This window comes from Vigna umbellata, chromosome 2 (assembly GCF_029865625.1).
Source record: "Vigna umbellata cultivar VRB3 chromosome 2, Vumbellata_1.0, whole genome shotgun sequence".
Taxonomy (NCBI): domain Eukaryota; kingdom Viridiplantae; phylum Streptophyta; class Magnoliopsida; order Fabales; family Fabaceae; genus Vigna; species Vigna umbellata.
Window position 1 is genome coordinate 44,651,480 of NC_142166.1, and position 71,235 is coordinate 44,722,714.

Consider the following 71,235-nt stretch of genomic DNA (forward strand, 5'->3'; position numbering starts at 1 on the left):
AAATTGTGAACCTATATATAATTAGAAGTAGTGAATACTTTTAATAAAAAAACTTATAACAAATTGTAAAAATACTAATAAAGTGTTGTTAGTAGATTACGAGTCAATCCGTCTTTAACCTAGTTTAAATTTGTTTAACTCGTCGACTAAGTAAATTGTGGGTTAAGTAAATTGACTCATTTTAACCACGTTAAATTAAATTGAAATTTTTGTAATTGAACTCAACTTGAATTCATAAACAGAGTTGAATATGACTTATAACTCATTTTGACATCTATGTTAGTTAGTAATTCAAATCTATGATGAATTTCTTTCTATCAATGAATTTTTATCAATAATTTAAAGAATTTTTATAATGAATCATAGTTTGTTTACTCAAATTTTATCAGCTTTTCATACACCTTCATAATCCATAATTGTCCAAATTTTAAGTTGATTTATTTCACTCTAATATTTACAAAAATCATTTATAAAAAAATTAACCTATATAATTTGATGGTATATATGTATATAGATCAATGTTTCTTTAGAAATTTATATTATCAATCAATTTGGATTATTAAAAACGAACAGATAAATGACCGATGTTCTTTTATCTCTAAACACGATAGATAGTATAAATAATAATACAACATCCATTATATAAAGTCACTAGTCAGTTTAATATTAATATGATAAACTTTTAGCAGAAAAACATTAATCTAATTTGATTATTTTATTACAAAAGATGTTTGATTAAGAATTCTGTAATATTTAATCGGTGTATTTTGATACCTGACAGAACAGGCCGAATTCATAACAGTTACTCGTCCAGACGAGTTCCAAACAGTTATACGTACAAAAACATTGAGTAATACACATTTTCATATACTATTTTAAACATTGTCTTGGTGTCTATATGTACCTTTCTTTCACATTCACGTGTATATTACTAAAATTAACAGACTATGCATCTCAAACAGTAACTTTTGCATATAGGTAAATCCGTTTTTGTTTTTAATGTACTTTTTATTTTTTAACTGATATATATCTTTTGGGAAAAATTGTAGATGGATATAAAGACATTAGATAAATAAGATAATAATATAAGAAATGAATTGTGTATATTTATTTATACTCTTTTAATTAAATTTTATACAGCCTTAGTAAATCTTAGAGTCAGTCGTAGAAAAGTTGTAACGTAATCTGATTTTGTGTGCATAGAGTAAAAAAAACGGAAGAGGGAGCAGAAAGCATGAGGTGTTAGAATAAGGTGCGACACTCACAGTGGCACTCCATTCCATGCATGGGGACCACTTTCTCTTTCTCTTTCTCTTCTACCTTTCGGCGTCCGTTTCTGTTTCCTACGGTTACCACACCAAACAAACACACACATTCTCTTCCAAGACCGTGTCCTCCATGCCACTTCATTTTTTCTGTCACGCACTTTCTCTCTCCTTCCCTTCTTCTTACTTTTTTATTCTTACTACTTTTCCTTTCTCCTTTTCTTCTTTTCACGCTTATCGCTTATTGTCAACGGAACGCACTTTTTTCTCTCCACTAACCTTCAAACTCAACTTTTCAACGTTTCAAATATTTTACTTCCACCTTTCATAACTTTTTACATCTTCTTTTACACATTTTTTTATTCACAAATCGTTTATAATTTTTATTTATCATCTTATAAACTAATACTGACTTAAAACTGTGAAAATATTAACCTCAACCGTATCGGTGTATCGATATTGTTGATGAGAGCGAATAAGAGAAGGTGAGGTAAGCACGTGAGATTGTTATAAGGTATGAGCAATTTGCATGCATGTTATTCGTAAGATATATTCCTTAAACTACTCAACTAAAACAATAGTTTGTATACTAAAATTGTTACAAAATGGAAGCATGTTCAAGGTATTGGTCGTGTTTGCTTTTACCCTACATCTCCAAGCACGAGTTAAAGTTATTGGGGAATGAGATTTAGGAGACAGTAAATAGTGTTACGATGCAACTGCTGCCACACTCGTTTTCATCTCCTTTCTACTGTTATGATACCCTGTCACCACATTCTCAAACACTTTACCCAGACTCCGATTTTTCATACCTCTCCATTAGGTTTCCTCACCTTATAAATTATAAGTCTATGCCGTAAGAACATATAACCACTAAAAATTTTTGCAGAACCAATTTTCTTTACTTCAATTGATTTAAAGAAAATAAAAACATGAGACATTTGAGTTTGATAAATCAATGAAACCGTAGGATCCCATTTTAATTATATATATATTGAAATCCATTAAAACGGGGAAGAATGCAATAAAGCATATCTATAATTTTTAATTGAGTTTGCATTTTGTTTTAATTGAAATCCTGTTTAAGAAAATTAAATAAGCGTTGTTGTATAGCTGATAAAACAAATAAATTTTAATTAGATAGTGTTATTTTTACTGACATCATACACACAGTAGTTTCATTTTTTAATTATATTAATTTTAATTAGGCTTGAGTTTTATATAATTTAAATTCACTTACTTAAAAAGTAAGCAATTGATGCTTAAGAAAACAAGTGATACATATGAACTTTTGAAGGTTCTAATAATTTTACTGTATAACGAGCATGATCTGAATTAAAAATACTATATATACAATTGTAAAATCTTATGATTTAATGAGTTAAATCTGGATTTTGATTATAATGTCAATGAATATAAACTCAACTTAATTTATAAAATTAAGATTAAACTCTTTTCAAAGCAAAATTAAAAATATTTATTTTACTCACAAACTATTTTTTTTTTACTTTTTAAGTTTAATGTGTTTGATGAGCTTTTGTAATCTGCCATTCATCTAAATCTTCCACTTCACTCTTGCTGGTATCATAGTTTATATATATATATATATATATATATATATATATATATATATATATATATATATATATATATATATATATATATATATATATATATATATGAAACAATTGACCTATCTTATCACTTTAAAAACTCATGAGATGAATAAAAATTGCACATGATGAAGCGCAATAAGAAATGCATAAAGTTAAAATATTATTAAAAAAATATTTTTTAAAGTTAAATATATATTTAATCCTTATATTTTAATAAAAGATTAGAACTTTTTTCTCAAATATATTTTAATTTTCAAATTTTAAAAATAAATAAATATATCTTTCTAATATAAATAGATTAAATTTTTGAACTTAAATAAGGTTTGAGACTTTTATACACTTTAATAAATATAAACTCTAATATAAATTAAAATTGTTATTTAACACCTAAAATAATTAAAATTAATAAATAAAGAACACTAAATATTTTTATTTTTAAAGTGAAAAAACCAAAATATATGAAGTTAGATAACTTAACTTCATATATATTTAACTTAACTTTTATTTTTACAAATTTCTAATAAGTATAAAATAATTAAATGAATTTTTTTTCTAAATAATTACTGTACAGATGTTAACAACATTCTTCACCAAAACATTCATTGAAGATGATTTTTTTTTCTAATGTAATTCATTAAGAAAAAGTCAATGGATTTATATAACTCTGGCATTTAGAAAAATAGTAGCATCATGATAGAATATGTGGATGAGTTTCTATTTACGTTTGCACTTTATGTAATTCATTTTATACGTACTTTTGTAACATTATCAGTCCTCCAAAATTTTAAAGTTAAACCAGTCAATGCATAAAAATATATTTTGATTAATTAAATGGTTGAAATTCTAAATTGATTAGAGATAAAACCAATTTATAATATATATATATATATATATATATATATATATATATATATATATATATATATATATATATATATATATATATATATATATATATATATATATATATATATATCGATTTTATGGAGTTGAGTTAGACTTAAAGTCCATTTTTTATTATGGTATCAGAGTTTGCCTATCCTAAAGATATTTGTTGTTTTTTGGGCATATTGTTCCACTCGCTATCAGACCATTATTAATGTCTAGTTTCACGTTCAAGATGATGTCTATACCTAGACATGAGGGATGTTGGTAGTTCCAGATCAATTAGAGATAAAACTAATACAAATCATATAACCAATATTTTTTTTACATAACAAAAATATTTTATCATATAACCAATAAAAATAACAAAAGTTGAATTTTAAGTTGAACTGAGTTTTGTAACAGGGGCTTGTATTGGATATAAAATCTGTTTAACCCTAGTTGTGCAGCTTAAAACATAAAAAAAATGCATATTAGAATTTTATCCAAACAATTCAAAAGACATGTTCGAATCATATGTTCAGACTGTGTTTATAAACCAATACATCAAAATCAAAAGTTAAATACAATCATTCAAATCATATGTTCAGATCTCTTACAAATATTTTCTTAACGATGTTGTACATATTATAATCTGGATAATTATATCTATTATATTTGCTTGGAAAGTATTATATATATATATATATATATATATATATATATATATATATATATATATATGAATCAGAATCATCCGGATAAATCAACTTTGAAATTTTTAAAAATTAAACATAAATAAATACTATTATAGATAATTTCAAGAAAACAAACCTAGAAACTCCTCCATTGTTTTTCTTATTAATATCAAACTCTTCCTTCTTAGAATTAATTAAAAGAAATATATTAATTTAACTTAAAATTTGAGAAAATTTTCAACATTTTCTAACATAGTCAATGGTATAGAGAAATGATTTGATACCAATTATTTTAGACATTGTATTTCATCTCAACAACAAAGTACGTCTAGACGAAATAAAAAAATATGAATTTTTCACTTTGGTTATAAACTGAAACCTAAAGTTCTATGTTACCAGAATCAAAGCCTAATATTTTTTTTGCACATTATTTTGAGCATCCTCTCTGATTCATTATTTTGTTCTTCCTCTTCCACATTAACCATTTTTTTCTCCATCATATTTTCACCTCTATACATAAAAAAATAATTTAAAGACATAAGATCCATTATTTTCATTTCTATATTGAGAACCGAGATTATGTCGCAAAAATTCATATTTTCAAAAATCCTAATTCAACCAAAAATTCAAATTTGCAAAAATTAAGACAACTAAATATTAATGTGCAAAATTTAGGACAATGAGAAATCTCAATCAAGGTTCACGTGGATCATCTAGAGTCTCAACAAAAAACACTAACTTAACGAAAAACACACAAATAAATTGAATGGAGAAGAAAGAAAACTCACACACTGTTGGGTGAAGATACTTAAGAAAAAGAAAGAAAGAAGGAAGGGGGAGAGTTATGGCAAAGGAAGTAGAAAAGCAACTTCTGCAGGGACGAAATATTTAGTGCAAGTACAAAATTTCAAGAAAAATAACCCTAAATGAATGTTTAAACTTCGATTATTCGTAAAACCTTTTAAAACTCAATTTTTTGAAAAAAATAATTTTAAGACATGAGATCCATCATTTTCATTTATATATTGAGAACCGAGATTATGCCTCAAATTTGCAAAAAAATCTTATTTCAAACAAAAATTCAAATTTGCAAAAATTAAGACATGTAATTATTAATGTGCAAAATTTAGGACAATAAAAAATTTCAATCAAGGTCCACGTGGATCACTTTCGACATTGTGGAGTCTCAACACAAAAACACTAACTTGACGAAAAACACAAAAATAAATTGAATGGGAAAGATAGAAAACTCCCACACTGTTCGTTTGTTTGATGTTGAGGAACAACTGTCACATCCCCAAAATATACGATATGCATATATAATAAAGATGTCATTCAGTTATAATATTTGAAAGCAGTTAGAGACATAAGGCAAACTATATGAGTTACAGTCATCCAAATTAAGGTCAGAGTTGGTCTCTAAAACACAGATGATCACTGGAAATTTTCTTCAGAATAGTTCTACTAATCAAAATCCTAAGCATACTAAGCTGCAGCATCACCATCTTCCAGCGCTTGTTCCACAGATACCTCTTTTTCATCTGCTCACATCCAATTGGATGATCATTGCAAAGGAAAACACATACCACAAGCACACAAACAAGCAAAGGTGAGCTAGTTTTACAAACAAGCATACTATATTAGAGTAAACAATTCATCAAATACATACTTTAAGCCAAGCAAGTTAAATCATACCAAGAAACATGTCATAAACTAGACTTGACTCGTCCGAACTTAGAATGATTACCGAGCTATAGCGGGTCATGCACTCGTGGTGGCTTATGGAACTTGGGTTCCCCACCCTACCACACTCACGAGGTTAGCCTGTTCCGGGCCTTGAGGCATACTGGAAGCCCCCAAGACTAAGACCTCCTGCTACTCCTCACCACATGGTTCAATCATCTCTACTTGAGCATGAAAGACCATTGGAGCGTTAGCATAACCCCCAAGACTAAGCTTCCCTGTAGATCATTCTAAAGACTACTGCACCACCATGAATCTTCTCCTTGAAGATCATGGAATTACGTCAAACTACCTCAAAGAAAAAATTGAAAAAGAAAGAAAACAAGAAAATAGGTTGGTCAAGCAACCTTCTCAAGAAAAGAAGAAGGAGACAAAGGTATGCATGTTGTTAACTTCTTCATTAAAAGGTAAATACCTTGAATCTTCTTCTCAAAAACATCACTTTGTTTCTTCATTTTATCATGGGGAATGTTCAAAACAAAGTGAATTCAAAAAAATATTAAAGGCCAATACTTCTTCTAAAACCATTTTTATCAAAAGGCCTTCATTTTATCTTCTTATCTTTGCATATACTTCATTCATCATACTAATTTTTGCTATTTTTTGTAGATATATTTTTTATCCCGGTGGCCAATAACACCCAAAGTTGTGCTTCTTTCTTTCTTCCCGATTTGAGGACAAATCGTTTTAAAGAGGGAGGGAATGATGGCAACCCCTTTAGGGACTTACCATCCAAAGAAGTATCAACTTCACTCTAAGACCAAGAAAGGGAAGTTGAATAAAGGACTTAATCTTTTCTTTCTAAAAATCTTAAAATGTTCTCTTTGCTAAATACTTTTACATTGCTTTTGTAGAATATTAATAAAAGGGAGGAACCATGTCTAAGCAACTCCAAAAGGCTGCCACGTAAGAAAACCAAAGAAGCACAAATGGATGGTTGGTGTCCACGGCCTTTGCACTACGTCAACGCCCAAAGACAACAACTCCATCTTCTCCAAATGCTTTGCTGAGTTGGCAACTACAGCTTGTTCCCCAAGCTTCCCCCATCTGTTTTACAGCATGTGCACATTTAAAATAACTTGCACAATACGTTTTAGAAGCTCTCCTTCTTCTATAAATAGAGAGCTTCATCACTTGTAAATGTAACTTGATTTGAAGTAAGGAAATGCTGCCAATTTTCAGCTTTTACTCTCAAGTTCAACCTTGTGCATTGTTATCTTGCACCTCCTCTAGCTTCTTTCCCCTTTGGAAAGCCTACTGAGCTAGAACTCTACCAAACACAGCCACTCAACACCTCCAGCATATTCACAAACACCTTACGTGCACTCCGTAACTCCACTGATTCATTCACTCCGCTGCCAATTCTCTGCATTGTGGAGCTTCTTCTGCGCATTGTGGAGCTTCTTCTGCGCATCCCGGAGTAGCTTCCATCAGCAATGATCCCAAATCACCACCAGTCGGATAGCGAAAGGATTCGCCATGGCGAGTCCAAAAATAGTGACCATCACCCTCTGGAAATTCGCACAGCGCACCATCTCGCACAGCGAATTTCCAAGACAGTGAGCACCCTTCTCAGGGTCTCGCTATGCGAGACAACTCGCATAGCGACTCTGCATAATCTGCAGAACGTGAATTCTGCAGAATCACACACTCTCACTAATCCTTACCATTTCCATTTATTTTTCCCAACTTATAACCCTCCTAATCCTTGTATCACACCTAATTAAACTTGTCTAATTGATTATAACCCTTCTTAACATGATTCTAGAGTGATTTCTATCACATTTCAACTTAAACCTTCAATTTAATTAACCCAAGGACCCAATTTTGATTCTACCATTTTAAACATGACTTTACTCAGCTTTATGACCTTAACCTATTCTAATTGACTCATACAAGCTAGCCACACTGTCCAATTGCTCTCAAGACCACCTATGCTCAAACTCCCTACCTCAGTTCCTCTCAAAGAATCAAAAACAACACTTTTTTAACCTCTTTCTCCTCTAACAAGACTGACACATGATTTCCACCTCATCCCCACTTTGTTAACCCAATTGGTCATCAGAGAAGAATCAGATGTCTGAAAGCATCAGTCTCACCTTCGACGCCAGCACATTATGACTAGTCACAACTGACTGGACCAGGCCAGGGCTGCTCTATGATCAGGGATGTGCCAACTCAGGTTTTTAAGATTCTTCTATCCTACCAACACAGTACTCTCAACAAGTCCCAAGTTATTTACCTAAGTCATCCCAACTGCCCTATGATACTCTAGACTCAAATTGCCCAATTTTGGTACCCCCTTCCCTCACAGTAACCTGAAACAGTACATGTATCCACTCACTATCCATTTTAACTATTTCCCAGAGTTCTTACTCCAATCCAGAAACCAGTACAACCAACACATGCTCATACAAGTCAAACAAGGTTCAGTACACCATGTATACACATTTTCACATATTCAACAGATTCCAATCAACATGTTCACCATAAAAATACACTTAACAGTAAGACAACAAGAAAACTAATTTATCAAACCTATACATCATACATTTCAAAAACACAAAGAAGAATAAATAGCTAGCTCTCCTTACCTTGAAGTTGAGCAGTATATCCTACTGGAGTGCCCTAACAGTACCCTCCACACAGAGCGAAACTTGACAGAACCTACAGATCACCAAATTGGTGATAGAACATAGCTTTTAGAGCTCGAATAGACAGAGAATGGAAGGAAAAACGTACAAGGCACGTGAACCCAGCAAAGTTGCATGCCCTAGGTTCTAGAACAGTGAAAGAGAAGGGAAAAGGAAACTTACCGTTCATAATGAAGAGAACGTTCGGTAGAAATGAAGCCCTCTACTCCGCAAACGCTTAGGTAGCACCAGAATCAACTTTCTATGGTTCAAGGTTCTGGGTATCTAGAGAGAAGGCAGGGAAAACTTTTAGGACAAGCGTTTCTTTTTAGAGTGAGAAAGGGAAAAGCAGAAATGAGACTTTGGTTTATGGGGAAGGACCCTTGCTAACGTCATGTTCCCTTAGTATGGGTCTGGCTGCCTCCAACTAAGACCCAATAGCCCCTTTTTAATTCACATGACCTTACAACAACTATGACTAAGTTTCAACGGTGTTGGGTGAAAATCCCTAAGAAAAATAAAGAAAGAAGGGAGCGGGGGTTGTGGCAAAGGAAGTAAAAAAACAACTTCTGTAGAGACGAAATATTTAATGCGAACGTAAAATTTCAAGAAAAATAATCCTAAGTAAATGTTTAAACTTCGATTATTAGTAAAACCTTTTAAAATTCAAATTTTAAAAGTAATCAAAACCCTAAACTTCTATCCAAAAATTAAATAAAAAAATACTCGTGACATTTTCCAAACTAATAAAAACTTCTATATACTGATTCTAGACAACAAAAACTAAAGGTTTATATAGTTTTTATTAGAACTGAAATGTCAACATTCTCAATAATTTAAAAAATGTTTTTTCATTTTGATATCTTACGGTTTTCTTAAAACCTACTCATAATAGGCAAAGTTACATGAGCTTTTTGCACTAGTATATGCAAAATGCTTAAGATGCTAGACAATGAAAAAAATTTATAATCAATCAAATAGTGAAAACATTAATAAAAATCTCCTTTCAAGTTTTAATGACAAAATGAATTATAACATTACATATTAACATCTTCTATCATAAGAAATGCATTCAATTTATCAATGTAAATATCCAAAAGAGAAAATACAATTTTAACATTATAAGATACCAAATAACAATAAAAATAAAATTAGCAACAACAAGTTGAATGCAGTTCATTCCTTTTTTTAATTTTTGAAAATCTGAAATGAATTTTAAAATTATCGATTTTTATCTAACTCAATTGGATTCATCTTAGTCTTTTTTATCCTTCACAAACTCTTGTTTTTAGAAGTCTAGCAAGAACACCAATGACATTTAAACATATTATAATCTAAATTAGCTAATTAATATAATTACTAACATATAATATGTAATTTATGCGTAACAAAATTTCATTCTTACTAAACACGTATTGTTAAAGTTTGCATCAGTCAAATCAGAAAAAGGAATGACGGAAAAAGGGATTTTTGAAACATAATGGTATTGTAATCTCCTAAATATTAGAATATTCCAAAATTACTGGAAAAAATGTTCTTTTGCTTTAAAGTCTAATACCTGTAAATTAATATTTTTTGTTCATAGAACAATATATTTGAATGACTTAAATAATAAGGTTTGGAGATGTTAATAAATTTAAAAAAAAATTATTTTCTTTAATATTATTTAATGTTACAATAAATTTAGTTGTATATTGGTGAATATCATCTCCAGCAAAATTAGAACAATAGACCTATTGAATCAAGCAACAGTCTTTAATATCCATGGGCTTGACCACAAGGCTTCTAAAACTTTAGTGGGCTGGGCTTCATACACCACTTCACTGTCCTCATATAAAATATGCAATTATTGATTGCTAAATGCTAACCTCGATACAAACACCTACAACGTTTTCATATTTTTCTCATATCTTAAAATGAATTATGACATATTTAGGTTTTCTAATTTTGGTTTATAATTTCTTCATTCAGATTCTACTAATTTTTCGTATGATTTTTATTTCATTTCATGATACATATGAAATGGTATTAAAGTGTTATAAGAGTTTGATATTAATATTACTTATTATTATATATTATATATGAGATAATTTTAAAATAAACATACTTTAATTTTATCATGGTTTTAATAAGAAAACAAAATATGGTAAAAACTGATTAACTTTTTCTATTACAATGAGAAGAAAACAGAATTTATGGCGCTGTTTGCTTCTATTTTATAATTTAAAAAATTGAAATTTTATACGTTAAAATTAAAGTGGAAAAACAATCTCTATCTTTTCTTAGGTTGGAGAATCATGTCCACTATGTGGTATTTGTCTAATATCGTAAAATGGACCCAAAAGATTGTAAAGCGCAATAGATAATGGACTAAACGCACTTAAGAAAGTGTCATATTGCATTATATATATATATATATCTTAAAAACATAATTTGAGCAGTTGAAATGGTTGGATTAATATTAACTACTCTTCAAATTACATAAATTTATAAGCTAACTATCAACTAATGCCGATATTTTCATTATTTGCTATAAACAAAACGTAAAATAAATTATACTATCCCTTTTACCTTCCTTTTTCATCCATTATTTTTATTTGATTTAATTAAATAAAATGTTTTAATATTTTCAATTTTCCTTTTATCACTGAAGTTACATTCTCTATTTAAGATAATATCTTTTCAAGCTTCATTTTACAACCTATTCATTAAATAGTAATACTTATTAGGCTGTATACACGTGACATTAAGTGGGTTTAGGTAAAGTCATTATGGGTCCAATAAGAAAATCTCAAGTTTAATTAGGTTGGACTAGATCAATTTATATCCTTTATTTTGTCAGATTTAATCCACTTTTTTATTGTAATAAATTGAGTTGAGTCAATTAAGTTATAAAATTAAAATGTTTTTAACTAAAATGTGCAATTAAAATGTTTTTAACTAAAATGTGCAATTAAAATGTTTTTTCTCTCTCGGTATTTTATAGTATTTTTTGAAAAATATATTATATTATTTCCTATTTAAATAATTTAAAAAAATATTTTTAATTGATAGAATAAAATAAACTGAAATTTTACTATTTAAAAAAATAATCGACTCAATCTCTGAGTTAGATTGAGTTAAATTCAACCATAGACATGTTAAAGGTTTTTTTAATTATATGTTTGATCATGATTATGTTATCAATGGAAAACATTGGTGCTTTGAAGTAATTTTGATGATGATACAAGTTAAGATTTAAAGACATGAAGAACCTATATTATAAATGTTAAAATTGATTTCTCTATAAATCATTTGTATAAGAATAATTTTACTTTTATAAATACTTAGAAGTTTTCTTTCTTAGGGATTAATTGCGCAAATAATCGATTATCTCGAGTGATTATCACTATTTGATTTAATATTGTCCAGGTCGCGTAAATAATCAATTATCCCTTAGAATAATCGATTATCACTTTTTGAAACCCCACAACAGACACAAATAATCAACTATTACTTATGATAATAGATTATTTGTGGTAGTTGGAAGATGTCTTTTTGACCTTGCACGAACCTTAGGTTATAAAAGTGTTTTCCACGATTCTTAGAAAGTAACTTTTCATTTGAGAGTATTATAGTTGTGTGCCTAAGAGAAGCTCTTTGTGAGTGAAAAAAAATTTATGCCATTTGATAATACATAGATTTTATGAGGAAGTTCTCAAGTGATAGTGTGCTCTTGTCAAGTCTTGTAAATAGGAGAAGCCTGCGCTTAGTGGGTCTATGATCGGGGCAGTTCTCTTCAAGTTGGCTTAGTAGTTTTCTTTCGGTTCGTTTATCGAAGGAAGATTCTTCCAATGTATTTTCTATTCATACTCTTTATTTCATATTATTGTAATATGTGAAACAATATTTTAGTGAAAAGGTTACCGGACATAGAATATTTTGATTTGAACCAAGATAAAAATTCTGTGTTGATTTTCTCTTCCTTATACTCTTTAAAATTTTAGCACACAATTTTATAAGAAAATTAAAATTTCTAAAGAAACCATTTTATTGACCGTAACACGATTTCTGTCTTTTAAAGGTTGTTTTTACTCCATTTGTGCAACTAACTGATACCTACGTTATTGACATTTTATTCAAATATATAAAAATAAGATGAAATTGCTTTTTAAGAAAAATTTAAATTTAAAATTTTGTTTGAAAAATCTATTATATTTCAAGCGTGACAAGCTGAATCTTAGGTAAATAATATAATAAGATAATTTATAGATTTTACAGGTCTCCAAGTTTGGACTTGTTGAAGTCATGATTGATTGTCAAAGTTGTAAAAGAAATTGTTTGTCAATGCTGGAAGCAACAAAAATTTAAGGAAAAGCAAAAAAAAAAGAAAAGAAAGGGGTGAGAGATTGCAGAGTGACACAACATTTGGTTGCTTTAAAGTGTTAAAAATGGTTGAAGAAGAAACATTTTTTGCTTTGCATGTAAAATGAAAATTGATAAAGAAGGGACAAAACACAAGTTAGCCAAAAAAGAGGTACAAAATATCTCAGCCTTTTGCTTCTCACTCAAGCTTGTCCAATTCATTATCTGTCACTGCCAGCCTTTGTATTCTTCATTACCGTCTTTGCTCTTCCAGAGTGCAAGTGCATGCATAAGGTTACTTAGAATAAGAATCAAACGGAGATAAATTCCCCATTAAACTCTCACAATTTAAGAAATATTTTGTACAATATTCCATGCATATTGATAGTTCATAACTGATGTAGCTAATATATTGTAAGGCAATCTATATATATAGACAGGTACATGTCAACTAAATTACATCAAATTCATTTTACGAATTTGGATGAAACTAATTATTATTTATCAGATTCAGTTAATCATTCAATTAAGATAAAAAAATAAATAATTAAATTTAACAAAATTGAATCGTAATTAACTTTATATGATTTTTGAAAATTTTACGAATTAATTAGTAAACAGTTTAAATATTAAATTAATTTAAACATCAGAGTGTTTTTAATCAATATACCTGATCGACGAGAAAACACGAATAATAAAAAAAATTAAGGAATAAAAAAGATTGTTTGAAGTGAAAATAAAACTTTTTACACCAGAACATATATTATTTATCCATAAAAAACAATAAAAATAGTATTAAAATAAATTTTAATCAAAATATTAGTAACCTTTGAATCAAAATTTTTAATATAATTTCATTACAAAAACCAACGGTTATGTTAGTTAGTATATTGTAGGGTGTGCAAATGTAGCTTCGATAATCACTAAAATTGGATATTTGAAGCTTTGTGAGAACGTTGAAGAAGATGGTTTGATGATTGTGAGATGTTTGAAGTTTCTGATAAGTATTGTTAGGAATGCTTAATTGTGAAGGAAGCAATGAAAACCTTTAGACAAACCTAATTAAAAGAATATAAGACCACATATGGAGCAAAGTTCAGACCAAACATTTGATTGTACAAGAAAATCCTCTTTCAACTATGTAGGTTTGAAACATATGAGAGGGAAAATAAGATCTTATAGTATGTTAATTGTTGGAAGACTATGAAGAAGATTAGCCAAATTTTGAATAGCAAGAATAAGAATTCCCATAAGTATTGCCTCTGAACTTAGAATAGAGATATTTAAAACATTTTCTCCTAAAACCATGTGACTATGTCATAAAACTCGGATTTAACTTCAAACACTCTTCAACATGTCGCCAAGTTACACAGTCTGCTTAAAACCACCGTCAAATTGTGCATATACACAATCCTGCACATTTTCTCATCAAACAGCCTGTGCACCATTTCTAAAATGTCGGTTTTGTTGAATTGGGTATATCATTTAATTATTTTACACGAGCTTCTGCTATAATTAAAACTCTGCTTAACCTAAAGGTAGGAAGTTAAGAAAAATAATCATATTATGCTCTTAATAAATTAGTAGCTCCATCCATCAAACATTGAATAGTAAAAGAAATGTAATAAATTTCATTAGTAGGGGTAAAGATAAATTTATATGACTTTTCTATTAAATTTTTAAAATACACTAAGGCCGAAGAAGGATTTTGAATTAAATAATGGAGAATGGAAATTGAGATTTTAAGTGTATTAGATTATTTCAAAAACTGTAATTATTGTGAAAAAGATTATTAGAATAAAAGAAATTCATCTATTAATTATTTAAGCAGTAGTGTGATCAGGAAAAAGCAAGAACATCCTAACCCAACTCACGTGGCAGATAGGCACGTGGTCTCACGTTATGGTAGCCTCGTATAGGATATTTAAAATTGAGAAAAGATGATATAAAAAAGGTTGTGACAAATAGATTCTTGCCACGTGTAATTGACCACCGTCTGTTTTGGCTTTTGACACGAGCGTAACACTCACATGCTCGCTGACAGAGTGACACACTACCCATCCTTCTCAATCACGTGCACCTTGTGCCCACGCCTCTTAAATAATCATAATCATCCTCTCAAATTTAAATACCAAATTCTTAATATATATATATATATATATATATATATATATATATATTATATAATCAGTTTATTTTACCATTTTGATCAAATGTATTTTTAACTCTTACAGTTGAAAGTTTCCTTAAAATAAATAATTATCAAAATTCATAAATATATAGACCACTGAGACTGCGTATAATTTTCTTTATAGTTTTGATTCTTCTATTTGAATTTATATAATCACATTGTGTCCTATGTTACCATTCCACAGCAGTTAGCTGTATTTTGTTATTTACTATACAAATCCATGATTTTTTAATTACACTTTTCGTCCCCCTACTTTATTTTTTTTTTCATTTTCTTAATTACTTAAATAATCTGAATTAAATTCAAATAATTCTATCCTATAGTTAACACGGTTGTACAACATACATGTAATTAATTTATCCAAATTAAATAAAATATTTAAGTATAAAAGTGTCACATTAATTATATATCACATTAATTTATTATACTTTTTAATTTTAGAGTGAGGGTTTAACTTAAAAATGAAATATGTAAATATTTGAAACTAAAGAAATAAAATTTACACGCTCTTCTTTATTTTATAAATTTAACCCGCTTTCTCATAAGTCACGTTAGGTATGGTCAGACTTAAAGGTTAATATAGTTTGCATGCTTCTCATACATGCTACTTCTTCTTCTTATTATTAATAATAATAATTTTAATTAATTATTGTAAATATTACATCCATCACTAATAATTTAATGCATTACTCAAATAAATAACTAATAATTATTATAATACCTTGTATAATATCATATTACTAGTGTATATATACAATATTCATCCGAATGGTCTAATAATTTTATTAAACAATAATTATATCATGAGAAACAATATTAGGATTTGATTTGATATTTTTCAATGACTATCTTTACTAAATCATGTTTCTAAATTTAGTAATCATGTTTGCTATATGTTGTATACTATGTAGGTAGTTGTCAATTCTATAATTTTAAGTCATACAAAAGTGACATGAAAATACATTTTAATTTCAAATGAGTTATAAGAAACCAAATTATATATATGAACAAAATATTCAACTTTAATAAACCATTTAGAGTATTTATATAACATCTAGGTAAAAGGTCAAATACAGTTATAAAAAATATATAAAAATAAAGCATGCTTATTCAGAATAATTCTTCGGCTACCTTTAATTATGAAACAAATATTAGAAAGAAACAATACCTGTAAGCTGTAAGTAAATTTATTTTTACTTTTTCTATAACCAATGACTGTAAACTATTATTATGATGAAATTGTTAACTATAATTATAGTAATAATTCACAAAAATGAAAATCATCATTTCTCCCTTATTTTCACAAAGTGTAATTATTATGTAATGATATTACATATAGTAATTCATAATTATATATTATTTACTTATTGTAATTGGAATTTGAATTTATTTTTACATGTTTATAATTGAATTTAATAAGTTAAACAAACGTAAGAGTTGTCAAAACGGTAACTCGGCTCGACCCGACTCAGTCTAACATGGGTTGATCACTTAGTGAGTCAATCCAACTCGGCTCATTTATTAGTGAGTTGAAAAAATTTGAACCTGACTCAATCCATTATGGATTGATGAAGTAAATGGGTTGGCTCACTAGCTCACTTAATTATAAAATAAAAAAATTATAATTTTTTAATTCAAATCTAAATAAATTTCACTTTAAAATAATTTTAAACTCCAAAAACAATCAAAATAAAAAAATATATCATACAATTCAAGTGTAATCCAAAATCAAGCACAAAAGATAAGCAAATAAGTTTTTAATAGTAATAACTTTTGTATCATTTGTCCATTTATAATATGATAAATTTATAATATTTTTTTTTCTTGAAATATCTTTTTTTTTTTATCTCCATCTACAATAATATAGTAAAAAATGTTAACTATCAATATTGAAATACAAAATAATAAATAATTAAATTAAACTAGATGAATTAATGAATCAATTTAGATAAATCAAATTTTAAGTGATCAGATTGAAAATTAATTTACATAAAAAAATTTATATTTTTTAAATCTAACTTGATTCAAATTCATAATAAATCGACTTAACCAGACGATTATAATCCATCTAATTTTGACAGCACTATTGAAAGATGGAGTAGGGTAGTGGATATACAAATACTATGTTTGTTAAATGATGAGATTTTTCTTATAATTGAAGCAATAAAATATTAAGAGCACAACCTTATCCATTATTCATTAATTTCTACGAGATTAGAACCTGTGGCTGCATAGGGATTGTCGTCACGATAAATTCACAGTTATTAGCACTCTTTTACTTGTCGGTGGATGACACGTGGCAGAGAACACCAGAATTTATTCACACTTACATCAACATCACATGCATGTCTTCCTTCTCCTCTTCATTTTTATTTTTACTTTCAACGGATATTATTTAATATAGCTGTACACTCCTGGAACCATATGGTTGAATCAAGTAAAAATAAAATATTGAAATAAGAAATTTATTGGTTGTAGTGATTATATACTATTGTTAAATATAATTTTTTTAAATTAATATTTATAACATTTTAATATTAACTACTAAACCATTAATATAGAATTTCTTATTTATATATACATATGAACTCCTTATAAAACATGATTTCTTTTTTCATAATAAAATTTTAAATTTTATTTACTTTGTATTTTCTTTTATATGAATTTGGTTTGGTTTTCCATATTTTTTGTTTCTCTTTTCTTGTAATAATTTCACATTTCTTTTAACAAATTCATGTGAAAGCTTCTTGCTAATATGGATTTACTACAAAAAAAAACTTTATAATAAAATCAATCATAAATTTCCTATATTAACAAGAAAATGTAAAATGATACCTGTGACTCATATTGAATTAAACTTAAATTTTATTTTATTATGTATAACGGACTTGACAAATTTTACTTTTTTATATAAATTTAATATTTGTTAGAAATAATTTTAACCATTTATAGCTTTTAAAGAATAGTTAGTGATAGGAAAAATTATTATAGAATTAATTTAAGATTAAAACTAGAGCTGTCAAAATGGATAATCCAGGTTGGCCCGGCCTGACCCACTACGGGTTGGTCATTTAGTGAGTCAACCCAACCCGGCTCACTTATTAGCGAGCTGAAAAAATTTGAACCTGTCCCGACCCACCACGGGTTGCTGGATTAAACGGGTTGACTCACTAACTCACTTAATTATAAATGTTTTTAAAAAGTAAAAAATTATAATTTTATTAATTTAAATCTAAATAAATTTCACTCTAAAATGATGTTAAACTTCAAAGACAATTCAAAATAAATAAAAAAATATCATACAATCCAAGCGTAATATAAAAACAAACACAAAAGACGAACAAATAAGTTTTTAATAATGATAATTTTTGTATCACTTGTCCATTTATAATATTAGATTCTTGAATAGATAAATCTATAATATTTTTCCCTCTTGAAACATCTTTTTCTTTTATCCCCATTTAAATATAATAAAAAAGGCTAACTAATAATATTAAAACACAAAAATAACAAATAATTAAATTAAATTAGGTGGATTGATGAACCAACCCGGCTCACCACGGGTTCAATCCGACGGGTTCAATCCGATGAGTCGGGTTGAAAACTAACCCACATAAAAAAATTAAATTTTTTTCAAATCCAACCCGACTAAAATATATGATGGACCGAGTTGGCTCGCAAATTACAATATATTTTGACAGCACTAATTAAAACTAACTAAAAGATAAAGAGACTAAACAAAACATTGACCTTTTTATTCTTTGAAGAATGTGCATATATAAAGTATATGTACAAACACTACCGCAATACTACACATTATTGAATATAATAAAAAATAATGATAAAATAAATAAATTTAAAACATTGGTAAGCAATGCTATAATTGTTGAAATTTACTTTTTAAAAGTATAGTTATATAATTGTGGAGCTGGTTTTGTTTTTTATCAGCAAATGTGGAGATGATAAGGAACCTTATATCTTATTCCTTGTTAAAAACGGTATTAAAATGTATATTTTAAGAAAATGAAGGAAAGTTACCTAAAGAGAAAATATAATTTACCTTACAAAATTAAGATGACCATAAAGATGTCAAAAAAACAATTAAACTTAAATGTATAAAGATAATTGAATCGAGGGAAAGCATATGTATGTTCTCTCTACACTTAGCTAGATTTGACAATAAGAATACAAAAAATGTATTATTTCTTCTACCACCAATGTGTAATTAAATTATTTTATTTAATTTATAATTTTCATAATGCAAAATTGTTGTTGTTTTTCATAATATCAATCTTGGGACTTGCTGAAATCTTAACTGAAAAACTATGTCCCAATATCAAAATTGAAACTTGAAACATTACTAAGAGAGATATGCTTGTAAGGTAGGAGGAAGAGAAAAAAAAATTTAACATATTTAGATGTAATAGTTATGCACTAATTTACTTGCTATTTACTTTTCAAGGTGAAGCAGTAAAATGATTAAAAAGTTACTTATCTCTGTTTATGTATCGTAACTTGTGCTTAATACAGTGACATACTTAGATTTGTTTAATTAGTAAAGTTTGTCAAAAAAAATTAATACTGCCTTATGCTTTTTCTTTGTAATTTTGTTTTTTTTATCTCTTGTGTGTATAATTTTATTTTCTTTACTATTCTTCCGAGGGTTATAGATTTTACTTGTTGAACCCTAGCAATTAAAGGTTAAAACACAAACAAGAATCATTGACATGCATAGAAGAAGAGATTCTTGCAAGAGAATATTTATGACATGTATAGCAACTTTTAATTAACTTATTCTCGCAAATCAAGGAACGTGGCTACTTATCACTTGAAAATTGACTGCTAAGATAAATGATATGCTGGACCACATAATAATTTTCTTGTCTTGATTCTTCTGTATAAAAAAACAATGCATTAATGTTAAAAATATATAATAATTAGTTAATTGAAAAAATATATTAGTATGTGACTATAGCATCTGAAAAAACTGAACAAAAATAATAAAAAGAAACCCAGTTCCCAAGAAACAATGGAAAATTGAAGAGGAAAGGCTGGCAAATGAAGTTGAATACAACACTAATGTTCTACCCTTAGCTATAAACTTGCTCTATCACTCTCAAATGGGTTTGGTTTTAGACAAACTAAAGTGACAACTATATCCCTTTACCATATTTAATTAACTAGCTCTCCATCTTCAAACCTAGCCCTCACTCTACACTTTAACTGTTCTACTTTTTATAATGCATAGTCTGTACTCAAAAATAAACTAATATTGTGTTAGGAATCACGATTAAGATTTAAGTCAAATATCACTGATAAAAGATGAAGCACATTTATCTTTCACACATAAAAAAATAAATTTTTATATATTTTTAAAAAATAATTTCAACTTAATGTAAAATATTTGTGTTTGTGAAATAATTAATTTTCTAATTAAAAGTTAAGATTTTTTTTTACTAGTTCACATTGATATTTTTATATTTTATAATAATATAATCTTTGACTTTTTCTTATTATATGTTGCATATTTTAATTGATCTTTGAGTTATTAATGTCACACTTAATTTAATGTTAGTAGCCCTTTCTACTTAATTAGTTTGGTAAATAATAAAAGATCTTATTTATATATATATTTCATATTTTTACACATGTATATTCTTACAAATATTACATGACTTTTTCGTAAGTCTACATGGGATGCTCGTGAGTACAGTCTCGTTCACTGTAAATATCTTAATTTTGAATATATATTGTAACCATTTATGATCTTAAGTACTTTTTCTTAAACAAGTGCATGCTACGTATCTCACTATTATTTTTAGCAGTTTCTAAGATATTAACACTGCTTGATCAACATGCTGATTTGACTAAATTGATATTGTATGTGATCATGGAAAAATTATTTGATGTATTGTACAATTTGAATCACGATGCATATAGTCTATGTAACATTTTAAATTTTAAAACTCAAATTTGTATATTCTTTCAATTACGTAAAAGTAACGCGAGAAGAGATATAGAAGAACCCTACACTAAGAAAAGCAGAGAAAACTTAGAAAATCAAAACTGAGTTCAAAAGAAAAAGAAAAGGTAATAGCAAATAACCAAAGTAACTTGAATCACAAATTCTCGCAGTTTCTTTTAACTCAATTAAAGCCTCTTATTATTTATATTTTACGCTTTATTATTTTTAGGACAGGAGACTTTTTGTTTTATATTTTATTTTTTACATTGGCAAAAGGGAAAAAATAATAAATAAGTAAAAAAAAAAAAAAGAGAGAGTAGTCCCATATAGGTGTCCGTTTGTCCCCTTTAAACGCAAATAAACCCTCTTCTGGTTTTCTCTCTCACCACTCAAAACCACAACTTTGGCACACTTTGTGTCTGGAACTCCCTATACTTTCTCACTTCACCTTCTTCATAATTTTCCTTGAACCCACCACAACAACCAGAAGCCATGGAAGCACAAGAGTTATTCCAGAACACCTTTTACCCTCAATTCTCCTCCGACAACGTTACTTCCTCTAACACCAACGCCTCCACCACCGACCACTTCATCGTCGAAGATTTCTTCGACTTCTCAAACAGCGACGAGGCTCCCCTCATCGACGCCACCTTTGACTCTCTCCCCACTGACCACTCTTCCACCGTAACCAACCTCGACACCACCACCAACAACTCCAATTTCTCCGCCACCGATGCTCATTTCTCCGGTGACCTCTCCCTCCCGGTACACACGTGTCTCTAAACTCTATACATGTGTTATGCTAACAAATGCAACGGCTGCCTATGTGTTACTTCTACACTCTCCCCAAACCCAAAAATTTTAATTTCAATAAATTTATTTTTTTCTTTTTTTTCAATTCTAATGCCACGTCCAATCAATACAACAAATTCTTGTCCTTATTACATACACGCTTTTCGCTTTTGTTAATGTTGCAATTTCCTTTTTCTTTCGGTAATATTATAGTTTTTTTAAATAATAAAGAAGATTAATTAATTAATTAATTGATTGTGTGTCTGCACAGTATGACGATCTTGCTGAATTGGAGTGGCTGTCGAAATTCGCCGAGGAATCCTTTTCCAGTGAGGATTTACAGAAGCTGCAGCTGATATCCGGTGCCGGAGTGCAAAAGGAAACCGCATCGGAAACGAGAGACCCGAACCCGGCTCTGTTCAACCCTCAAGTATCGGTTCGGGGGAAGGCGAGGAGTAAGCGGACTCGTGGACCACCATGCAATTGGTCCTCTCGACTGGTTGTCCTCTCTCCGAACACGATGTCTCCGGAGTCTTCTCATTCAGACAGCGGTAAGAAGGTCGCCCCGCGGAGGAGGGATGTGAGCGAAGGCAGCAGCGAGGGCAGGAAGTGTCTGCATTGCGCAACAGACAAAACGCCACAGTGGCGGATGGGTCCCATGGGTCCTAAAACACTTTGCAATGCATGCGGCGTGAGGTACAAGTCCGGCAGGCTGGTGCCGGAGTACAGGCCCGCCGCAAGCCCAACCTTCGTGCTGACAAAACACTCGAACTCGCACCGGAAAGTGTTGGAGCTGCGACGGCAGAAGGAAATGGTGAGGGTCCAGCAGCAGCAATTGCTCCATCTGCAACATCAGCAGAACATGATGTTCGATGTTCCATCCAACGGTGAGGATTATTTGATCCATCAGCAATGGGCTCCGACTTCCCACACCTCATCCAATCTCCTGCTAGACTAGTAAAGTTCCGGTGAAGCTTCGGGTATTTTGTAGCTACCTACAGTTCTTTTCCTTAATTTCCTACCTAATTTTTCTAGGGATTTATTTTATTTCTTTTTCTGTAATTTGAAAATTTTCACTTTATGCTATATGTAGACTGCTCTCATGTTTCTTCAAGTCATTTTGACAGACTTGAAAACTCCGAAAACTAAAATTTTTCCCAATTCACTTCTTTATATCTTTAAATTATGATATAGATGGGTAGTATATAAAAAGAAATAATATTGAACAATAACTTAATACTTTTATGTTTAAGCACGGTTTGTACTATGTTTGTAAATAAGAGTAGTATTTAAAGAAAAATTAATTGAAGTGTTTAATAGTAGTAGTGGGTAATAACAGTTGCTTTTGTATGGACCACTTTAACAAAGTCTAACTCAATTTTCCGGCACACTGTTAACTATGTCCAAACAATTAAAGACTTGAGCTACCACTGTACGGTACGAAACCTCCTAAATTTCTAATGTAGGAGAAAAACACCAAAAATAATAATTAATATATTGTTTCTTTGTTCTATATTTCATGTGATAAAAGGAGGATAAGCATTAGAATGGCATAAAAGTTGCACATAAAAAAGCAAAGAAAAAGAATATGTGACGACATTTTAGTAAAAATCGCATGCAAATACATCGATCTCGCATCCATTCATGTCAGGGTATTATTGGTGGCAAATCTAGGCACCAGTCATGTTTCTGAGTCGTCAGCATAAAATTTTCAGTTTTTGGTAAATGTTCCTTTCTCCTATTTTCTTATTTTCTTTCTTTCAGTTAAATCTTTCAGTAAAATTGTTATTTATTGCTCACAGTTATTTTTATATACATATCATCCAACCATACACATTGCTGTTAAAATTATAAGTCATGTATATTTTATTTTATATATTTAGTTTCTCTTTGTCTTCTTTAAATCATCCAGTTTTTTAATTTTTTTATTAGAACTATACATAAGATTTGTCTTATGAGAATGATGATTAAATGTTTTTTTCCAATAGTTAGAGTATGTACCAAATAAATTATAATCTTAAATAGTCCTTGTTAGAGTAAACCTATAATTCCAAAGGTCAAAACTTCATCAAAATGATGCTCCACACCGAACTAAGAACCTCGAGTTACACTGTAAGGTTTGAGAATATATATTTAACAATTAGTCCATTTTCTATTCTAATTTTTCTATGACTCATTCTTATATACAGTTGTGATTCACTCGCATTCGTTAATGTGTTATATAAACAAAGTATTCCTAATATAAAATATTAGGTAGACTTTTTTTTTCTATTGCAAATAAGGTCACTTTATTGATATCTTATATACATATGAGTGTTGTTTTTATAAGTAATTACAATTTTTAGTTCGTGAAATATATATTTTAAACGTAAAACTAAATATTAATAAATGATTTAATAAAAATAAAACAAAATCTTTTTAAAATAAATTTTAATTTATTATTTTGATACCATATAAACTTTAAATTTAACTGAACTTAAATTTGATACAATTAACTTTGAGATTAAAAAATCTTAATTTTTTTTAGAATAGCAATAATAAATTTAATCAAAATGTGAAAACAGTTAGCTACCTATATATCTAAAATTCTATTTCTAGACTGATTTTACTGAATTGATTGACCACATCAGTTCAGTGTTTGTTACATCAACAGTTGTTTAAAGTTATAATTGATAAGAAAGGTACATGCATATTATATTAAATCTAAATTTAAAAGAAATTCCATACATTTTAAAAATATTAATTATTCGAAAAAGTATTGCACTCGTTAATTATTATGTAAGATAAAACATGTTAGAAGAGAAGTAGTGGATAAAATAAGAAGAAAATGATTATAAGATTGATAAAAAAACAATTACAGAGAATTAACATGGGAAGAAGTGAAAAAGGTTCCCTCTGTGAAACACTAAATAGACATGAGATATCTGAATGAATCATCAAACAGTTTGATTTTCACAGTGAGCAAATGAATATAGTAAATAAACGTAAGAGTAAAAGTTGGTTTGTTCTTAAAAGTTTGAGTGGTCGAAGTATAATAGGTTGAATTTTCATGCACGTGAAAGAATTTGTTCTTGCTTGGTCTGAGCCCAGTTCACAATGCATGTGACAGAAGATGGAAAAAGGAAACTTCACAGCCATTTCTCCATCTCCATCACTCCCATGTGATTCATCTATTTTCAACTAATTAGCTGATTGGCTAAGTAATGAAATCGAGAAAAAGAATTTTCACGAATGCATTTTATATACTTGTGGGAGTGTATGTACGACCTCAGACAACACAAATCCAGAGGACTATATTATATCTTATACTATATTATATAATATTAATATAACGTTATATCAAGATAACGTCTTCCCATCATTGTTAATTCTATTGTATACAGTGTTATTAAATTACTCATTTGAATAGCTAAATATGAATCTTCTCCTCTTCTTTTTATTTCCTTTTTCTTTTGCTTGAAATTGTAGGTTGCGTGTTTTGTTCAGTCAATATATTATAAAAAGTCTCAAAAGAATATGCAGAGAATAAAGCAAAAAAGAAAAGGGAAGAAGAGGGTTATTTAATTTACCCCAATCTTATTTATAAACAAAAGCTCGAGTATATTAAATTAATAAGCAGTGCATTATTAGACTGAGAGGAAGCTAAGATTGCGGTGGTCACATGACACTCTTCCACTGAGCGTGAACGAGATCACTGTACCAATGAGTGATGTATGCATACACACTGATATACGTATACTTGTATGGCAAATGGCAAATACGTAGTCACAAGACTAAACCCTAAAATAAAAAAGTCTCACAAGTCATTCTCTATACTCACACTACCTTCATGCATTTATTTAAGGCCACCACGTATGTTGTTTTCCGTTGTCCCTTTGCTCAGATTGAATTTGGAATATTTTTTTCTTCCTCATGCATTCTGGACATGATTTCTCATGAAACATTTTAAAATTCAGGAAAGGAGAAACTGCAACAACTGAGTGAGAATAATTTTCTGAATTAGATAACCTTATGTGATTAATTAATTGTGCAATTAAAGTAGCACCTCAGATAAAGATTCTTTCACAAGCCATTTTCATGAAAAACTAACTTAGTTCTTAATTGGAGAAATCAATAAAAAATAATAATAATATCATGACATACTTCTACGTTCATTTGACACACACACTACAAGAATAAAATGATCATAAAAATATAAATTGTTATAATTTTTCAAGAAAAAAAGTAAAAAATAAGAAAGAATAATATCAAATGAATGTAAAAAAAATTATGTGTCAATGAATATTTTTAAAAAAAATTACCCTATTAGATTTGACACAAAGTATAAGGATAAAATGGTCATAAAAGTGTAAATTTTTGTATTTTTTTTAAGAAAGAAGAAAGTAAAAAGTAAGTAAAGATAGTATCAAATAAATATAAAAATTTGATGTGTGTTAAATAATCATTATTCTATTAAAATTTGTGTGTATGTTTGTTACTGTTGAGGTATCTGTTTTAATCCTAACGGGTCAATGTGCCTGGACCTCACCTCCCACACAATAAGCCCAAACCAATGAAACTAGGGTTTATCTTCCTACTCTTTATAACTTCTCTCACATTCATAATGTAAAAAATACCAACATGCTTCACTTATAACACATCATATATCATTTTCTCAAATTATGGAAACAGAAAAAATTAGAGAAAAAAAAATAGAGACTTGATTATACATAATTCAAAAGTTATTTTTTTTCATTCAAATATCGAGTGGCTCGATTTTAACCTACGATTTGAACAGTTTTTGATCCAAAAGGTCGGATAAATAAAATATTAAATATGGTATAAACCAAATTAAGCATATTGACAGAGGTGTGATCTGATACATGATTAGCAAGATTGAAAAGACAAAAAATGAGCGTTCTTAAATATGTGATAATATAAATAAAGGAGAAGGCCATATTTTGCAAATAAAAAAAAGTAAGGTTAGATATTGATGTCTCCAAAGCTAAGCCATATACATCTTTGACCAAGCTTCGTGCAGAAACAAGAAGTTGCTTGAAGCCATTCCAATTCCACACATGAAGTGGACAAAACAACCCTTCATATTTACTAGTTAGAATATTAAGATCATGGCTAGCTACATGCCATGCCATATGCATAGTGGCATTTAAATTTGCAGGTTTTCCTTTAAAATATATCACTGTTCAACTGCATGAGCATGGGGTAGTATTTGCCATGTTCGTCAATAGTTTATTCTTTACTCGCTTTCATAACAGCACCCTCCATATTGCTTCAACAAATATCTAATGCATTAAATAAACAATATCAAAAGACACGTTAGGAGGATAAAAAACTATGTTTTGTGTAGTTTAGGAGCATTTAATATGCTTGCTTACAGTGTCTGTAGTTAAAAAAAGATTCAACATTTGTTCATTAAGTATCTGTTAATAAGAATTTGCTACACATTTAGCCGTAGTAGAACTTGTTGGAAATAAACCAAAATGTTAACAAAAACATTTTTCAACTTGTTTTTCTTATTCATTAGACTCAAATTTAAAGCTGAGATAACAAGTATCTTTAAAAAAGATTAATTATGTTCAAACTAGATATAAACCCAACTCTACCCTTAAGCGCTCCTCTGTAATGATTATATTAAAAGTCTTCAAAAGAGAACATAGGAAGGCAAAATGACAACAGTTGCGTGTATTATTAGGCACTTTGGATAAAAAAAGTAGTAGAGGCTACGTGGTACGAAGGAGAGAGAGGGTCTCACATGGTCATGTATGGTTATGACGGAGACATAGTCTCTTTCGTCAAGGCTGTTTTCAGAGAAGATGGAGACATGTCATTGTTTGTCTACACTTCACTTTATTTACCTGCACATCATGTCCCCAAAAAACTATACTCAACATAATTTCCTCCCACTGCTCAAACGTCGGTTCTCACATACCCTATCTGAATTAATCAGCGCCCAAACTACACTTATTATAGATGACGCAAGTAAATGCACTGATTCTAATGCTATTGCTAACAAGTTCAGGAACATGCATGAGCAGAAATGATGACCAGGTGAATCACCAATTTTTTGTTTTTTATTCACCAACTGAGGTTCACATAGGTTGATCTGTAAAACAATTTGGACTGGAATGATCAAAGGATTCTCCCAATATACTTGTTATAGTGAAGTGTCTAGAAAACTTGAAAACAGTTAACAGGTAGAACATCCCAGCAAAGTAAATAATGTTCTCTGATCTGCCCATCAATTTGTCTTCAAGACAATCTTATCGCGGGGTGCTGAGACCCATTTCTGAGAAAATTTGAAAAGGATAAAAATTACATAAGCACAGGCTTACAACAGGAAGTCTCATCTACACAATAGAATAATAACTAAGCAAAGCAAGTGACGTTTAACACACACAGTACCAGAGCAAAACCTCAAAGCGACGCAGTTCGTGAAAAAATGGCTGTGAATATGTAAAAAGGCTGAAGCTTGAAGGTAAATAAACGTACAAGGTAGCAGCAGGAAGCCATTGCATCCTTTGGTTTTTTACATGGAAATTGAAAAGGAGAATTATAGATGAATTATTTTGTTCACATCCCAGATGTGGTTTTACACATTTACTGAGAACTTAATAGTTTTAGCTTCTACATTCCAAATATCATTTCTTACTTTTTAAATGGGTTTCCAAATGCTATTTATCACATGGATGAAACCAATGAATAACAAGCATAACATTGATGTCACCTAAGTTGTTTATTCAGACAACGCTTAGGAAAAGTATGATTGTCTGTGACAAACGGGATCAGAATTATAGAGAAAATGAGAAAAAGTCCACTGAATATAGTATGATCACGCTCACAGAGACTTGGCGGTCTGCACTTCTCAGTGTCCAAAGGCCCTAACCCTTCTCAAATGAAAGGATACCCTTCTCTGGATCCTCCGTCCCATTTATAACCAACAGCATGCCTTACTCCGTTTTGTCCAATCCCTTAATTACAAGAAACTAACTGAATCTAACAATTAACTAACTAAGACCGTTAGTTAACTAACATGTACTAAATAACGTGAGAGTTGCAATCTCCCCTCTTATCCTTTGGAAATCAGAATTTCAGTAAAACCGGAAGTGTTCTCTGGCCACACCATGATCCAAGTGGCCTTCTGTTCCAGTCTGTCGTATGTTCTCTCAGCCCTCAGTTACTGTCGTGTCCCTTTATTCTCTTTAATTTGATCACCCTTTTGTTGTAGTATATTCTACATTCTGAAACAGGTCATTCAGGATTCATCTTTCTCTACAGTGTCTTCTTCTATTTTACCATGTTTTAATTTTCTGATTTGGGTTTTAAAATTTAAACATTTATAAACTAACACGTATAATATATTTTTTTTAGTTCATAAAATTCAATAATGTAGCAGCCCCACTATAGAATTTTCAGTGTCTTCCTTCGCAAGGGTGATATTCACTACGATGAGTTTCTATGTACAGAAGTTCTACCCAAGAGGAAAAATTAAATGCAATAATATGAATCAAAGCTCAGAGCTTGGTACGTACTTTGATATCATTTAGGTACAGATCATATCCTTAATTATACAACCTAAGTAATCGGTTCTTCCTCAGATTCAAGGGCAACAATGAGGGGATTTGGAATGGCAACTTGGTGGTGAGCATGTGTGCACTTTGCAATGGATAAATCAAGGATTTCCAGGTTCATATGCGTGAGCTTCGAAAGTGACAGTCAACAAGCACAAACAACTCATGGAGTGTTTGTTTTTGTGTTGGAGAGGCTATAGCTCAGGTTGTAGGATATGTTTTGCATTAAAAGGTCCAAAGATCATTTGACAAATTCAGAACACAAACTTCTTGAGTCTTTTGAGCCCCTCAACCTGGAAGCAACATTTTGGCTGCTTTTGCATTGAGTAAAATCTGGCTTCGGTGTATTGATAAAAAAAATTCCTATTAACTTGATATTATCTTACTGTTTCAATAATATCAAACAAAAATAATATCCTTTATAGAAAATATAGATCTCAAAGTAACTTCTTATCAACACTATCCAGACAACATTCATCATAAAAAAGTCATTTGCCAAATAAATGTTTCCAAATATAGTGCGCATTCGGATTCACATTGAACCATCCAAAATCATGTTGCAATAACAACTGGTGTAATTTTAGATAAATGTTCATATGTTTAGTCTAACTTCAAGTTGTTGATTACGGGGCCAACATTAATTGAGTTGAGGTAACTTTAGAAAGCTTTTGTATTGGATAAAAAAATTTAGAGTTTTACTACTAACCAGCTTTTAGAATAAAAATAGCCAAACATAAATCACTTCACTTCAAAAACTCTTTTGTGAGTTCACTCAAACTCACACATGAATCCATCCACCCAATTCCCCATTTTAACCAAAATCAATTTTAGAAAAGAATGTTCATTAAAAATCAAGTTTATAAACTCCAATTCAAAGACAGTCTTAGTGGTACAACGCAAGCCAACTACTACACAGTGTGAATCAGTGAGAAAATAATAAAAGAAAATCACAAAAATATTACGAACAATGGACATAGAATAAACTATCACAATGTAAAGTGATGATATTCTCCAGCAAATATAAATTTCATTGCTCCTACTGTTTTAATGCCACTAAAATTCACTTTATTTACTTTCCTATCAATTCTTCAATATGAATGTGGACACAGTAGTTTTGAGGCCGCTCCCTAAGCAAAGCTACAATCTTATATAGGACAATGGATATGCGAGGAGCCTCTGACACAAGAGTACGTCAGTATTTTTTAGTTTTTTATTCCCCTCAGATTATCAGTTGTTTACGACGACATATGATTAACATTAGCTCACAGGCCACTCGCAAAGCAAAACTGCAATCTTGTATAGGTTAAAAATAACCTGATAGCAACGTCCTCTTGTTTTGCTAAAATATAGACACAGCAAGTTGCCTAATCATGAACAAAATGAAACAAACACTGAGACTCTACGATGCATAATAGATAGGGATTTGGAACTCGAAGAAATGATAATGCGGTTAGTTTGAGAAAAACTCAGTATGCCTTAGTTTGATTGGGTAGATGGCATTAAGAAAAGAGGGGAAGTAACAATGAAGCTTACAGAGAAGAAAGCGGTAAAAAGAATTGGAGAAATCAAACTCCGGGGTTGGCACTGCAGAGCATACCCTGGGACAACGACCTCGACCTACTCGAATCGATGCCTAGACAAGAAGTGAGGCGCGCCGACGACACCGCCGAGTGCAGCGGAAGCAGCGACTGCAGGCAACCGAGCTCCCCACCCACCCACCTGAACCAAAAAAAAAAAGAAGAAGAAGCGCAGAATAAACATAAAATCCAATTGGGTCGAAGAAAAGGGATCACTTCATAGGGGAAACAGTCTTGCCTGGTCGTAACCGGAGAACGAGTTTTGAGGAGAAAAGCTGAGGGTGTGGGCTTGGAAGCTGGTTTGGTGATGGTGGATTTGATAAAGGACAATGCTGGTTGCGAAACAGATCTATAACGAGAAGCCATTGCAGCCACCCACCAAATTCCAGAGTTAGGGCTTTTACCTGTCACAGTTCAAGAAAGGGTTTTGCTGAGGGTTTTGTCCTTTTTCACTATTATTTTTCTTGTTCTTGTTCTACTCCTTTTCTTTTTTTCATTTTTTTTCCTTTTTTCCTTTCTTTTGCATTTTAATGAAAAGGGGAATAAATTGAGGTAACTTGTAAGGGAGAAATGAAAAATAAATAAATAAATAACTTGCCTTTGAGTTAAATAGTTGAGATAAGAGGTCTTATTTGTTCGTTTTAACTATAAGTAACACAAATAATTATTTTTTATTTAAAAAACCTATTGATCTCTAAACTCGTTGTTATAGTTTTCTCTTTTAATAAGAAAATTATTTAAGTCAGATTCCAAAATTTAAAAATTGTATGCTTATAGTATTTTAACGTGTAAGTACAATTACATTTTTTATTAAACGTAAAAATGTAAACTAAGGAGTTTTTTTTAATAAAAATTAAAATAAAATCTAATATTTTCATATACTATTAAAGTGAATTTGTTCCATTGAAAAAGAAATATTTAAATTTGAATTTTGGAAATTAGAAAAAGAAAAATTATATATACACAAAGATATTTTAGTAAATAATATTAGTAAAATTAACCAAGTACTAATAATATAGTAATCCATATAATTACTTTTATTTATTTTTTTATGACTTGTTAACCAAACAATAAAAGATTACTTCTTTAGTTTTCTTTATGATTGTCAATGTCAAGTTTAATCTGATTAACCTGTTAAGATGTATATCCTGGGTTAATTTAACTTTTTCACCAAAAAGAAAGTTAATTTAACTTAAGGTGATTTAAAGTTTAGCTACCACAATATTAACAGGATCTTTGACCTGATTATTACTTTTATTTCTTATACTTTGATTTATTTAATAAATTTGTATGGGGCTAAGTTTAAGTTCAACAAATTTTGGATCACACAATAGTAAAGAAATGAGTGCACTGAAATATCAAAAGTATGCTTATTATAAGTTTATATGCTTCTCCATAGAACTTCTAATTGTAAATTATTCTATTTTGAGCTAAATTTAAATCAAAATGAATTCTACAATATCATGTTTGTTAGCATTCAGCAACTTATTTTACAAAATATTTGTTGACTCACAATTTTAGGAAAAAAAGCGAACATTAAAGGACTGAGAATTTCTCTCCTTTCATTTTTGTATCCAATAAACATTAGATGTTTTTTTTTTAATTTCAATGTTAATTACCCATTTGTCCTAATAATCTTAAGACTTAAATAATGCTTTTAGTCATCATAACATTAATGAGTTTTGATGTTGGTTCTTATAATTTTTTTAGCCTCCAAATTGTGAAAGAGTGTTTCATCCTACACCTCCAAGATCTCATCCTGCACCTCCAAAAATTCCACTTTTAACCTTCTGACATCTCATCATCATCCTGCACCTCCAACTTTTTCAAAACTTTATTTTTAACTTTAATAAATATTTTTCCATTTTCTTTTCTTTTTTATTAAAAATAATCTTCACTACCTTAATAATAATTTAATTTAATTTATTTTAAAATTTAAATATTATTCAAAATAATTTTGTACTTTAATAATTATTAAAATATAATTTATATTATAATAATAGTTATATTAAAAACATAAAAATAAAATAATAACAATAATAAATAATAATAAAAATAAATTTGATTTAATATATTCAAATATATTAAATTATAATAAAATATTAAAATAAATTAAATAATTATTAAGTTTTAAATAAAAATGAAAATTTTAAAACGTTTATTTATATATTAAAATCTATAAAATATGTTAATACTTTGCTTTTTATTTAAAATTTAATAAATATTAAACTTAAATAAAAATTATAATATAATAACTAAAATAAGAATAAAAATAAAAGTAAAAACAATATTTAAAATCATATTTAATATATTTAAATATATTAAATTATATTAAAATATTAAATTAAATTTAATAATTATTAAAATTTTTAAAAAACAAAATTTTGAAAAATTTGTTAATCAGATATAGGTATCCGATAAGTTATAAATCGGATATCCATATCCGATAAAGAGTTTTTAAAATTTTATTTTATATATAAATTTTAATAATTATTTAATTTAATTTAATATTTTAATATAATTTAGTATATTTAAATATTTTATTTAATATAATTTTATTTGTTAAATAACTGTTTTAAAATTTTGTTTATTATTTAAATTTTAATAATTATTTAATTTAATTTAATATTTTAATATAATTTAATATATTTAAATATATTAAATATTTTATTTAATATAATTTACTTTTTGTTATTATTTTTATTTTTAATTATTTTATTTTTATATTTTTAATATAATTATTATTATAACATAAATCATATTTTAATAATTATTAAAATATAAAATTATATTAAATAATATTTGAATTTTAAATTTAGTTATTATTAAGGTGATATAGAGTCTTTTTAACAAGAAAAAGAAGAAAATAAAAATATATTTACTAAAATTAAAAATAAAATTTTCTATAAAGTTAAATGTGTAGGATAATGATGAAATGTCAGAAGGTTAAAAGTGGAATTTTTGGAGGTGCAGGATGAGATCTTGGAGGTGTAGGATGAAACACTCATTGTGAAATTACTGGTTTTAGTCCTTAAGCAATATGAAAATTATCACTTTAATTTCAAAAAAGGCTTTTACTTTCTGCACGCTCCATAATTTCTTCACACACCCCTCCTATTTTTTAAAATAACCATTTTAACTTTCATAAAAATGATTTTCAGATTACATATGCTACAAATTTTCTAGAACAAACTTTCGGAAATAAGATTTTCAAAATAAAATTTCCAGAACAAATTAAATGCAGTGTAAAACAAATTTTTTGAAATAAAATTTCTAAAACGAACTTTCCAAAGTATAATGTAACAAGCGTAAATGATGAGGAGGGTCGCACTACAAAAATAAAGGGCAAAATGCAGGGAGAACAGAGTCAAGAAGAAAATGTCGAGGATAAAAGACGCGAGAAAGTTGTTAACATCCAAGGATAGGTGTCACCACCTCAAAGAGCTGACATGGCAGGAAAGGAGAAATGTGTGAGGCACTTAAATGCACGTTTGAGAGGGTATATGTGGAAAGGGAATTACTTATATAGCAAAGGGTGGGTAAGAGAGAGGTAGGCAATGAATTGGAAAATTATTCTTCTCTCTCTCTGTAATTTCGTTTTCATTGTTGTGATACTATACTTGTGTTTTCTCTTCCATTTCTGTTTTGCTGAAGCTTCTTGTGATTGGATTGATTCCTTATGATCTCATTGGAGCTCATAGGAAGTGCAATCTAAGCCAGACCTTGTTTTCGTAATAAACCAGTCTTATTACGTTTTGTCAGTCTTCTATCACTGTTATTTCCTCACTGTTACATTGGTGCTTTCATCACCTCCACCATGGCTGCAAATACACCTTCACCGGAGCTTTCGCATATTCTCGAAATCCTAGAGAAATGCGATCGTGACCACGCACGTGAGATGATAGAGTTGAGAAATGAATTAGCAGATTTTAAAGCTAATCTTCAAGGTGGGGGACGGAACTCACAGGGTTTCACATATCCTTTACAAGTGAGGAACGTGAAGCTGGATTTCCCTAAATTCGACGGATTTGAGGTCCTTCAATGGATTTTCCGTGCGGAGCAGTTCTTCGAGTATTATAATACTCCTGATGAGCAACGCATTGTGATTGCAGCAGTCCACTTTGAGAAGAATGTAGTACCATGGTATCAAATGATGCAACGAACCAGTCCAATTATTTCATGGAATACATTGGTCAGGTCACTCGAACTTGAGTTTGGTCCTTCTCCGTTTGATTCACCTAGAGCAACACTTTTTAAACTCACACAAATAGGCTCCGTAAACGATTATTATGTTGAATTTACTAGCCTTGCTAATCGTATTTATGGCGTCAGCGCAGAAGCTCTATTGTACTGTTTTGTAAGTGGTCTTAAACTTGACATTAAATGTGAGGTCATTGCCCAAGCCCCTAGTTCTATTTTAAAGGCCATTGCATTAGCCCGCTTATTTGAAGAAAAATATAGTGTCAAAACCAAACCTCGGTATGTGAGTTACCATAGACAGAATCATACCACTAATTCCCAGCAATCATTCACTAACCCTGTGCAACAACCCATTTTGGCTACACCAAACACCAAACCTATTGCTGCATCTTTTAGAAACAGTACCATAAAGAAGATGTCCCCTACTGAAATGCAATCTCGAAGAGAGAGAGACTTATGTTTCACTTGTGATGAAAAGTTCTTTGCCACGCATAGGTGCCCAAATCGACAATACTTAATTATGCAGCTAGAAGAGGATGAGACGAAAGAACAGGAAATTACGGAGGATGTGGTTAACTTGGAAGAAGAATTGGCACATCATTTATCCTTTAATGCATTAAAAGGATCAACGGGCACAGGTACAATGCGGTTTACTGGAACAATTGCAGGGAAGGATGTTCAGATACTACTCGACAGTGGCTGCAGTGATAATTTCTTGCAACCTAATCTGGCCAAATTTCTTAAGTTACCAGTGGAACCTGCTTCAGGTCTTCAAGTGTTAGTTGATAATGGAAACACCTTATCGACTGAGGGCAAGATTTCAGAGCTACAAGTACAGGTGCAGGGCCAAATTATCAGCCTCCCTGTCTATTTACTCTTAGTTTCTGGTGCTGATTTGGTTTTGGGGGTAGCATGGCTAGCTACTTTAGGGCCACACATTGCTGATTATAGATCATTGACCATTAAATTTTACAAAGATAAAAATTTGGTGACGTTAGTTGGGGAAAAACAAAAGTCTATTGGTGTAGCACAATTCAATCAGTTGAAGAGATTGAGCCACACGTAGAGTATTGCTGAAATATTCACTCTGCAACTATGTTCTAATTTTACGACCCAAGACCAGTGGGCCAACATTCTGCAGGATATGCATCCAGAGATAACACTCTTACTACATACTTATAGAGGAATTTTTGCCAAACCCGTGGGATTGCCTACTCCAAGATCTCAGGATCATAAAATTCCCTTACTCCAGGGTAGTGCTGCAGTGAAAGTCAGACCCTATAAATACCCACACAGTCAAAAACAACAAATAGAGATCATGGTGAAAGAGATGCTTGATGAAGAGATAATTGTTCCAAGTTCAAGTCCTTTTTCTTCTCCAATAATTTTGGTCAAAAAAAAAGATGGGACATGGAGATTTTGCACGGATTATAGAGCTTTGAATGCCATCACAATTAAGGATAGTTTTCCGATTCCCACCGTAGAAGAGCTTTTGGATGAACTATTTGGCGCTAAGTATTTTTCGAAGCTGGATTTGAGGGCTGGTTATCATCAAATCTTGGTGAATGAAGAAGACAGATACAAAACAGCCTATAGAACTCATCAAGGCCATTATGAGTGGTTAGTGATGCCATTCGGGTAAACAAACGCTCCTGCAACATTTCAAAACTTAATGAATGACATATTCCAAGGGTTACTGAGAAAGTCAGTTTTGGTGTTCTTTGATGATATCCTAGTCTATAGTCCATCATGGTTAGCTCACTTACATCATCTACAACAGGTCTTGCAGATTCTTGAAGATCATAAGTTATATGCCAAAAGGTTCATTTTGGCTGGAACAAATAGATTATTTGGGACATATTGTTTCTAATCGTGGAGTGCAAATGGAAGATAACAAGATTCAAGCTGTGTTGCAATGGCTTGTGCCAAAAACTATCAAACACCTCTGCGGGTTCTTAGGTCTCACAAGCTATTATAGACGGTTTATTAGAGGATATGCAACAATTGTCAATCCTTTAACAAATTTATTAAAGAAGGACATCTTTAAATGGTCAAATGAAGCATCTAATGCTTTTCTGTCATTGAAAAACGTCATTACCACTACACCAGTGCTTTCCTTACCAGAATTTTCTAAGTCGTTTGTGCTTGAGACCGACATCGGGATCAGGAATTGGTGCAGTCCTGAGCCACGACAGACACCCTATTGCTTTCTTTTCAAAGAAACTATATACCAGATTAGCCAAGAATTCAGCTTATACACGTGAATTTTATGTTATAACAGAAGCCATTGCTAAGTTTAGGCATTATCTGTTGGGGGCACAAGTTCATAATTTGCACTGATCAAAAGTGTTTGAAGGCCCTCATGGACCAATCATTGTAGACTCCGGAGCAGCAGACATGGTTGCACAAATTTTTGGGCTATAACTTCACTATTGAATACAAGCCCGGGAAGGAAAATTTAGCTGCTAATGCACTTTCAAGATCATTCTTCATGGCTTGTTCTCAGGTCCATAATGATCTAATTCCAAAGATAAAAGCTGCTTTACCTTTAGATCCAGAGCTGTAACCCATTATTACTGATTGCTCTCAAGGGAAGCTGGTTCATTCTCATTATTCTTGGCTGGGTGGCGTATTATATTGGAAAGACCGAATTGTAGTTCCAAGTGAGCAAGCAATCAAAGACCACATTCTTAGTGAATACCATTCCTCTCCTTTTGGCGGTCACTATGGGATTGCGAGGACGATGGCAAGGGTTTTAGCTTAGTTCTTTTGGAAGAATATGCATAAGGATATCACTGCCTTTGTCCAACAGTGCATGGTTTGTCAACAAGAAAAAACATCAACAACTTTACCTCCGGGACTGTTGCAGCCATTACCAATTTCTCATCAAATTTGGGAAGACATCACCATGGACTTCATAGTTGGGTTACCACCATCTGAGGGATTTACGATAATTTTTGTCATTGTTGATAGATTATCCAAGTATGCTCATTTTGCACCACTCAAGTCTGATTTCAACAGCAAAAAGGTGGCAGAAGTGTTTCTCTTCATAGTGGTAAAATTGCATGGATTTCCAAATTCAATTGTGTCTGATAGGGACAAGGTCTTCACTAACATCTCCTTAAACTAAGTGGAACAAAATTGAACCTTAGCACTTCTTATCACCCTCAATCGGATGGACAATCTGAGGTGGTTAACAAATGCTTAGAAATGTACTTGAGATGCTTTACTTATGAAACTCCCAAAGCTTGGCTCAAATTTCTACCTTGGGCTGAATATTAGTACAATACCTCGTATCATCACAGTACTCAAATGACACCTTTCAGGATAGTTTATGGCTGAGATCCACCTACACTTCTTAAGTACCAATACTCATCAATAGATCCTCCTTCAATCCAAGACATGTTGCAACAAAGAGATGTTGTTTTGGCTCAATTAAAGTTGAATTTGCTCAAGGCTCAAGAAAGGATGAAGAAATATGCATATCAAAAGAGAGTTCACAAAGTATTTGAGGTTGGTGATTCGGTGTTGGTTAAGTTGCAACCCTATAGGCAACACTCGGTTGCTTTACGCAAGAATCAAAAGTTAGGTCTGCGATATTTTGGACCTTTTCTGATTATGCAGAAAATTGGCACGGTTGCTTACAAACTTCTTTTGCCTCCTCATGCTAAGATACATCCAATTTTTCATGTTTCTCAGCTGAAACTATCTAAGGGAACTAATAATGATGTTGTTTATGTTCCATTGCCGCTTATGACTGCTATAGAAGGTCCCATTCTAACAGCCTTCAGAGTACACAGGCAGCGGGAAATTATGAGAGGTACGACCACAATTCCTCAAATCCTGGTCCAGTGGGAAGGATTAGGGGAACATGAAGCAACTTGGGAAGACAAGGAAGACATAGTTGAAAGGTTATCCATCGTTTAACCTTGAGGACAAGGTTAGTTTTAAAGGAGAGAGCATTGTATCAAGCGCAAATGATGAGGAGGGTCACACTACAAAAATAAAGAGCAAAATGCAGGGAGAACGGAGTCAAGAACAAAATGTCGAGGATAGAAAACGTGAGAAAATTGTTAACATCCAAGGACAGGTGTCACCACCTCAAAGAGCTGACGTGGCAGGAAAGGAGAAACGTGTGAGGCACCCAAATGCACGTTTGAGAAGGTATCTGTGGAAAGGGAATTACTTATATAGCAGAGGGTGGGTAAGAGAGAGGTAGGCAATGAATTAGAAAATTATTCTTCTCTCTCTGTAATTTTGTTTTCATTGCTGTGATATTGTACTGGTGTTTTCCCTTCCATTTCTATTTTGCTAAAGCTTCTTGTGATTGGATTGATTCCTTATGATCTCACTGGAACTCATAGGAAGTGCAATCTGAGCCAAACCTTGTTTTTGTAATAAACCAGTCTTATTACATTTTGTCAATCTTCTATCATTGTTATTTCCCCACTGTTACATATAATACTTTCCAAAACGAATTTTCTGAAAAGGCTTATAGAAAAAAATTTCAAAACATACTATTTGAAAAGAACTTTCCAAAATTATCTTTTTTTTCATTCTCTCTTTTCCTCCTCTGTACTGTTTTTCCTATTTTCTTCTACAACAGCAGCGATGAAAGTAGTTGTGAAAAATATTTTAGTTTTTTATGTTATTGTACGGGTACAGTTAGTAATTGTGGAGATACAGGAAGCAATAGCCTTCTCAAAATTAATACAATAGCGCCAAACACCCCAAACCAGTTTATAGGATTAAGACACTATTCAGCAACTTCAAACCCTCAAGCTACAGTAAAAAAGTTCATCTAAACAAAGATTAGATTTTTAATCATCCTCAACATGGTGCATGTAGTTGACCTTACCTACCAAATGTTATTAAACTTATGATGTTATGACTGTATTCTAAGAAAAGATAATCTAATCCACGCCTAACAGATGACCTCAACTTCAAAGCTTAATTTAACTTTCTGTCAAATTACATAATAAGCATCAAATATATTTTATGCTTTTGATATAGTAAATGATTTATTTGTAAAAGAAAAAAACAACTTTTGTCCTTCAACAATTCTATATAATAACAAATAAATAGTTTTTGTTCATCATGGTAGACAGGGTGATGAAATTCATGCAACTACACCTATTGAACACAAGCATACCATTGCCATGTTCTTAAGCCACTGTGACGATGACTAATTAGGCAACTAATGGCGGTGTTAGATAATGCGTTAGAACACAAGACCAAGTGGCAACAAGCTTAGGTATTTATCATATTAGGACATGCTTCTGGAATGCTGTCAAAGCAGTGGCAATCTACCAGTCACCGCATCCACAGATGATTTTGGTCCTGACAAAAAATGCAGCACATTACAAAAGCTGTCAACAAAGAAAAAAGGTAGCAACTTTGAAAAACATCAGCATCAAATCCAAGACTGACATTCAATTTTTCAATTAACTGCAGAAGCATTTGGATTTTCTTGCACGTGTTTTTGGTCTTACATGACATACAAGCAACAGGAAGCTTACCAGGTCCAACAGCAAGAACAGTTTTTGATCCTGCCGAAACCTGAACATATAAAAGCGTTAGCAATGATACTATCAAAAGCCACAATGTGAGGATGTTAGAAGATAAAAGCAAACCCTTCCACAATCAACCTATTGCATTACTTTGTTATTATTAACAATTACACAAGGAGAGTTCGTCACTAAGTATCAACTCTATGCTAGATTTATAAGGTGATGCTATACTTTATTTCTAGCCAAATATGAGGCATTACCTGTGTTCTTCCTGCGTCAGCAACAACAAATGTAGGAAGGCCAATGCTCTCAGCTGCGTCCTTCAGTTTATTCCTGATCCAAAGAGAAGTCATCAATGCATTGTAGGTCTTGTTCTACTGAACAAGTGAATTTACAGTATCCAGATTAAAATCACATGCTTACATCTCTTGTTGATTCCTGCAAGTCACAACAATTTTGGGCTGGCCACACTGTTCCCATTGTCTCAGAAGAGACCTATCACTGCAAAAGTACAAGGTGCTGGAGTTTATTACAGCAATAAACTTGCTGGTAGAAGCTATTATATCAAAGAATATGTAGCCTGAATGAACTTAAGTTTTAAGGTATAATAATATCGCTACGAAGTATAGCAAAATCACAGGTATGAAATAATCATCATTTTCATGTTCAATATGAAATGTTTTAAAACTAAACATGTCAAGTTCCTATTTTCATTTGCTTTAAGGTAATGGAAATTATCTCCTTGAGTATAACCAACTTTACAGTATGCATCTAAAAAAACTGACAACAATGTCATCCCAGCACTGGACTATGTGAAGTCACAACCATATTGGCCATCATGCGCCTACAAAAATTGTCCTGAAGGTTGAACAACATGGCACAATCTTTTAAACATTATGTGAACCTAGATGTGGTCTTGTTTCTTCATGAAGGAGATGTTGGTAGGTGAATTCCCAGGACTCACAAGGACCACTAATTAGATATCTAGAAGATGGCCCAATGCTTTGAAATGGACACTTCTCAGAACAAAAGTACCTTTGCATTAACTCAGCATACATGCCAGTTGCAGCATCTGCAACAAAATGTAATTGTAAAGGCATAAACTAAGAAACATAAAGGATGCAAAAGGAAGTGATAAGGAAATTTGTAATGGTGAAAAGAGACTTTTGACAAATTTGAGATAAACAACACTTCAAAAGTTAACAATAGTTTGATATCTTACGAGCACATTGAGATGCAATCTTTCCAGATTTCATCTTCAAGTCTTGTCGAACGACCAGAACCTGACAGAAAACAGTGCACTTTTTAAAATCAGAAGTGGTTTTTGTACATAAAATGGTAGATGTTTCTAACAATTAAAAGGAATGCATATAACATCTATTTACCTGCCCTTAAATTTGTTTGAAACAGAAGAGGAGTTCAATTAATCTAATTATTGAGTAATTACATTCATGGATACAAAAAACTTTGTATACACTGCTGCTTCAGATTATGTACTTCTAAAAAAGTAAAAGAATTATAAACTTGTTCCTGGGTTTTGTTCAGTGATTCTACAGAGAAAACTGTTCACATATAATAATCAATGATTAAACAAGTTCATTCGGCAAACTTTCCTCCTAACTGAGAAAAAGCAGATGGATAGTAAGGGAACAATTTTAATCATGCACACATGAATGACTTGCTTACATGATGTACAGATAGTGGCAAATGTGATGAAGGAAACCATATGCAGGTAAAACTCTAATGATACGAGAGAGTGGCAAATGTGATGAAATGACAAACCATTTTAAGTTCTCGGTCACCATTGCTGGAGACTGAGAGTTGCTCTTGAAGCTTGGTAGATGACAATTGTTTCTTGGACAAGTGATTTCTACTGGGCTTTGTTAAATCTAACAACAACCCAAAAATGAAACCTATAACAAGACCTGGAATGAAGTTCTCTGCCTTGAAACTCCCCGCGAACCATTCTTCCTTTTGTTTCTGTTGTTGCTATACAAACAACACTCAGGCAAACAAATAACATATTCAAGGTACTCAGCGTATCAAAACTCAAAATATAATTGACATGGTTCCCAATATATAAGGGGTAAAAAGAAGTAACTCAAAGATTGGAATTTTGGACCACCCCTTTCCTGGGGGAGAGGTGCATGGTTGTTCAAAAGGATGGTGAAACATTTTACATATCAAATACGCGTTAACAAATGAATTTCCCTGAATAAACTATGAGGATATAGTGAAAGAGTGCAATACCTGTCTTGTTCAGTTGTTGGGACAAAAAACATAAAAGAAGACAGATAAGGGAAGTGAAAGACATGAACTAACCTTATCCCGAGGTTGATTAGAATTTAGGATCGAAGAGAACATTGAGTTTTTGCAGTGAAGGAAGAAGGAACATGAATGGGTAAATTTTGAATGTTTGAAACTGAAAAGTGCTATTATCTTACCCTTAGCTCAAAAGGGTAAGCGAATTTTGAGAAGATGAAGATTTACTGGTGGCTGCTTTGGCCAGTGTAGAGTAGAGACATGCCGCGTTAAGGAAGAAAAAAAAGGTTTAATGGTTATGCTTCCGTGTATATTTTTTTTGTTTTTTAACCTTTAAATTTTTCTTTGGCTTAATTACTGTCTCCATTTTTGTCTAAGGTGTGTTAAATTAATTCGTTTTAAAAAAAATCAATAGCTTGTTAATTTTGGAAGAAGTATTTTAGGTATTTTTTTAGAAAATTATTAATTGATTAATACATGTTTTTTATTTTTTTATAAATTTTTTTGTTGTTATAGAAGAGGTTTTTACTGTGACACATGAAATGATTTGTGAAGTGTAACATAATACTATCACAATACTATATCAGAGGTTAACGTAAATATCAAATATCTTAAATTTATATTACATCATTATATATTATTAATTTATATTTTATTAGTTTATATGTTTTTAAGATTAAAACTAATTAAATATAAATATTTTTTAAAAAATAAGTAATTAAAACCAATATATTATTAATTTATATTTTTTAATAAGAATAATTTAACTAACAATTTATGTCAATAATAAATTTGGTGTTTTTTTAATTATGGTCAAATTTATTATTTATATAAATATTATATAAATATTTATATTAATATAATTTTTTAATATATTATATATTTTTTAAATAAATATAAAATTTTTAATATGTATATTAAAATTAATTTTTAATATATTACATACAAATATACAATAATGTAATATATTAAAAAAGTATTTTTTTAATAAAAAATCAGTATAATATTTATAAAAAAGAAATTAAAAATCATGTATCAACACTTAATATGTCATATTAACTATTTTTCTTTTAAAAGTATATTAAAGCGAGTTTGAAATTAACAGAGGCTGTAACCCTAATCCTTATGTACAAATTGAGGAATGTTATCTTCATTTCCCATTTCTTCACGCTTTATCTTCTTCTTTTTCTTTTTTGCATTTTATTAATATGCACAAAACCAATCTCACTGTGACCAAATTGCGCAGCTCTAACTTCGTATGTTATTTGTGGTCAGCGAGAATTATTTGTCAGGTTCACCCTAGTACCCAACTACTTCAGTTTCGTATTTTGTTCGTGGTTATTGTAGATAATTATGTTGTTGCAAATTTACAGTTAGGTTTCACGTCCATCTTCTATGACAAAATACGCAAAAGGTTATAAAGGTGCTAATAACGAACACAAACACGTATAAATTTTAATTCACGTTCTAAAAATTATAGACATGAGCTATTGAATCAGAAGTACGACTTATCAAAATTTTTTATTTTTAACAGTTTAAATGTGTTAACATAATATGTGTTGGCTCAATCTCATGTTTGTACAATCCCCTTGTTTGTTTGCTAACAATGCTATTATTCTTTACCATTTTGGTTTCTGATAATGCTCATGTTTTCCTTTCCTCAACTAGTTTCGCCAGGTCAAATGATTTCCTGTTGCTTATTTTCTTGGATGTTACTTGTTGTTCTCATTCTGTTGCTTTGTTTTTCAATATTCATTGGGGATGTTATTTGTCGCTTATTTACTACTATATTTAAGGCAAAGAGTAGCTTTTCTGGAACCTCAAATAGAAGTGTGAAAGTTAACTGATAAGGTAAAAGAAAACCTCACCAGTCTGCTTCATCTCCCTTAACTCCTTTCAAACCGTGCATTGTTGGAATTTTTGGTAGCAAAGTTGAAGCATTGCTATGTCAAAATAATGTTGTTAGAGTTGGGGACTGGGGGAACAAAGGGTCATGATGTCCTTGATTCTGGGTCTGCTGGATCCTTTTTAGATGTGTAATCATATCTATTTGTGTTTAAGGTTAGAACACAATGTCTGAGTCAGTGAACTGTGTGCAAGTGATCTTATTATCTTTGAGTCTTTTAGAATAGCATTTCAAAGGTTCGAGCAAAGTCAAAATTGTCCATCTACAGTCACAAATTAGATGTCATCCTACTGTTTTGACTCGCACCTAAGATTCGTTTACCCTTTTAGCTTTATCTGAATATCAGTAGCAGCTGATTTTGGATTTGCGATTTTGCAACATGGCAACTCTTTGTTTAAGTTCTGTTATATGGTCCATGTTCTGCATAGTCGACAACTTGGGCCCTGAGTCCTCCTATTGTTAGACAGCAAGGTTTCAACCTTCATATTGAAAATCTTTGCCTCTATTACTTATGTTAAAACTATTCTTTATCCCTATTCTTGATATTTGATATATACATCATAATGTGCAATTTTTATCTTCTTGAAAACTTAAAAGTATCATGGTTGAAAAAGGATTCTTTATTAGCTTTTGAATAAGTTTACACTTTACTACTATTTATGTCAATGTAGAGTAAGGTTGTCCTTAAATCTGTTATGTGTTTTAGAAAACATATACATGTATTTTGTCGTGTGTTACAATATTTTATAAGCCTGGTTAGTGTAATATGCTTAAACGCATTGTTAGGCGTAACATTGTTGTTGAAATATGGTTTGTGCATTAGGTGGAAGGAAAGGAAGGACAACACTTACAAGTGATTGTAATTGACAACTTAACCTCTCATTTTCCCCCTATAATTATGAACCCACTGATTTAGCTAGACAAAAACTTGAATTTTCTTGATACGTGAGTTTTTTTTTCCACTTTTCAAAGTACAGGCGAGCTCTACAACCTGTAGAACCAATCTTTTTCCTTTCCACCTAGAACAAAAATCCAACTGTCAGCCCTTATTCTCTCTTCCTCTACAGGCTCTGTGGAAGATGATTCAGATTGTCTAGCATAGGATGCGCCCTTTGATCTAACTTGACAAAATCCCTCTCAAATTCTCATACATACAATACACGTTATAATAAAAGAAATAACAAAAAATACTAGACTTACATGTGTCATCCTGAATCATTCATCCACAAATTGATCACTAACCTCTTGTATATGAGTTTGTCTCTCCTGGTGAACCTCTTTCTCGATAAACTCAACAATGCAAGAACTCACACCACTTGGATTGGGAACGGTCAATGAGTGGAAATAAAGAGTCGCCACTTGAGTTCACTTCCAAAATAAGACTCGGTTACGAAGACACTCTGTCTCTCTCAATTTCAACATAATTTCATTACTCTATTGTCAAAATTGTTTCTACAATGCACATACCATATTTTAAAAACAACAACCTTAATCAAGAAGATCTACAACAAAACCACCAAAACCAATACCAACATGCACATGACTACTCTAATAATTAGGCATTTAGTTTTAATTTTGAACTTCTAGATTATGTTAACACTTGATTTAGATTATGTTTTTTTAAACTTGATTTAGATTTATTTTCTTAGAGCTTCATTCGGGATTTTTGATTATATGTTGTTAGCTCTTGATTTGGATCGTTGTTATAACTAGATTCTGGATTGTGTTATTAGAACTTTAGTCAAATTATGTGTTCTTAGAACTTCATTAAATAATGTCACGTGCACCAACTTGAAATAGTTGTGGTAGTAAAATTTTAGTGCCAATACAAGAATATAAACAAATTTGGATACCAAACAAAAATATACTTTTCTAATTAAAGAATGTATTATAGATAGATTTTCTCACGGATTTATTTGTTGGTAATATTCCTTAAATTTCTTGCACACAAATTTATTTTGTCAATAATTCATGCATTTGTTACATACAATTGATATTTCTTTATATAAACACATTCATTACTCACACGTCTTCTAATCGTGGGAAATGTTCACGACCACTATCAACGAATTATTTCATAACCTTATTTATGGATTATTTAATATGTAGTATTATTTATGCTGAATGTGAATGTACCTATGTCTCTTATACATATAAAATTATTTTTGTATATAATTCGTGAGTAATATCCCATTTTTAATTGATTTGATGCTTTTCTTACATATTATTACGTCTGTAAAAAATTGCTTTTGTAGTATACATAAAGGAAAAAATATAATTTATCGTAACAGAACCTGCATAAGAATTACAGAGTTGCGCAATTCCAATGTGTTCCTTATTAGAAAACTTCCAACAACGTTAGATTTATTTTAGAAAATATTTTGTTCTTTCTTTTTGTTGTGGACTTTATATTTAATTTTTCTTTTCACAGAAGAGAAAAATTCCTGACTGAAAAACAAGCGAGTAGAAGAGACTCTGGTCCCACTTTGTCACTATATCCAATCAATTCGAAGAGCAGATTCACTAGAGTGTAAGCATTTGTAATAACTTGACAAGTATCTGGATCTGTTCTTATACTTTAAACAAACTGCATAAGAACTCCTCATAGGAAGTCAAGATAGTATGGTAGAAATTTCATAGGTGTTAGTTAATCTTATGATGATGAAGTAAAGAAGAAAGTGTGCATTGTACGTATGAGTTGCAGGTTTTGGGGTGAATTGCTAAAGCGTGCTGCATGGTTTACCACCATTGTAGGGAGAAAAGGGAAGTTGGCAAGTAAAGGTTTGGAATTGTACACATTACAAAATTCCCTGCCCCATCATCCATTCTTATTCCTTCACGTGTCCCCCAAAACTACACAACGAATCCCAGCCACACCTCTTCTACATAACCCTCCACCAACAACATATTCTCCTTATCCTAACCAACAACCTTAATTTCCCTCTTTCCTTTTCAACAATGGAATCCCATGCCTCCAATTCAAACTCTCATCCTAACCATAATAACAACCACCACCACCACCACCCGCCTAGGTTCAAACCCAGCCAACCCATCTCCGACCGAATAGTCCGTGCCCTCCGCCACCGTCTCCGCCTCCTCCACCGTGCCGGCTCCACCTTCTTCATATTCGGTGCCACCGGTAACGTCTACACGGTCACCCTCTCCTCCACCCCCTCCTGCACCTGCCCTGATCGTACAACCCCATGCAAGCACATTCTCTTTGTTTTCATTCGAGTTCTGGGCGTGTCCCTTGATGATGTCTGTCTAAGGAGGAGGACCCTTCGTCCCTGCCAGCTCCAACGTCTCCTCGGCAAGCCCACGTTGCCGGAGGCAGTGGCGGGCGGCACCCTCCGGCAGAGGTTCCACCAACTGTTCTTCGGTGGAGGGTCAAGGAGGCCAAAGATAGAGACGGAGGAGGGTGCGACGTGCCCGGTTTGCCTTGAAGAAATGGAGAAGGAGCAAAAGCTGGTTGCATGTGGGACATGTCGTAACCCTGTTCATGAAGAGTGCTTGATGAGGTGGAAGAGAACAAGGGGAAGAAGATCGGCTAGTTGTGTGATTTGTAGAGCAAGGTGGAGGGATACGGCGGAGCAGGATCAATATCTGAACCTTTCTGCGTATGTTAGTGAAGATGACATCGGAGAACCTGCTGGGGGGCTCTGCACTGGCTGAGTTTCATGTACATATAATATAATGTTTGATGTGTGGTTAAAGAATCATAATCACAATTAACTGAAACTGTTTATGTTGAAACTATGATTAGTCAGAATACTTGTGTATTGTTTCTGTAGTTCATACTTCTTTTATCCTCTGCAGCAACAGTTTCCTTCCTTTTGTTTTCACTAAACATACTTTGCAGTTTGGTTCTTTTCAAAATGGAAAAAAGACATAGTTGGACACCACGGAGGTTTTTTACCAGGAGAAAGATGAAAGACAGAAAACATACTGATTCAAAAAATTAATCATTACTTATAATGTTGATTTTGAGAAAATTGAAAATTTTCATTTTTTTGAATAAATAGAACTCATTTCGAGGGACTTGCTAAATTTTAAGAATACAGATTATTTTGAAATGGCCTTGTTTAATGCATTGCGTAAATATACTTGTTTAAACTTTATTTTGGAATTTATTGAAAATAGAATATTTTTGCAATATTTGTTTGTTTAAAATTATTTTTCGTTGATTGCACCAAACCTTAAATTAAATGAAACTAAATTGTAAATGTTAACTTAATTCCATCCTTTCATATTATTAAAAATAAAGATATAGAACGTTATGACATGTACCTTTTGTTCTTTTTAAATGAAATGGCTTAAGAGTAACGGTCCTTTTCCAGATAAATCTCAAATATAAATTAAAATGTATTTAGTAATATTTTAATTTTCAAAAAATATTTATTTTAAAAACTTATTTGAAATTTAATGAAAGAATTATTTATTCATATCTATAATCTATAAAATTAATAAAGAAAATACACTTGAAGTTGTTTTTTTAGTTAGCTTTTTTATGTACACACTTTTTTCTATTTTAAATAATAATAGTAATAGATGAACTATTTTTACAAGTATTATAGAAATTCAATTCCTATTTCATTTAGATTATTTATTTAAAAGATTAAAAATTAAAAAAAATAAGAGCTAAATAAATAGACATAACGTTTCCACAAGTTTTATATTAAATCAAATGAAATAAAATTTATTGACTTAAAAACGAACGAAAGGTTCTTTCAAACTGCATTCATGTGTTTTTTTAGTAAATTTTTTATTTTAAACATTAGATTCATTAGTTTAGTTTTAAAATTTAAGAGGATAATTGGTCTAACTTATTATATGAGACAAGTTTCTAGTATGTAAAGTTTTATATATTAAACAAGTATTTGGCAGATTATACGCCTGTTTGAATAAATGAAAAATAAATGTAAATCATATAAAATCAATAAATTAGTATTTTAAATATATGAAGTTAAAATTGATGTTTTTCAAAGATTATAAATTAAAATATTAAATCATTCTTAAATATTTAAAGATAATATAAATGGATTGATTTAATAATAAAAATATTTACAATCTTGTATAATATTAGTTAATTTAAAACAAAAATAATTATATTTCTTATAAATTTTAAGTTAACGCTAATATATTTTTTTCTTGTCATCTTTTAGATTTATTTGTGAGAGTAAAATATCATTTGTGTTTTATTTTTATATTTTCGTGTCTCGTATTGAGCTATGTATTTACGTACTTTGGGATAAACAGAGCCTTGTGTTGTGGCTTTGAGAGTTCTCATCGGAAGCAATGGAAGACGCCGGGAAACCTCTGAAGTCCGGCAACCCATCGCGTAAGGTGGTTGATTTGGCTGCCGGAGAAGCACACAATCTCGTTCTTACTGGTGAGTATCCCAATTCATTTTTTTTTTGTGAAAGAAAATTGAAATTTCAAATTTCATTGTTTGTGTGAAGCTTGAGCTGAGGGTTGAATTGTTGCTGTGGTTTGCAGGGGATGGCAGTGTCTACAGTTGGGGCAGGGGAATGTTTGGAAGGATTGGGAGTGGCTCAGAAACGGATGAGCTTTTTCCAGTACAACTCAAATTTGGAAACGCAAATCCAAATGGAACACAAGACACTGTCAAGATCGTGGGAATTGCTGCTGGCGCTTATCATAGTCTCGCTCTTGCAGGTTCACATCTTTCAGTGCTTTCCAATACTTCACACCTTTCAATTTCCCCCTTTTTATATAGATATCCCATGGACAAAACTTAGCTGCATTTCTTTGGATGCTATTAGTCATGTACTCCAATGAGATATATAATCTCGTCTTCTAAATTTGCACAATAAATGTTTGCATAAATGGTCAATATAAATTATCAAGATACAGTTTCAATTTTATTAAGATAACAAAACTGCAAGCTAACTGCATGTAAGTTTTGTTCTATCTAGAGAAAGAAAACTCGAGTGCAGTTTTTTGAGTGTCTTTAAGTGTTGTTCCTTGAATAGATCTATCATTTTTTGAAATTTGTCTTCTGATTAAAAATTGTGGTATAACGTGCTGGTGAGAAATAGATTAAATAAACTCCAAAATTGATTTTTGTTCAAGAATAAAATTTAGTACATCAGACCTTGTTTCTCTTTTGCTGAATTCTTAGGTCACCTGGACAAGAACAAATAAAAATTTATCAGAATATAGTAACTTACTTCCTCAGCTTATTGTTATTAAGAGGAACAGTTCATCTTATTTTTGGAGAAATTAATTTTCATCTTAAATGCTCCATAATGAGCAGGTGGCCAACCTCCTGCAGTATAATTTCATTTTCATTGTTGTTTGCTGAAATGTGAACGCAGAAGTCAAATCATAAACTGTTGTCTGCTAACTCAGATTTCCAGATTTGAATCTTTTTCCCTTGATGGTAAGTCTAGCTAAAGTTTCCCAATTATTAGTAACCTTGTTGCTAAACCTTCATGAGAGTGATAAGTGTATGCTTGAATTTAGATTTGTCAAACAGATATGAAACATAGCTATTGTAACTTAGGCTGGTTCTTTTTATTTGAATTTGAAGGTATTCCGCCATCTAATTCTTCAGTCTGTGTTGGCAGAAGATGGAGCTGTTTGGTCTTGGGGTTACAATTTCTGTATCCTTACTTGGAATCCATTGGTTCATCTCAGTTAATATATATTGCTTGTTTTTACTTTAGCAGTTTGTTGAATTTATGTTCTGTACTGGCACCTACACCCTTGACTAATGTATGGATGGTCAACTTGGTACAAATGGAGAGAAATCACATGACAATGAATATGAGGTTGGAGACCATTGTTTAGTTCCCCGGTTACTGAACAGGTTTGTTGAATTGCACTCTGTCAATTCTTCATCGAGTGTGTCTGAAACAGAAGCCAAAACATTACTTAAGGTATAACACGAATTGCATTCATTTTCTTAATCTAAAGTGGAAATCAAGGTGACTTCACACTGTTTAACTTTCACAGATATGTGCTATCAAAGCTGGAGGAATGATATCTCTGGCTATTGATAACTGTGGGACCCTATGGATGTGGGGAAACTGTCCACAACAAAGTAAAGAAGGTGAGTTAGCACTTGTAAGCAGTTTCACTCCAACTCCAGTTCGGGATTTTCTGGGTCGATCTGTTGTCAAGGTTGCATGTGGAAATGAGCATATCGTAGCTCTGGTTAGTGCTGGCGAATCATACAATGGTGAAGATCTAGTATGCTACTCTTGGGGTTATAACACCCGTGGCCAATTGGGCTTGGGGGATAGAGAGAACAGGCTGCATCCGGAAGTTGTTAAAACATTTGATGAGGAATCACCCTATGAGGTGGCATGTGGTGCCTATCACACTGCTTTGCTAACTCGTATAAAGAAAAGTAGTAGTGACACATTAGACAGCAGATGCTGGACCTTTGGCCTTGGAGATAATGGCCAGCTTGGGCATGGAACAACACAAAGCACATTATTTCCTACACCTGTTAAAGAATTGCCACAAAATGTATCCCTTATTTGTGTTGACTGTGGTTTGTTTCATACAAGCGTAGTTTCCTCAGATGGGGATGTGTGGTCATGGGGAATGGAGAAGGGTCTTGGCTTATGCCCTGATGCTAGTCGAGCTGGAACAGATTCTGGTGATGCACTGTCTCCCCGTCTTATGTCATGGAAGCCAAATCAACCTAAATTTCCAGATCCAGTTAAACTTGCATGTGGGGCCGCACATACTGTTATAATTGCGCAAGGGGGATATAGAATGTGGTCTTGGGGTAGGGGAAGAAGTGGAGTTCTTGGAGATGGTAAAGGAGTAGATTGTTACACTCCCACGCTCGTACTATGGCCTCAAATGATGGATGACTCTGAGGAAGAGGAAGTAAAAAGCGATGGTGAGCAAGGTAAGGCTAGAGAAAAGGAGACTGAAGCAACAAATGAAGCAGAAGAGAAACTATCCTCAGCATTGAATGAGCTGAAGCTGCTTAAAACAAAGCTATCTGTGATTAAAAATTATGCCAGTATTCTGCATGGTTCGGTTTTTGGAAAGCCCTTTGATGAGCAAGATATCCCTGATTCATTGCAGAATTCAGGTTCATTTGACATGGGAAAAGAATGGGAGAAGATGTTAGAGACCGCAGATCATAGGAAGCTAATTAGGTTGGAAATGTTTTACCGAGACATGCTTGCTGGAGTAAAAGATGAACTAATGAAGAGAAGGATAAAGGAAATTGTAAAGGAGTGTCTCCAATCTTCAGAGGTGTAAAAACAGTATCTAAATGTAAAACATGATACCATTCGGAACAAAAGTATTTCACCTAAAAAGTAATAAGCTATTTGATCATTCCATTTTGCACCATTGGTATGCCCATTTACTACTCACCCTAGTTGATCATTTTATTTTGCACTAGTTTAATTCGATACCACAACCTGTATTACAATCTCCAACCCAAACCTCACCTCCCTTCCATTACACAAATGACCCTTACGTGTTTAATGCCAGTGGAACCCGCAGAAACAAACCGAAAATGACAATATCGTTAATTTGCGTATCAATTTTGTCACATTCTTAGTTTTACAATACCAGATATAAAACCGGAAAAAAAAATTATTACAGCATACGTTTCATTTTATATTTTTATCAAACCAGAAAAACAGAATATATTGTGATTTTTCATATCTACAATTTCCTGATCCACAATACATTTTTATACTACCAAGATTTTATACTTCTTTTCGTTTTTCACTTCTACATTTCACAAGCTATTCTTACTTCTTTTTGTATCAAAACACAAGTGTAAATCTAAATGAATTTGCTGGTACAAGTGCCTATAAATAATTCAGAAACTTGTTTGTCATCGCGGCATTTATATAACTTCGGCTATAACTTTCTTATTTTTTATTATTTTGGTGGGTCACTAAAGTGTAAAATTGTATATGATAGATACAATGAGAGCAATCAATTGTTCGGGTCCCGCTGGATAATGTGTACCCGGCATTGCGTTCTCAATAATCAAGCACCTAAAGGTGCTTTAGCTGTCCACACATGGCACATCTCAACATTCCATACCAGAAACTTCCTTCGGATAAGTCAAAAAACCAAACATGTCTGACTAAAGAAGGATATATGTATTACATAAGAGTGCTGCATTAGCATATATATACAATGTTAAATCCCAGTTTACAATCAATGCCGGCCTTTTCATTCATACTAAGAAAAAGTTGCATAAACTTCAATCAACAAATGGGCTATTATACAATTCCTGCATTTCATACTAGTAGAAGGGGCAACCCAATCCAAAGGAATGTAACAAAAGAATAATGAGAACGTAGGATATCTCATTTTCATATTATAGAGAGAACTCTAAATAAAAAAAATTAAGATAAACGCAGAATAAACCACCGTGAGATATCTCTAGTAATAATTAATGAATCAGAAAGAATATTCAACTACCTTCCCAAATAAGCCAGCCATAATCATGGCCCACATTTATGCTGCCTCACTTCAGACTTGGAGAATACGCTGCCGATAGCACTAAGCCTCTCGACAATATTCCCAATGTCTTACAGGACGGCCCCATCCTGACGTAGGTCTTGCTGAACAATTCACACAAATTACCTGCTTGGCAACGTTGCACTTAACACCAGCAGAACCAGACAGTTAACAGATCGCATCTCCCACTCCCAAGTACATCTCAGTTTGCCATTCCATTAACTAGTTCTCAGGGTTGTCAAAGTTTCTTAGGTAGATCATATGCCTTTTTCAGAAACTTGGAAGCTGATTCATCATTTCTATAACATAACACACGTAACAATGTGTTTGGTTCTGACGGATTCCACTGTCCTGAGGTGGGAGGTAATGGAAGTTTAGACCTGGCGGAGGATTTATATGTCTCCATGGTCAACCGTCTAAACTGCTCTATGAGGGTCTCTGTGTCAGTTCTGAAAAGGGGAAGGATAGACCTCGCAGTTGTTGAAAACTTATCTATTAATTCAGAAGGCAAGCCATCCCCATTTGCCCAAAACAATTCCTTCAGAAATTTGAAATCATCCTCGATGATCTGAGAATCCTTCCGGTTAAAAGCACGGGAGGGACCTCCAGCAAGCAATACAAGCAAGAATCCATCAAAGGAAGCTCTCATTATTTCAGTAACAATTCGTGTGCGAATTCTTTCATGAACAGTATCTGAAATGAACATTAATTTCCGTTCAAGTTCCTGAAGGTATGGCTCAATTCTTGAAGATGCTGGATCCCCAACGTACAAACCATCCAATAAGACATGGCTTAGATCATGAAAGACAACTCTATAGGCTGCAGCCTCGCAGAGTTGCTGAATTCCTTCAAGACACGCAGCTGGAGATAGTTCAAACTTCTTTGCTAATCCATTTGAAAAATCTTCCACATGAGCAGATTCAGAGTTCCGTAGAAGGGTAATTATTCTCTTTTCCAGAACATCAAATTCACCCAGGATCCATTGCAAAGTATTAATGCGAACACAGAGTTGTGGTATTCCAGAAGAGCTATCCCCATTTGTTGCAACCTGAGGGTTTCTCTTCTGAGGATTTGGAGATTTATCTTTTTTCTTGCCAAATCCCTGAAACTTTGAACCGATAGTGCACCTGGTCAACGCTGGCATTGTTGGAAGAAATGTGTTTCGTGATCCTGAATATTAAAACAAAGATAGTTACTAAAGATGCCAAATATCAGACTCCGGTGCTCAACTATAAAATTCCAAAATCATTTACCACAGCCAGATTTTGCTTTGATGACATAATACTGAAGGCATTTGTCAAGGCCATTCATCACTTCCGGAAGCATTGCAGGATGCATGGGTATCGGAAGCTGAAAGAAAGCATCCAATGTCTCATTTATAATCCGCAAAACATCAACAGCAGATGGAGCATATCCTTCCTGATTTGCTTGAGGACTCCAAACCTAGGATTGGATAACACAGTAAACTAAGTTAGTTCATGACATGGGCATTCAATTAATGCAGATAACCAGAAAACACGAAAAACAATCACACGCATAAATGAACCTGCTATCTCTAATCAATTAAGAGAATTTCATCATGCAAAGAAATACACAACATACAAATGTTCAGAAATAAATTTATGATGTTTCATCTTTAAAATCATGAGTCTAAGGGTGTGTTTAGACAAACAACTTGACCAAGTACTTTATCTTGATAATCTTTACCAAGAAACTTATAGCTCTTTTCAAAGAGTTTCTAGGAGTCATAAGTTGTTTTCAAAATCTCAAGTAATCTTCATAAAAGTTGTTTTCCAACCCCGTCCTAATTTGCATCAAAATGCTCATCCGCAACAATTCTCATAGGTAATGGTGTCGATGAAAATCATCAACTGGTAACAAAAGAAAAGATAATGGATGCAAACCTCTTGCTGCAGATTCCTATCGACCCACTCCTTTAGTCTGTCTATTCTAGTTTTAATCCATATTTTCACAAGGTTAGCAATTGCCCCTTCAGCCTCATAAGGAGGCATCTCACGGATAATTGCTTTACCACCATCATCGCTTTCCACAGAATCCTCCACAGCTATCTGCACAAGGTCTTTCTCTAACTGATCGGCAGCTCTCAACACTTGAACCGCATCAGGTGTCAATTCTGTGATACCTGATATGAACTGCTTTAATTCGTTTCCATAGCATGAGTGAAGGGTGGCCACAGCAAGACCTGCTGCCAAAGGATGCCACCTCTTAAGTATTGGACTGAAGACTTGTTTTTCATTGGTTGCCAGGCTACCTACATCCTTCGCAAGGATGGCAAGGACAGGGAGAGCATTTGGCTGATTTTTGGATGCTCTCCTGCTGGAGTCTGCCTTCTCCATTATCTATGCAGCAGCAAAACAAACATATTTCAGCAGATACATTCATTAAAATACAGAGAGGCTGATAGATGAAGAATTTAACATCGATACTAAAAGCATAAATGTAAGTTACAATCAAAATCTATCAACACAACCAAACTATCCATTAGACCGCATATGGATATCCAAACCTTTGTTCCCTATAGACCCTGTCAAATGTGCAGACGTTATATTTTCATACGCAACAAACCAGTGAGTTAAAGAGTTGTCTCCCCCACCCCCCCTTACCCCTATCTAAGCACTAATGCAATCCAAGTAGATGATAACCCCCACGTCATTCACCTTTAACTGAATGGAAAAACCAACGGCTAACAGATGAACTTGCCTGGGCAAAAGCAGTGCGTAGTGATGACCTGATGTAGGTTTCAATTCTTTCACGTGCCACATTGACATCATTTCTTCTCCTCCGGCGATACTCATTGGATATATCCTCAACCAAAATCTTAGCTGCGGCTACCCCTAAAGAGACTATGCCCTGCATGGTTTCAACATTACCCCGGTCAAAAGTTTCATGATATGCAAGGAGCCTTTTCTCAGCCCACCCCAATATAGAAGTCAACGTAGAGCTCAAAACTTTGGAATATTCTGCATCTTTTGTTGTCTTCGCATCTTTTGCAACTTCTGCCAGCTGGCCATCAGCAGCAGATAGCAGTTCCAAATCCACCTGGCCAGTCACAACAAACCGGTGAAACAAAACCCAAGTGAAACAAAGATTATGCAACGTCTGATTTAACCCAAGGATACCCCAGGTCTTCTTGATTTGTTCCATCAGCTCATCAAATTCCTCAATAATAGACGATTCATCATTAGCATCAAAGCATGATTGCAAAAGCATTTCATAAAGCCGCAGATTCAGAGGAATCCCATCTGCCCAGTGGCATGAATCAGCATAAGATCCATCATACGACCGATTTGCAAGGGACATGACAGCACTACGAAGAACTTGCATAGATTCGGTATTCTTCCCGGTTTCTATAGGTTTATCCAATGCAGCATGAATAATCTGCCGCAGACGCTGTGCCGCAGAATTCGACTTATCCAAGGGAATTTGTGGATGCAAAATTAAACCAGCCTCCAGAACCTTCAAGGTTCTTTTCTGCCACTCAACGTACTCTTGCTGATCAGTAAAATCCGAAGCCTTGAGTTGCTGCAGCAACTCAAGCGGAACCACCACAGACTCAATCCTTCTTCCGACCTACAACGAACATACACTCAGTTAAGCTTCATGACACAATTTGCTTCATATATCGAGCAATTCAACACACGCAACAATTAAGAACAAGTTAACCAGCACTTTGCGAATATGTTCATTCGAGCATGTCTTAGTTATATTTGGATCAAAGTAACAATCACGCGAAAAAATTGAGAGAATCTAATAGCAGATCAAAGGATTCTGAAATCTCGCCGACCGCAATTGCAGCCACATTTGTCCACAATTTCTCAAGGATTGCGTTCAAACCTCGATAGTGACCGATATTTAAAACCTCAGTGATAACCGATAAGAGAGAAAAATTGAACCAGATCAACCATCACTTGTTACATGCATTGCAGGAAGCGCGAAAAACGTGAAGAGTGGATTAAGCGAAGAGTGTTATGACCTGGCCAGCGGAAATCCTGAGAAGAGCGCGTCTCACGCGCGAATCCATGGCTTCGGAAACCCTCATCTGGTTCCGCATGAGTTCTCCGACTGTTAACGGTCGCTTCGGCTTTCCTTGGCCCGAACCGGAAGCCGAACCGGAGCCAGGACTCTTTCTGGAGCCCGAACCAGGCGATTTCAAGCCGAAGGCCTTCTTAACCTTGCTGGCGGCGGTGGAAGTGATGGATCGCTGGAGTGCTTGCGAGTTGGGCGAGTTCTGGCCGGGTGAATTGACGGAGGAGTGATTAGGGATGGAACTGAGCGGCTTGCCGGAGGAGGTGCGGCAGGCGGCAACGAAGATCTCGAAGGCTGTTAAGGAAAGGTCGGAATCGGAAAGGTTGGCGGCGAGCTGACCGAGCGGAGAAGGGAGGTCGTCGGCGGAAGAAAGGGCGGAAGGTTTTGGAGGCATTATGGTGGGCGGAGTTGTGTCTCTCTTGGAATGGCCCAATGATAGGTCCCTGAAGAGATGAGCCATTGCGAGAACAGAGAGAAAGAAAAGAAAGAAGAAGAGAAGAGGTGAGAGAGTCAAGAGTATGGACTACATACATACACGGTAAAAGTCCCGTTCAGATCAGATGGGGACACTCCCTCTCCTTTCTCTTTTTACTTTTCTTCTATTCTTTTTTTTATTCATCTCTTCTAAATCAATTCAACCTTCCTTTCTCTAGAACCTTAATATTCACTCATATCTTTTTATTCTTTTTATTTCATTTTTTTTCTCTGACTTTCTCCTGAATTTTGGCTTGCCTTCTTCAATTTTTTCTACTTTCTAACATATTCAATTGCTTCATGTGAAGAAAAAAAAAACACGTTACATTGATATTTTCTTTTTGTTTTTCTTGGTTCTTCACCTTGATAAAATCAATACATTAATTTGAATGAATGTAATTATAATTTTTTTTAAATATCTTTTTAAACAATATAATTCAAATTTAGGAATATTAATTTTTTATTTCAATTATCACTAAGTTAAAAAATTAAATATTAAATAATTGTTCAAAATTACAAATATATATATATATATATATATATATATATATATATATATTAATAATCATTTATAGTGAATACTAGTTAGTCAAGATTTTTTCTTTTTAATATTTGCAAAACTTTTTTTTTATTGATGTTAACTAAGATTCGATAACAACTATTTAGGTTGATATTGATCAAAGTTATTTCTATAATGTTAACAATTCAATTTGATAAAAAAAAAATCAATTATGATCAATGTTGGTTGAAATTTTTCCATTAATATTAAAAAAATCCTTGTAAATTATTGACAAGAAAAAATATAGTTACTGATGATACAAAAATCATCGCAAACATCAATAAGAAAAATAATCACAGCATACATATGTCAACAAAAAAATCTAATTCACATTCAAAAAAAATAAATTTTCCAACATTTTTCTAGTAACACTATTTAATATTGAGAAGAGAAAGGTAATAGTAATTTACATGAACAACAAAAATCAACAACTTAAATCTTAAAAAACTCTTATTAACATTGACAAATAAAAAAAATCCTAATCATCAATTGAAAAATATTTCTGCCGATAATAATGTCTTGATTTAGTCAAGTCAATAATATCTTAATCAAAATGAAGCTAGGGAAAATTATGAAAAGCGAAACATAAGAACATGAAGAATTTCAAATTATGAATTTTTAGGTAGAATTTAAATATTTTAGACAATATAATTACTCTAATGAAATTTTATAATTTCAATCTTTTATAAAAAAATTATTTAAACGCCATATTTTGTGATAAAATATACGAGTTTAGAAAATAGTATTTTAGAAGTGATTGTATATTCTAAATAATAAAACTCACTTATTTTAATATTAAAAAAAGTTAACTAGTTTCACTATTTATAACATACCATTTTTTTAAAATATATAATCTTTCAGTTAATGAGTTTTACTATCTAAAACATATCATCTTTCTAAAACTTATTTTCTAAGAGCTCTTTATTATCTTTTAAGCCTTCTCATTTCTTGATAATTTGTTTGAAGATTAGAGAATGTTTAAGTGATCACTAAGACGAGGTCTTCAAGTTTATTCGATCAGTTATTATCGAAGAGTAAATTAGTTTTTGTTTTTTTTCTCATATATATGAGTTTTTCTTATGTAAGTGAGCAACAACATCTATTGTTCGAGTCTTTTATAATTTTTTTTATTCATCAGTAGTACTAACAGTATGTCAGAATTATGTTTCTACTGTTTGTAGGAACACGTAAAGTTCCTTAAATTGAGGAAGTCTTAAGTTCTTTAGAGTAGTTTGAGCTTATATCAAGTAAGATAAACTAAATATCATTATTTCAAATTATAATATGATTAGAATTGTGTGTGCATGTTTGATAGTCTATGATTGATATAAATGACCGAATTTAGTTGATGGAATCACTACTAAAATATATTTTTTAGTTTTATAATGGTGTGTTCATTAACATTGGTCTATAAATTGGTAGTATATGTTATAAGAATTTTTTGGTTGAGGCGGGGTTGAAAGTTTGTATGTGTTTGTTTTTCTGAAATGGATCAAATTGAAGTCTTGGTTAGTTGAAAATACTCTTAAGATTCTGTTTGGGAAATATGATTGTGTGATGTTTGAATGGGTTGATTTGAGATTGAACTTATGGAACGAGTGTATGATGAAATGAGCAAATTAGTATTCACTTTAACACTAAAACACATTTCTGGATCAATAATCATTAAGTTAGAAATATCAATTTGATCATTTAATTTGATATTTAGTTTATCATATCACAATTTGAGAGATTGCAGGTTTGTGGTATGATGTTCAAAACCAATATTTTCCGTTGAACGGTTAAAAGTGTGAATGAATCGATACAGAGCAATGATAAGATATCTAGTGACCTCTGAATCTAAATTCATTTTAATTCGTGAAACAAGAGTTTTTTTGGAAACTTTAAAACTAAATACTAGAACGGATTTCGGTCTCTTTTGCGAGAGTTTATTAGCACCTAATGTCAGTTTTATAGAACATATGTCTTATAATACATCTTCTTCCTATTATTTGAATTGTTCATCCGTGGAAGAAGCTGTCTTTGGGAATTTACGCAGTTGCATAACGCGGGATTGAAAAGAAATTGAATAGCTGTATAAAGACCGGTAAAATTTGAATACGATAGCAAGTAGGAATATTAATAAGTGGTTGAGGCAAGTAAAAGTATAAACATGTATTTGAATACGACGCCTAATTAGACTTTATTAATAGTATTTCTTTACCCAACCTTCCCTTTCAAACATTGAATTTCATTATATACATATTTATTCAGATACATCTACTGTTCATGATCACCTTCTTCTGTTACATCTAATCGTCTACATTGTTTTCCAATATTATCAAATATACAATGAATTATTTGGGAAGATGGGAAAATAGTATATATCAACCCACAAAACAATATAATCAAAGAAAATCTTAAGCTTTTTTTAGGACATATTTAGGGGGTATTGTGCTTGTACTTACTACTTAAAAAAATCCCATAAATCCAATCAAAGTTATTTCTACAAAATTATTCATCAAAATTCATATACTTTAAAATGTCAATAAATCTTTATACGTTATTAAAAATTCTCTTTAGAAGATTACTCTAATTTAAAATCAAAATACTCATTTATACATAAAAAAAACTTTAAAATTGTAATCTAGTGCACAATCTTTAATGCATTTTCCTCAGGGAAAAGTTTTTTTTAAGATATATATATTTTTTAATTTTTATACAAATACGAAAAAACAATTCATAAACAATTAAATATAGTTATTGAAAAAACTACTGTAGAAATCAAACAAACCTAATTACATAACGAATTATTACTAGACACATTGTGAGTTTAGTTTAATTAAATTTTAAAACAATCGTTATTAAAGGATAATTTAATAAATATGTGAAATGTTTTTATTTTTTTATATTTATACTTATATATAGATGAGATTATTTTTTTGTGTTCGCTTTTGTTTTCTAAATTTGTTCTTTAAATATATATTTTTTAATTGAATTAATTATTTTATCATTTTTTAAATTAAATTATTTTATAATTTTACCGTTTTTTAATATTAACCTTTTTAATTATAAAACTACCTATAAAATAAAGAAAAACTATTTACAATAAAATTGTAAAATTTATTTATATTTAATCTCATATAGTTAATGTAAATACTCGTACATTTTTTTAGAAATAAGAAAATATACTATGTTTTTAAGATAATTTTATAGTGTCATTCAAATATGTTTGTTAACTTTAACAACTCATATATGTTAGAGAAGTTATATAATAAATAATAATGTAAAACTTGACTATGACATGGCTACTTATATTATTAACACATATAAGTTAACATGTCTTTGATTACACCTTTTGTATTTTTCATATCACCAGAAGAAATAAATTAAGTCGTATATAGTATATATATGTTACACATCACATTGATAAAAATCGTTGAAAATTATATTAATTTTTGTTATTAAATGTTAATAATAAACACAAAATTTATGAGATTTTAGGAAATCAAAATGCAGTATTATGGTACTAAAAAAACAATTACGCCCATAAAATGGTAAGTTATATAAAATAAAACTTTTTTTATCACACTAAAATTACATAACATTGTATAGGATTGAATTTTTATTTTTTTTGTTAGAATATTGATAGAAGACTATTTTTTGAAAAGAATACCAAGAAAAACATTTATAATTTAAAGGATTTATGAGAAGGTCTAAAATTAAAATACATTTTTTTAAATTTTATAATATTTTATAAAAGACAGAATTTGAAGAACATTAACATCATAAGAATAATTTATAATTTTATATAATGTTAAATCATTGGACCAGTCAGTTTGTCTTTTGTTAAATGAGTGAGTCTCGCTTTGTTTGTAATTTTAGTTTTATTTATTTTTTATTTGAGTTTTAGATTTTATTTTTGAATCATATGTATTTATATTCTTAAATAGGAATATATTAGGTTAGATTATGATGTTTTTATGTTTTTGTCTTATTTCACATTTTTTTTATATTTTTATCGTGACTATTGAGTATTTAAATTTAGAACCAGATCAGGATCACATATAATAACATTTTATTTCTTTTTATAACATTATATAATAATATTGATCACTTTGAGTGGAATATAAATCTAAAGTATCTTATGTAAGTTTAACTTTATGTTTTGTTAATGTGAATGTTGAATACAAAAGTTTAAAGTTTCTGAGAAGTTAAGTTTCGTTATTCTCCGAAAAAAGAAGACACGAAGTTTGATTGATACGAAGAAGCAGTGATGCATATATCTAAGATAGTTGTTGAAATATGTTAAGGATCACAGTGAGCACCACTTTATCTTTTTTCTTTCATTAGATGAAAACTTGATTCTTAAAGAGTTTGGTGGGTGTCGGTTGTGGCATTTGTAAAGTTAATGGTGGTAAAAGAAATGCACTCAATAACAAAATAGACAGCTGGTAAGTCATTGTTTAAAGCTTCATTAAAGTCTATGGTTTAGGGTATAGATTGGATAAGACAAAATAATCTCCATTAAGATTCTTAAAAATAGAAGCTTGTCCTTACTTATTATTAAAAAAATGGCATATTATGCATTTTAAGTTTTTTCCCCATTATTTCAGTATAAATTAAATTTCATGTATTCAATATATATATGACAATTATATATATCTATATATATGTGTGTATGTCAAGGAAAGATATTAAATTATACTAATGTAATCTTTACTAAACGTTATGGTCAGTTATATTTTTATAAGAAGTGAATTTTATTTATCAAATGTTACATTATAATTTTATATTTTCATAATTATCTTTATTAACTTTTATTAAGATTGAATAACAATAACAGATTATATAATAATTTATATTTTAGTATATTTAAAAAAAAACATTGAATATAAATGAGAAACTAAATGATTTTATAAAAATATTACAATCATAACCTAAACAATAAACATAACGTAAACTTGCATAAAAATGATAAAAATATACATTTTTCTTGGTTTAAAAAAAGGAACGTCATACTTACATAGTTATAATTATATTAAACATATTTGTTAACCACTGATTTACAACTTGAGGACTTTCAAAAAAGTTATATGAAACTAACATCTAACCTATATAAGATACAATATTTATTGAATGACTCGATACTTAATATGCTTAAATCAAGATAGATTATCACCTATATCCACGATTACATTCTCACACATTTATGCAAGATTATGACAAAATAATGTCATTACTACTATCACAAGATTTTAATAGCAATTAAATAAACTAAAACAAGTTTTAAATCACAATATTTTAATAATAATTAAATAAACTAAAACAAGTTTTAAATCTCACTTGAGCTTAATTGAGTGATATTTCTTAAACAAAAGTTGTCATCGATAATCTTATTGCTTAAATAATAACATGTACCATGATTGATAATTTATTACTTGAACAAAACTTTATTCTAGATCTCAATTTTTGTTTGAGGAAGATATGAACCAACAACTACAAAATATATCATTGTTTGACCAAATGAGCAAGTTATACCATCTATATGTACAAATTTAAGTTTCAATCCAAAAGTAAGATCATCACTTCATTTATGTCCCAAAAAGCAAGTTTAAATCAACAACAAACCGGTACAAACATATATTGAGAAATCTTGCATTGTTTGTCTCAAGTATTAGAGTGCGAATTTCATATTTATTGAAATCTAACAATATAACAAAACTTATAACTCATCTTGGTAATTGCTTTTGATTTAGACTTGTAAAACACTTTTAAAAAGAGAGTATTGGGAAGTCTCGAGTAACATCCTTAAGGTCTTGTTCACTTGAATGGATTTTGGGAAGACTGATTGAGGAGATTTGAGAGTAAATTTTTGTTGTTGTTTATTTAAGTGGATTTAGAGATAAGTGAGAGTGAATTTGGAAGTAAAGTTTGTGAGAATTAGTGTAGGATTTGATTGACGTAACAGATTAAAAAAAATTACTTCCAAATTCACTCTCATTTACCTCCAAATTCACTCAATTAAACAACAAAAAATTTTACCTTAAAATTCCCTCAATTACTCTCCTCCAAATCCATTCAAGTGAACAAGGCCTAAGTTTTGGAGTGCAACTTATATATTTATTGGACTTTTCTAGTTAAAATTTTTTTATATGCATAAGAACATAAGAGAGTAGTAAAAAACTTGAAGAAAATAACAAAACCTCGTCTAATCTCTCTCATATTTACTAATATTGTTAACTATATCTTGTTCCATTCATATTAGTTTATACTTAAAATTATTGGTTTCAATTTTTTTTACTAGTGGTGATAATGTCTTAATTTGTAAATCATTACTCTTATTGTTTAAAAAAAATTATTTACAAATTACTTATTACATAAATTACTACCATAAAACAAATAAAATTTCATATTGAAAATGGTACAAGATTACGTACAAAATAAATTGCTCTCTCATTAAATTTTCATGTTTTTATTCTACTATTTTTCAATCCATTCACTCAAGGCCCGAAAATCTACTTAGTATCTATCCACTATAAAACACATACATTGGACATATCAACAAACAAATTAAAACTTAAACATAAATCATCACTTATAAATTAATGTTACATACTTATAGCAAAGAACAAAAGTAAATTCTTACAAATCTTACTAAATCATGTTAAGTATAAAGTGAATTTAATATATAAACCTGCAGAGCATATCACATGCTGTTGTATTATCATCGTATCTAATAAAGCATGGCTATAAAAAAAAAACTTGAATTTCATTTTAAACCAATCGAGTATAAGGTTAATTTTTTTTGAAATGAATTTAGTTGATGGAAAGGAATCCTAAAAATAATCAACAATTATAATAGAGGCAATTTCAATTATTATGCAATGAGTACTTTTAGGAATAAACTTAACTCATCCATATTTTTTAGAGATGATTTTAACATATATTTTAAACTAAATATCTACTAAAAATAATTAAAATGGTATTTAAAAAAAAACTCGGTTTGTTTCTTAAACTGTCGGGATTGCGTGTTCTTTTGGTGTGGCCTAGTGAGGGAAGAACGAGTAAGAGAAGTAGAAAGTCTAAAGCAACTATCATTCCAGCGTTAGCCAGCTGTTGCCTTTATACTTTTCTTTCTACGTTTGTCTATTTTTACACTTTTTTTTACTACTATTATTATTATTAATAGTATTATTGTCATTCTTAATATTATTATCATAATGAGATGGTATAATTTATGAATTCAACATCAAACTACACATGATGTGCCGAGTCTAACAACAATACGAATCGACGCTTTTTTATGATTGCTAATTCTGATTTTTCTTTTAGTTTCTTCTCATTAAATATCATTATATCATATGTTTCATAGTATATGTCCTTTTAAACATAAATTGTGTTTACTTATTAAACGTTAATCGTTTCAAAACATAATTTTTTTTTTGGAAAAAGCAATTTGAGCAAGATCCGATCCAATATCTAACTAAAGGCAAAGAAAAAAATTGTAAGTTTATAAATACAATATACACGGTTAATTTTTTTTTATTATAATTTTATCTCACTAAACTCACTTTCCCTTAAGTTTAAATATTTAACCTTATGAGAATATATTATAATATGAAGTGTTAGAAATATAAATTGTATAATTATTTTTTGAAAATTTTGTTTATATCATGATATCATTTAAATGATGACAAATTGTTTAAATGACATTTAAATGGTATTTGTAATAATGATGTATACGTGATTCAATATCGCACAAATAATAATAAAAACTCAAGCGAATAAATATCATTCAAATTATAAAGTATATAATTTAAGGTAAATAAATCAAGACATATTTCCTTTATAACATGACACTCAAAGTTGATATAGAAGAGTTAGATCAAGTACACACAAGACAACACAAGTATACTAGGATGAATACTGTGAGTACTTGTCAAATGCATTTCGACGATATAGAAGAGTTGGATCAAGTACACACAAGACAACACGAGTATACCAGGATGAATACTGTGAGTACTTGTCAAATGCATTTCAACGCTCAAGTCAGTAATCTAATCAACTGAAAATTACAGTAAAATCTTAAAAATTCGCAATAAATGCAATCACCTACTTCTACTTATATTTTTTTAGGTTTCGATATGTAATTAGGAGTAAGTAATGTTTAGCAATAAGTAATGTTTACCAGTAAACTTGATTAAAGATTGTACTTAAGATTATAAGGGGTTTGAGATCGTCCGTTCGTCCATCCATCTCACTCTGTCCCTCTTAATAAATCGTACGGGTATATGATACATATGTCAAAATAAGCCAACTTTATTAGCACAATTGACTTTTAGTTTGTATAATATAAATTTGACTTTAGAATTATTGTAATAATATTAATGAACAAAATAATGTATTTTTATGTACTTTATCATGATGATATAAAATAGAGTTGTAGAGAATGAAAATTTGATACTCTCAAACAATTTAATTATCATTTAATTGGTGTAAATAGCTTAAAAAATATTAGTGGAATAAATGACTTGTGTATTTTAATAAATAAGTTTAAGATTTAAATTAATGTTTTACATATAACATAAACATTTACAATTGTTTAACATCCATAGGAATTGAATAGCATGTAGAATTTGTTTTTGACATTGTATAAAAGTTAACACTTATATTAACAATGTTAAAATTAGGTAATAAGTAAAAAAAATACATATAGAAGTAAAAGTGAAGGTTTATTAAAAATAGGAAGTAAAGGGTATAAAGATAAATGTAGTATCTGCATTTGAAGAAGAAGAAACAAGGAAGGAAAGTAACAGGTTATAAGCTATAAACCACGACAACGTGTGAAGGAAGAAATATATAGACGTACAGTTTATAGAGACAGCCAAGCATCACATGGTGTTTTTGAAAACTACCACGAGAACAAACCATAACATAATAATACGTACAAAGAAGATATATATATTTGAAAAATCAGGAGATGTCCATAAATAATGTGCTGTTTAATTCCGAAAACACGTGGCTGGTTGGAATGAACCTAATTTCATGTGCCCATTCATCTTTCTTATCTCTTCCGATGTTTACTCCTTAATTTGTCTGTGTAGGAATTTCTGAGATCAACATTGATGATGATTATGAACAGAAACAGCTGAATATGTTATTAATATTTCATAACTGGCATAAAATCTCGTTGCCCTTTTTTAACCACTGCATCATTGGTCGCTTCAATCATGCCAACCACCAGCTGCCAATCAACTTAAACATATTTATAAATACTAATAATGTTTTGCCGTATTCCCCACCGTGGACCATCTTCTCAATATGAACTGCTTTATTTTTTCATAACTATGTAATAGACAAACCACATATGGTTGGTTTGTAGGAAACGGGTGTCGTCTTTTTCCAAAACCACACATGTTTTTTTTTTTTTGAACTTGATGTTAAGTTATTTTTAACAGAAAGTTTAGATGAGTTGAATGCACAATTGTTTAATAAACTGTCCATTCAAATCTTTGCATTATATTAAAATTTAAACTCGTATTTACATCTGTTGTCTTTGTCTTATATGAAAACAAAGTACTGCGAATTTTAATTAATCATTTTTTTTTTAATTGTCTATAACAACGAGAAAACATGATAAGTACAAGGAGAAGGCACACGTGAAGTTGTGGTGTAGCAGTGTTGGGGTGCAGACATCTCTTACTCGCCGCGAACAACCAATTTTGGGTAACTTTTAGGTTCGCTTAAAACTTTAATAACAGGAAGAAAGTCTATAGATAAAGATAGTTTAAAGTTATGAATGAGAAATTAAGAGTTTGGAGTGTGATCGTTGTTGTTATTGCATTTGCCCTTTGAAGTTCGTGGTGGAATGATTGGTGCACTATATGAAATACTTATGTCACAATTTATGTAAGCTATTGGAAGAAAAAGGAATTAGAGACTATGTGTTTTAGTTGTTAATACAAGGTAATTATGACTAAATAATTAGATACTATGAACACTTTTTATATGTAACTCATGACACAAGGATGATGTAATAGAGAAAAAGTTATTTGAATTTTTTTTTACGGAGTATGTATTTTTGTAGGTTCTTTATTTAGTTGGTAGATTTAATTTAGATAAATGATGAACTGAATGAGACTTTATTAATGATTATTTAAATAATATTTTGTTGAATTAATTATCTGTGTGAAATGAATGAGTCAATATTTAATTTAAAAGGTTGCGAAATGAAAATACAACGATAGATAAATAAATATATATGTAATTAAATATTATTTTGGATATTGTTTCGGTTGAATTGGTCTGATGGCTGATTCATTGTTCTACTTTATGTTTCGATCATTCAATCATCTTACTCCAATACTCAAGTCGGATATGTTTTAGAAAAAGATCTATATTTTATTAGGATAGATCAATGTTATTTTAGTATATTCATAGGGGGGCTTGTGGCAGCCAAACACATTGATTAACTATTAACGCAATATATTTTTAGGCAATTAAACCCAAAAATCAATTATTAATACAATATATTTGTAAAGCTAAGACAATTTAAACCATTAATACCTGTTAACTGCCCATAAATGACAATTAACTCCGATCAATATATTTCATATAGTACATAAGTGTTTCTGTTGAATTGGTATGAGAGTCGGTCGTTCTCCCTTGCTCTGCTTTATGTTTCGATCGTCCAATCCTCTTCAAGAACGTACTTCACACCAATAGATTAATCCTCTGTATAAGATATGTTTCATAAAGAGGTCTATATTTTATTATGATAGATCAAAGTTATTTTATTTGCACATCATTAGTATATTTATAAGGCTTGTGACAGCCAAACACATTGATTAATCAATTAACGCGGTGTATTTTTAGATAATCAAATCCAATAATCAATTATTAATACCGTATATTTATAAAGCATAAGACAATCTGACCCATTAACTCTAATCGGTATATTTCATACCGTACATATATAAAATATCAAATATTATTACATAGTATTATGACTTCCTTTTTGACATATTCTTCATAGTTCACAGAGAAAACATAAAGGCATAAGGAATTGGGAGAAAAGAAAAAAAGAAAAAGGAAGATAATGTCTTGCAAAGAATAAGAAAGTGAGACAGAAGAGAAGAGAGATGAACAAATGGGAAATTCAAAGAAAACAAAAGTAAGATAAAATTGAGGAGTGAAAAGTAAAAAAATGGAGTTCAAAATAGCAAGGCCCAAAACTTATTAGCATACGAAAGCCACAAAATAAATGGTCTAAAGTGTTTCATCATACACCTCCAACATCTCATCTTGCACCTCTTAAAATTACATTTTTAACCTTTTAACATTTTAACTTGCACCTCCAACTTTTCTAAAATTTTATAAAAATTAATAAATATATTTTTATTTTATTCTCTTTCTTATTAAAGTCATTTGCACCACCTTAATAATAATCTAATTTAATTTAAAATTTAAATATCATTTAATATAATTTTATATTTTAATAATTATTAAAATATAATTTATATTAAAATAATAGTTGTATTAAAAAAATAAAAATCAAATAAT

The 71,235-nt window shown here is 31.0% G+C and overlaps 6 protein-coding genes and 1 pseudogene across 16 annotated transcripts; 4 read left to right on the plus strand and 3 right to left on the minus strand.

Moving 5' to 3' along the window:
* The first annotated feature begins 21,639 nt into the window (after positions 1–21,639).
* LOC148204092 (GATA transcription factor 9-like) lies at positions 21,640–23,272 on the plus strand (annotated as a pseudogene). Its single transcript, XR_015784543.1, has 2 exons — positions 21,640–22,084; positions 22,383–23,272. The product of XR_015784543.1 is annotated as a GATA transcription factor 9-like (transcript).
* A 3,730-nt stretch (positions 23,273–27,002) lies between these two features.
* Positions 27,003–31,716, minus strand: LOC124823510 (protein NONRESPONDING TO OXYLIPINS 2, mitochondrial). 5 transcript variants are annotated; one of them, XM_088107005.1, is made up of 3 exons: positions 31,495–31,712; positions 31,277–31,398; positions 27,003–27,393 (listed from the first exon to the last, which is right to left on the minus strand). In XM_088107005.1, the coding sequence occupies exons 1-3, from the start codon at positions 31,620–31,622 to the stop codon at positions 27,383–27,385; spliced, it is 261 nt and encodes an 86-aa protein (XP_087963131.1). In that variant the 5' UTR covers positions 31,623–31,712; the 3' UTR covers positions 27,003–27,382. The 5 variants fall into 5 exon arrangements, with proteins under 5 accessions (XP_087963131.1, XP_087963130.1, XP_047151677.1 ...); XM_088107004.1 differs by having other exon boundaries at positions 31,213–31,398; positions 31,495–31,706; XM_047295721.2 differs by lacking the exon at positions 27,003–27,393 and adding an exon at positions 28,140–28,397 and having other exon boundaries at positions 31,495–31,705.
* A 4,170-nt stretch (positions 31,717–35,886) lies between these two features.
* On the plus strand, positions 35,887–39,383 carry LOC148204093 (uncharacterized). The gene is made up of 2 exons (XM_088107848.1): positions 35,887–36,419; positions 38,903–39,383. The coding sequence occupies exons 1-2, from the start codon at positions 35,887–35,889 to the stop codon at positions 39,381–39,383; spliced, it is 1,014 nt and encodes a 337-aa protein (XP_087963974.1).
* Positions 39,384–40,388: 1,005 nt separating this feature from the next.
* Positions 40,389–43,509, minus strand: LOC124823508 (Peptidyl-tRNA hydrolase II (PTH2) family protein). Of its 5 annotated transcripts, none has more exons than XM_088107007.1 (8): positions 43,289–43,507; positions 42,749–42,946; positions 42,189–42,249; positions 42,002–42,038; positions 41,390–41,467; positions 41,227–41,299; positions 40,887–41,015; positions 40,389–40,796 (listed from the first exon to the last, which is right to left on the minus strand). In XM_088107007.1, exons 1-8 carry the CDS (start codon positions 43,328–43,330, stop codon positions 40,770–40,772), a joined length of 645 nt encoding a protein of 214 aa, XP_087963133.1. In that variant the 5' UTR covers positions 43,331–43,507; the 3' UTR covers positions 40,389–40,769. The 5 variants fall into 5 exon arrangements, with proteins under 5 accessions (XP_087963133.1, XP_087963132.1, XP_087963135.1 ...); XM_088107006.1 differs by having other exon boundaries at positions 42,749–42,955; positions 43,289–43,505; XM_088107009.1 differs by having other exon boundaries at positions 40,976–41,015; positions 43,289–43,502.
* Positions 43,510–44,421: 912 nt separating this feature from the next.
* LOC124823503 (SWIM zinc finger family protein / mitogen-activated protein kinase kinase kinase (MAPKKK)-like protein) lies at positions 44,422–48,949 on the plus strand. Of its 2 annotated transcripts, XM_088107011.1 has the most exons (2): positions 44,422–44,520; positions 47,889–48,949. In XM_088107011.1, exons 1-2 carry the CDS (start codon positions 44,437–44,439, stop codon positions 48,804–48,806), a joined length of 1,002 nt encoding a protein of 333 aa, XP_087963137.1. In that variant the 5' UTR covers positions 44,422–44,436; the 3' UTR covers positions 48,807–48,949. The 2 variants fall into 2 exon arrangements, with proteins under 2 accessions (XP_087963137.1, XP_047151664.1); XM_047295708.2 differs by lacking the exon at positions 44,422–44,520 and having other exon boundaries at positions 47,543–48,949.
* Positions 48,950–50,362: 1,413 nt separating this feature from the next.
* LOC124823506 (Regulator of chromosome condensation (RCC1) family protein) lies at positions 50,363–53,477 on the plus strand. Its single transcript, XM_047295712.2, has 5 exons — positions 50,363–50,523; positions 50,631–50,810; positions 51,725–51,760; positions 51,879–52,036; positions 52,113–53,477. Exons 1-5 carry the CDS (start codon positions 50,430–50,432, stop codon positions 53,382–53,384), a joined length of 1,740 nt encoding a protein of 579 aa, XP_047151668.1. The 5' UTR covers positions 50,363–50,429; the 3' UTR covers positions 53,385–53,477.
* A 728-nt stretch (positions 53,478–54,205) lies between these two features.
* On the minus strand, positions 54,206–59,206 carry LOC124823504 (elongation factor Ts (DUF810)). The gene is made up of 5 exons (XM_047295710.2): positions 58,606–59,206; positions 57,333–58,202; positions 56,516–56,971; positions 55,865–56,054; positions 54,206–55,781 (listed from the first exon to the last, which is right to left on the minus strand). Exons 1-5 carry the CDS (start codon positions 59,116–59,118, stop codon positions 54,850–54,852), a joined length of 2,961 nt encoding a protein of 986 aa, XP_047151666.2. The 5' UTR covers positions 59,119–59,206; the 3' UTR covers positions 54,206–54,849.
* Positions 59,207–71,235: the final 12,029 nt, after the last annotated feature.

Bases quoted from the DNA above. Each gene is read 5' to 3' on its own strand.
- LOC124823510 (XM_088107003.1), bottom strand. From the start codon at position 31,622: ATGGCTTCTCGTTATAGATCTGTTTCGCAACCAGCATTGTCCTTTATC. The intron at 31,399-31,494 runs GCAAGACTGTTT...TTTTTGGTTCAG, and splicing joins CGTTCTCCGGTTACGACCAG to GTGGGTGGGTGGGGAGCTCG. The intron at 29,350-31,276 runs GTATGCTCTGCA...GACCTGTTTCAG, and splicing joins GTCGAGGTCGTTGTCCCAGG to AATGTAGAATATACTACAAC.
- LOC148204093 (XM_088107848.1), top strand. From the start codon at position 35,887: ATGCAATCTCGAAGAGAGAGAGACTTATGTTTCACTTGTGATGAAAAG. The intron at 36,420-38,902 runs TAAATTTTACAA...ATTAAAGTTGAA, and splicing joins GATTATAGATCATTGACCAT to TTTGCTCAAGGCTCAAGAAA.
- LOC124823508 (XM_088107006.1), bottom strand. From the start codon at position 43,330: ATGTTCTCTTCGATCCTAAATTCTAATCAACCTCGGGATAAG. The intron at 41,468-42,001 runs GTACTTTTGTTC...GTACTTTTGCAG, and splicing joins TATGCTGAGTTAATGCAAAG to TGATAGGTCTCTTCTGAGAC. The intron at 41,016-41,226 runs GTAATGCCTCAT...TTATATGTTCAG, and splicing joins CTGACGCAGGAAGAACACAG to GTTTCGGCAGGATCAAAAAC.
- LOC124823503 (XM_088107011.1), top strand. From the start codon at position 44,437: ATGCACAAAACCAATCTCACTGTGACCAAATTGCGCAGCTCTAACTTC. The intron at 44,521-47,888 runs GTTCACCCTAGT...CCACCATTGTAG, and splicing joins CAGCGAGAATTATTTGTCAG to GGAGAAAAGGGAAGTTGGCA.
- LOC124823506 (XM_047295712.2), top strand. From the start codon at position 50,430: ATGGAAGACGCCGGGAAACCTCTGAAGTCCGGCAACCCATCGCGTAAG. The intron at 50,524-50,630 runs GTGAGTATCCCA...TGTGGTTTGCAG, and splicing joins ACACAATCTCGTTCTTACTG to GGGATGGCAGTGTCTACAGT. The intron at 52,037-52,112 runs GTATAACACGAA...TAACTTTCACAG, and splicing joins AAGCCAAAACATTACTTAAG to ATATGTGCTATCAAAGCTGG.
- LOC124823504 (XM_047295710.2), bottom strand. From the start codon at position 59,118: ATGGCTCATCTCTTCAGGGACCTATCATTGGGCCATTCCAAGAGAGAC. The intron at 56,972-57,332 runs GCAAGTTCATCT...GCTGCTGCATAG, and splicing joins TACGCACTGCTTTTGCCCAG to ATAATGGAGAAGGCAGACTC. The intron at 56,055-56,515 runs GTTTGCATCCAT...ATCCAATCCTAG, and splicing joins ATAGGAATCTGCAGCAAGAG to GTTTGGAGTCCTCAAGCAAA.